This window comes from Bactrocera tryoni, unplaced genomic scaffold (genome assembly GCF_016617805.1).
Source record: "Bactrocera tryoni isolate S06 unplaced genomic scaffold, CSIRO_BtryS06_freeze2 scaffold_120, whole genome shotgun sequence".
Classification (NCBI taxonomy): domain Eukaryota; kingdom Metazoa; phylum Arthropoda; class Insecta; order Diptera; family Tephritidae; genus Bactrocera; species Bactrocera tryoni.
In genome coordinates this window covers 484,272-556,360 of record NW_024395835.1, presented here as the reverse complement: position 1 = coordinate 556,360, position 72,089 = coordinate 484,272, and the positions used below count along the sequence as shown (strand labels likewise).

At 35.9% G+C, this 72,089-nt stretch overlaps 1 protein-coding gene, 1 long non-coding RNA gene and 1 pseudogene across 2 annotated transcripts; 2 read left to right on the top strand and 1 right to left on the bottom strand.

The window, feature by feature from the left end:
• Positions 1–49,422: 49,422 nt before the first annotated feature.
• On the top strand, positions 49,423–49,581 carry LOC120779997. Its single transcript, XR_005705783.1, has 2 exons — positions 49,423–49,486; positions 49,517–49,581. It is a non-coding gene; the product is annotated as an uncharacterized LOC120779997 (long non-coding RNA).
• A 19,198-nt stretch (positions 49,582–68,779) lies between these two features.
• LOC120779975 lies at positions 68,780–69,374 on the top strand. Its single transcript, XM_040112274.1, has 4 exons — positions 68,780–68,819; positions 68,889–68,957; positions 69,018–69,277; positions 69,340–69,374. Exons 1-4 carry the CDS (start codon positions 68,791–68,793, stop codon positions 69,351–69,353), a joined length of 372 nt encoding a protein of 123 aa, XP_039968208.1. The 5' UTR covers positions 68,780–68,790; the 3' UTR covers positions 69,354–69,374.
• A 383-nt stretch (positions 69,375–69,757) lies between these two features.
• Positions 69,758–70,509, bottom strand: LOC120780001 (annotated as a pseudogene).
• Positions 70,510–72,089: the final 1,580 nt, after the last annotated feature.

Below are 72,089 nucleotides of genomic sequence, written 5' to 3'. Positions count from 1 at the left end.
CCATTCAAAATTTGTTCATTCAAGTGCAATATAGATCGTAATGTATATTTTTAATGTATATATATTTATACATATAGTATGATGATCAGTTTATTGCATGTGTATGCAATGTTGCCAATGTTCCGCAAAATTTCCAGTAAGTATTCGGTTTTTTTTTTGTTGTTAGCGCTTAAGTTGCTGTAGTCGTGTTGTTGTTATTGGTGAACATTTGTTTGATGAAAGCATTTAATTACATGCTGTTTTTGCAGTTAAGCTGCTCCACCGCTCAACTGCAGTTGCCCTCCAAAATTTACCGTTAGCTTGCGACCACGTATGCAGAGCCGTCTCTCTGGGCGTTGGTGTGCGGTAGAGTTCCTTGTACGCTCATGTTCGCACATATTTTTAAACAACACTGTGTTGTTGAAATTTCTTCCTTTTCATTTTGTTGCGTTCCATTTTCTGACTTTTGAAGCTGTTGTTTTTGTTTTATCTTGTGTCGGTTACATAACGTGGTGACCGTTGTTCACCCACTTAATTTCTTTATTATATTTTAAACACTTTCTGCTCTCCCATCCTTCTGTATCGTTTACCCTCTGCTTTCGTTTACGTGGTAAGGTAAACAGTGGGTGTTTGTTGGTTTTGTGTGGTGAAAAGTAATTAAAAGGTCATAGTTACTCAAAATGCCAGGCATTGACATAACAGCATATTTCAGGGGCTGCTTGAGTGCATGTGTGCGCAAAGAAAGCTTGCAAATGCTCATGTGACATACATACGAGTACATACATATATTCGTAAAGTGTTCACTAGGGTGGTTTTTCAAAATAAATTTTCAAGTTTTGGAAGTGCTCACTTCTAGAAATGTGCCATTTAGTGTAGAAATACAATTGTGACAGTTTCAGCTCAATCGGATTTTGCCTTCCCGTGCCGTAAAGGCCTTGAAGTTTGATAAAATTGCCATTTTTCGCGAAAAGCGTTATTTTTCGAGTTTAACTTATGACTGATTCCACCTATTACATTAAATTTATTATCAAATGAAAAGTAATTTTGTTGAAATTAAAGTCTATTTTAATACATTTTCTTTAGAAATGCATGGTTTGGAAGATATTTAGCATTTAATGGACCAAGTTCGTGTCAAATGCCTTAGTATAGTTCTTCGCAGTAACACTCGAGATTCTCCACAATTTTTGAAGCTATCCTTACCTTAACCATAAACAATGCATACACTGAAGTCCTTTATTTTATTATAATAGAAAAAGCTAGAAATTAGTAAAATCTTTTAGTTATATATTGTATTTTCAGTTTTCGTACATTAATTGGTACAATATTTAACAAAAAGATAAGACGATGGGAACAAATCTATTTAAAAAATAAATATATAGAAAAGAAAATTCATACTAAAAACAAAAATTATCAATTTATTTATATATTATTATTTCCAATATCATTCATCAGATGAGGGTAGAGAAAGGGTACTTTTGGAAGTATCAGGGTAAAGCCGACGACAATCCGCTACCGCCTGAAGCAGGAATTGTTTTTGCTCCTCATCTTTTGTAAGAATACTATTGAAGTCTTGAATTAACTTAACCCCTCTCTCTGCCGTGTCGTTTACTAGCTTCATACTCCTAACAAAATTTTGAAGTTTCAAAAAGTCTTTATTTTCGGACCATTTCTTGGGGTCCTCTGTCAAAAAATCAGCAAATGGCTTTTATTGAACTGAACTCCTCTTCGGACATAGAAAACTGTTCTCTAAAAATGAACATTTTCAGAGAGTAAATGGCTTTTGATATTCTGCGTTTTCTTAAAGAACTTCTACTAAGTGCAAAATCCTCGACATTACAGCCCAGACTTTCAGCTGTTGCGAAAATTATTCGCACAGCATTTCTATCAGAAAATTTGCACCTATCTAGCAAAATTGATAATTTTTCCGTCATTACTTCTTTATAACCACGACTGTATTTCCTTTTTTACTCGCTGTCTCCGCTTTGCTGGCTTTTTCATCATCGTTAAATACTTCGTCCGAGGTGATTTCTTCCACTTCTGATTCAGAAGACAATGAGATGTCTCGTACATTTTTTGTTGCAATGAAAAAGGAAAGGAACGAATAAAGGCTATGGCTTCTAAGAGCCAGCATTTTATTACCTATTTAAATATGGGTTTGAGTATCTAATTTTTAAGTAAAATTGGGCAACTATACTATAAACTTACCACCGCTTACTGGTGAAATCTGTCGCCATCGCCGCTCTTCTGCTTTTGCTTTTCTTGCTTCTCTACTTTGTTCAGCTTGAGCTGTTTTCACATCGATACCTTCCATATGGCCTGGACGTCCTTTCATTCTCTGATATGTCAAAAATTTAATATGTTCCTGATTAGACATTTTTGAAATGGCATCTTCCACTGCTACATCAAAAAGATCGGACAGTTTGGATGTGAATGCAAGATTTTTTTCCTCTTGACGTTTTGTCTTGATTCTTGAACACTTCTGAAGTGCCCTCCATTCGTTATATAATTTTTCGACTTTGCGAACAGCATTTTTTTGTAATTGATAAGGTATTCTAGCTTTCTCCCAGAACACAAAAACTTCCGTCAGAGTGAGTTTTGCAGCATCACTAAAAGGTAATCCAACTTCACGAATGTTGTAAAACAATGACTTTAACACTTGATGATTAGATGGCAGTTTACTCCCGATTATTTGTTGAGATGAATACCCAATTAAATAAATTAGGGTTTTAGATTGAATACGAACATTAGATGAGGTAGTAGCCATTTGAATTTAATTATATAACTATGTATGTAATATCTTGCACTTTCTAATATCGAACTGTTCACTTAGCACAACAAACTTTAAAATAACATTTCTCTTAAAGCGTCAAAATCAAATAGGGGATTCCTCACTTTTTACTTACTACCAGAATACATAGCGGTAAATATGAGCAACAAGTCAGCCACGAGATGCCAGAAATATACAATACCAAATAATACTAGAGATGCCAGCTTATTGGAGAAAAAATATGTATAGTGAGGTTGAAATGTGAAAAAGTAGTAAAGTAGAGGTTAATAAAAGTTATTCTGATCTTTTGTTGTTGTCGCTTTATTTTAGTAAAAGTATAGGATATACTAAAGTAAAGTTGCATAGAATGAAAAGTTAAGAAATTTGACGGCCCAATTATGTCACTGTCTTCGGCCAAGGCAAAACTCACCAAAATGTCGAAAAATACTCAAAAACAAGTAATGAAGGGCTGTCTTCGGCCATGCCGAAGCCTTCATACCTTTCATGAATATATAAAATTCTAATTTAAAATACCGCATTGTTATCGTAAAATGTATTACATTTTAAAACACTACTTATTTTCTCATAGGAGTGTCAAAATGCACGTTCCTAGCTTCTTTAGTACCTGTAGTATCTGAAAAATCAAGGTTATATCAGGTTATGGTCCGATCTGGCCGGTTCCGTCAAATGTCTAATAGAATATAGAAATACATCTGATTACCAAGTTTCATTCGGATATCTCAAAAACTGAGGGACTAGTTTGCGTTCAAACAGACAGACGGACATGGCTAAATCGAATCTCCTACTGCTCCTGATCATTTTAGTATACTTGGGTATGGGTCTATCTCTTCTTCTTCTTATACTTACAAACATCGGACCAAAGTTAATATACCATTTCATTTTCATGAAAGGTATAAAAATACTTAAGCGAGCCTTAAATCCGAAAAATATTATGTATGAGTGTCACCAAAAAGGCTATAACACGACCTTGGTCCATTAAATGTTAAATATCTTCCAAACCATACATTTCTAAAGAAAATGTATTATAATAGACTTTAATTTCAATAAAATTAGCTTTCATTTGATAATAAATTTATTGTAATAGGTGGAATCAGTCGTAAGTTAAACTCGAAAAATAACGCTTTTCCGCGAAAAATGGCCGTGGCGCCAATTGGAGATTCCAAGCGAAGCCAGGCCGTTCTCTACCTCGTCCTTTCAACAGAGTGGAGCGGAGCTTCCCTCGGCGTGTACTGCATCGAATACTTTCAGAGCTGGAGGGTTTTCGTCCAGTTGGACGACATGATCTAGTCATTACTGCCGTAAATTTGCACTAGTTTACCAGATAATGAAACTAAGGGAGGCAATCCGGTTAAATTTTATTTTCTTAATTTGGGTTACATACTTTACTTTATAAGGCATGTATTTTGCACTGTCTACATTTTTAACTTACAAATGTACCAACTTACAGTTGTCAACACTAATAACATATTTTTTTAAATAGCATATTTCTGTATTTTCATTTGCTTTTCTGAATGTTTTTTTAATGATTTTTGTAATTAACTTGGTATTTCAATAATTGCATTTTTTTAAGTCTTAGTATTTTTCCATCTGACATACATGTTCAATTTGCTTGGAAGTGCTTCATGCGCGAACAGCTTTTTCGGATTCGGCTCATTTAGAAACACACTTACAGATTACTGATCTCTGCTTTCGGGCGCATATGCGTAAATTCTCATTTCATCATATCTCACAATTTCATGGAAGTGTTTCAAGCATAGTTACCGTATTTTTTTAACATTTCTCCGGACCAATCGACACGAGCTATTTTTTGCGCGATCGACAAATTATGTGGGATACAACGGGAAAAGTTTTTTTTTTTACAGTCAAATGTTCATAAAATATTGAATGAATGCTGGTTGCACGAATGCCTTTAGTTACCTCTATCACAAAATAGGTCACATACGATCTGGCAATATTAGTATGTAGACAGCATCAATAGCTTCCGGACGAACAACTGATTTTGGACAACCTTAACGAAATTCGGCTTAGAGTGATCACTGACCGTTTATGGAGCTACATCGACAAATTCTTATTTAAGTTTAAGGTTGCACTGTTGCTGAGTTAATCCACATCGAAAATTGTAAAAAATAAACGCTCGAAAATGTTCGCGGTTTAATAATATTTTTTGGCCAAGATGCACTTTTCAAGTTACTGTAAGCGACACAAATATCACTCATGTGTCAAAAACTTCTGAGTATGTATGTGTAACATCAAAAATGTCAAACTTTACGATAAAGCTGTGAGTTGCCATATTGCAACACCAGGGTTGAAACTCCCGTAATATAAAAGGCAACCAGGGGACGATATGAATCGATTTTGCTACATCCATCTGACTGTAGATATAGCTGCTCTACAAGTAGTCAAAAAAGTTGTTTCGTATTTCTAATCAAATTCTACTTATTTTTTTTAAATACTTGTATTTATAATGAACTTTAATGAACTAAATATGAAACTTGGTATGTGGGTTCCTTAGTACAAAAAAAATCGGGTTCGTAGATGGCCGTAATCGGACCACTTCCACGCCTACTAATCGCCATTAACCGAAAACATAAAAAGTGCCATAACTAAGCACTAAATTAAGATACAGAGGTTCACAGTAGCAAGGGACATCTGTGGAAATGTTTTTTTGGAACAGAGCGTGGCCCCTCCCTCTAACAAGTTTAATATATGTACATATCTCCTAAACTACTTAAGCTACAATAACCAAATTTGTAGATCCCAAATTTTATAACTTCTACCGACAGTGTGAAAATGGATGAAATCAGAGGATAACCCCGCTCATTCCCCATATAACGGTACTGTTAAAAACTAATAAAAGCGTGATAAATCAATAACAAAACACGCCAAAGACATTAAATTTTATCACCGAGATGGTATGACAGAGCTTTATTAGAACCGGTGTGAAAATTGATCACTGTCCAATTTTTAGTGAAACCCCATATATTGGGACCCGTCGAACCGATTTCGACAAAATTTGGTACGAAGCTTTTTTTTGATATTCTTATTTTAAATTGTAAAAGGGGACGAAATCTGATAACAACAACGCCTACTTCTTATATAACACAATTTTAGATTGCACTTGATTCGTTCGAGATAAAACGTTGCACGAAAAATGTCTTTAGTATATGCCACCTTATGACCAAAAATTGTTTAAATCAAAGAAAAACTGTTCAAGCCCCTAGGTACCGAGTATTTCGACCCCGGTACCTATAGCTGACTTATGATCGAAAATGTGGGTTAATGTGTGATATATGTATATAACCAAAATTAAGGGATCATCTTTCTGTTATAACGGTATGTCTGTATGTCAAAAATGGGCTGAATCAGACAAATACTTCCATTAACCCCCATATGTTTAATATAAAGATTTTTGAAATTCGGGGTAACTTGTACTGCATATACGGCCAATATGTGAGTTATCTCAATGAAAATAAGAGAGCGTGCTTTATTTATAATAGTGTATCTCTGTGCTGCAAATAGATTAATTTAATCGAAAACTTGGCCTAGCCCCTATATAACTTATTTCAGGATTTTCGAACATCCGGCTGACTTTACTCTACAAGTATATGATTGGCTTTACACTTTATATTATAGTATTTTCCTGGTTTTGATTCTTGCAAGTTGCATGAGTATAAAATGTTCGGTTGCACCCGAACTTAGCTTACTTATAATATTTTTTGACTCCAAAAAATTATGGCGCCCATTTTCAAGTAATTGAAAGAAAAATCGTAATCTACTTCTTTTCTACTATTTTTATTATTTTCTTTTTATTCAAAATGAGTAATATTTTTTTTTTGTCTAGCATTGCCATTTCATTTTAACTATTTCCACTTAGTACAAAACCAATTTTTCTTGATTAGAAAACCGTAAAATAATAAATACACACATACACATAAAAGTGCAGTTGGCTTGAAAGACAACTTTTCAAAGTTGTTTGCGCAAACGTTCACGATATTACCGTGCGTTTGCCCAATTCGATTATAACGCAAGTGCGCAGTATATTAAAAAAGAAATGTGCTGTCGTGGGACACCAGTTCCTTCCAGAACTTCCTTCGGATAATGTAGAATCGAAACAATTTGCAAATAAAATTGTGCTTAATTTTATTTTATGTAGGTTGTCCTGATTTTTCTCTCAAATTTCGCTGATTAGTTTTTATTTAAGTACAGATAAGTATTAAGAAAATTTGGTATTTTAAGAAATAATGAATTACGTAAAATAAAAAAATAATTCAAATTATATCTAAATAAAAAACTAAAATAGCACAAAAATATATCTCTTTATTTTTGTTTGACACCATAAAATTACATAGGAAAAATTTAAATAATTGCAAATTACAAAAAAAGTTTATTATTAATATTATTATTATAAGTAATACTTATTAATCAGTTTCGTCATTGAATTCTATTGCTGAAATTATTGGCTTGTGGTAACTAAAGTATGACACATATGTTTGTGATTCTATTTTATGCAAATAGCTCGAAAAAACAGCATCAATAGTATTACCGTATCTCGTTGTCGATTCTTTGGGATTGTTATTTATAAGTAATTTAAATTTTTCTAAAAGAAATGTTCTTAGTGGTTCTGATTTTACATAAGCCATCAGTTACATCGATGTTAGTGGTAATAAGGTAACACATAGAATCAACAAAAGTAATTTGATACGGTAACCCACCAACTTCATTGAGATTCTTTTTATGCAGTTTCTGACGACAATTAGTCTCTTGTTCACGACTTTTTGGACCAGTGATCACATCGTCAGCTGTCGAAATTATTTTTTCTTCAAATACAAAAAACGAACTCCATGAGGACACAATCTTTCTTTGGTAAAAAATCTGGATTCAATAATTTGAAATTCATCCTCATCCAATGGATCTCCGTTGCCTATCTTAGTTAGAATATTCGAAAATTGAACATTAGTCTGTCTCACTACTTCAGCCAGTTGATAAAACTTTAATGTTCCCCACAAATAAGGTCCAAAAATATTTGTTTTAACTGGCTTATATATGGCTGTTGCCCTTACTGGTGGTGCTTGTCGTAAATCCCCAATTAAAATCACATCTATGCCACCAAAGTCAGCTTTACCTCTTCCAGTAATCTGTTTTAAACGCATGTCAATTTTGCCTAATAGCTCTGCACTAATCATGCTTATTTCATCGATGATTAATACTTTAACATATCTAAAAAGTGATCTGTACAAATGTAATGTTTCAAATGATAAAATGATAATTTTGTATTGTACCTTTCTCGTTTACTTTCAATTTTCTTAATTTTTTGGCGTTCCCTATATGCCTTTTGAAATTTTGCATTCGTATTTGGTGGTTTTGCCGTTCTGAAAATGATTGAAAAATATAAAAAAATAAATAGAAAAATATAATTATTAATAATAAATTAATAATAACACATATATATACTTACGTATTTAATTGTTTTGTACTAAATAATTTTCCACTATCATCATCACTTATCTGTTCACCTTCCATTGTCACTATATTTATTTATAATTCATAAATGGTACTTTTTTACTATTTAAAATTCTCACGAGTGAAATATCCCTACAAGAATTGAATGATAGAAACTAACACAATAGCAATTTTCTCACTAACACAAATGCAAAGACTTCAGAAATTATTGTATACCTATCCCACAAGTAAGAAAGAGACGATTGAGATTATTTTCTTTCGGGCTATGATTACACGTGCAAAACTGAAATAGCTGATATACACACAGTGTAGAGTCAGAGAAACTAAAAACATATGTTCTCTGGACATATACTGTATGTATATATATCAGCCGTTATTTATTCTTATTAAACGCGAAAATATAGTGGAAGAAGAAGAAAAAAAGCGCAAACAAGTGTAAACAAGTGCAAGCAATTGCTTAAGTGAAATAAAATTTTTAAATTTAAAAATTTCGAAGAGGAATCTATTTTAAAACATTAAAAAAAATAAGTGAAATGAAAAGAAGACATTTTGCTAATTGTCTTTCAAAAGAAAAAAGGACTTTCCAGTCCAATATAAAAGTTATAAAAAAATATTTGAAAGGTGAAAGTGAAAATGAAAGTGGAAGTGTTAGTTCAAGTGCGTTTTTTGAAGGGATTCCTCTTGTAAGTAATTGGGAACCTGATCCTTCAGTGTTAGGTTCAGTAGTAGCAAATTATGAAAGTGATGCTAGTGATACTTTGAGCTTTTCTAGCGATGTAGGTTCTGATTCTGAGCCCGAAGCGTCCACCTCTATAGGGTTTAGTGTCGTTTCAGAAAATAACGACGAAATAAATAAATGTAATGAAATTAAGTCGTGGGCTATCAGAAACAACATATCGCAAATCGCTTTAGAAGATCTTCTAAAAACATTGCGCAAAGTAGGTGTTGATGGTATGCCACTATCTGCAAAAACACTACTAAATACTAGTAAAGAAAAATAAATATCACTGAAATGCAAGATGGGGAATTTTTGTACCTAGGAATTCAAAACTATTTTGTTTCAAGTCCTTTAATTACTTGGAAGGAAAAATGAGGTTTATTTAGATATAGGAGTTGATGGGTTAAAATTGTACAAAAGTTCAAACAGGGTATTATAGCCTATCTTGGGTTCAGTTGTAGGTTTCCCTAATATAAGCCCGTTTATGATAGCATGCTATTCCGGGTTCAAGAAGCCAAGTAACATAGATCAATTCATGTCCGAATTTTGTGCCGAGGTCGTGTCGCTAAGGGCAACCGGCATTAAAGTTGGATTTAAGCCAAACGTTTTGAAATTTAACATTCGTCTTTTTGTTTGTGATTCCCCAGCGAGGGCTTTTGTAACAGGTGTTATATCACACAACGGGAAAAATGGTTGTCCAAAATGCTGCCAGGAAGGTACTTACCAAAAAAATAGAGTAAGTTTTCAAAAAAAAATCGGTTCCTTAAGATCGGATACACCGTTTATGTTACGTTCAAATCCTGCGCATCATTTGGAAGATTTCAAATTCAAAAAGAGCATTTTGGAAGAATCAGATTTTGGGATGGTTTCTCAGTTTCCCCTTGATAGTATGCACTTAGTCGACTTAGGAGTAACAAAGAAATTACTTAAACTTGCAACAAAAAAGGCCAATCATACTATTATTAACGAAAAGCTTGACTATGTCTCTAAATTTATCCCATCAGAGTTTGGCCGCATATCTAGAAGTTTAGATGAGATTCATAATTGGAAATCGACTGAGTTTAGGCAGTTTTTGCTTTATTCCGGTATATTCGTTCTTAAAGATTGTATCAGTACCGATCAATACTATCACTTCCTGCTGCTACATAGTAGTATTCGACTTTTGTCGAATGAAAAATCGCACCGAATCGAAGCCGATATTGCCCAACAAATGCTAACAGATTTCGTCAATATTTTTGGAATTTTATATGGTGATGAATTGGTTAGCTTTAATATTCATGGACTACTTCACTTGGCAGATTGCGTAAAACAGTTTGGACCATTAGATTCTTTTTCAGCGTATCGTTTCGAAAACTATATGCAGAATATAAAAAAATTGTAAATAAACCCAATAAAATTCTACAGCAAATATATCTTAGACTTCATGAAAAACAGGATATTGAATCAAATTCAGAGAATGTGCCAAAATTTGCATCATTTGATTTAAATCCCAACAAGCCGAAAGATAGTTTTTGTTTTAGTGAGTTGACAGAACCAATAAAGGTATTTAATGTCATAAAGTCTCAACAGTCGCATCAAATTGTCTGCAAAGTTTTCAGAAAGACTGAAAACTACTTTAATGAACCTGCAGAATCGTCAAGTGGCCTAGGGATTGTAGTCGCAAGTGAGTTAGATGAAGAAATGGTAACAGTTCCTATCGAAGACATTGATTTCAAATACTTTTGTATTCCTATCGAAGAGAAATATTTGCTAATACCACTTTTACACCATCTTTTTAACACATTTTCCCATTAACCACTGATTTGCACATTCCACTTTCAATTCCACAACTTTCAAATTTAATATACAATTTGGTTTTACTAATATAACCAAAACTGTATATAAATGCAATATAATAAAAAACATAATAACAAATATAAAACATCATAAAAAATATACAGTATTGTTCATATGTTAAGCAACAAACTCCAAATGCAATATGTTGAACGACATTTTAGCAATACTGTATATTTTTATGATGTTAACCTAATATAATTAATAAAATATAATATAATAATAATATAATTATTATATATACAAATGAGTAACATATTCGAGATGCAAGATGAAGGTGGTAAGTTAAAAGGAAAATACTCATCGAAATAAGTATAAATATATTAAAAATTATTAATTTTTTTAGTAGAGATTCCAATCGTTGAGAGGATTGAGCGGCGCCAATATTCAGTGGGAATATCAAGAACGCAACAAAACTCAGGTCATTTTTAACATAAAAGCTTCTAATAAAATATACTATATATTAACTTTTTAAATTTAAGATATACTTGAAGCGTTAAAAACGATCATTGCGGGCCAAAAGAATATTCAGGAAAGGCTGGAAAAATTGGAGGAAAATATATGTATAACTTTGCAGAACCAAAAAACGCTTAGTGAAGGCCAATCGTCACTGGTTCACAACCAAACTGCAATATTTGAAAAACTGAATGAGATGGAGTCGAAAGTAAGTGTTTTACAATATTGTATGTACACTCAGTAATAAAAGTAAATCTAAGACTTAATTTATATCTTTTCGTCTAAATTTATTTCTTAGATTGTCGAAAAGGCTGAGGTTTTGGCGCAAAATAAGTCAATCAGAGAATGCAAAGTTCTCTTAAAACGAGTTGAGCAGTCAGTGTGCTGCATGACCGGCGAATTGACTGATAAAGAGCTGGACGACGTCGCTAGCACTTTTCCGATGGAGTCGCAAGCAACAGTTGCGGAAGTGGAAGATAGACTGCAAAGCCAAGACTATGCCCAAGCAATGGTAACCTAAAAAATAAAATATAATAAGTTTACTACTAGTTACAATACTTTTACTTCTTTTAAGACTGCATTCCTCCACAAACTTAAAGGCGCCAGTGATAATGTGGCTGACGTAATACCTAAGGTTTTCTCAGATGAGCTCATGGAAGGTTAAAATTGGGATGGCAGATGGAGCAAGAAATCCCTATGCAAGTTGGCGCTGGTTGATACCATTTTAAGAAGTACGTACATATACATAATTGCAACTTAATGTTTACTTAAAATGTTTACTAATTTATATTTTTCTTTTAATTTAGATGTGTTTCAACAACAAGGATGTAGGAGTTTTGAGCAAAATATAAAGCGGTCAATACTGCTCAGCCATCACAGGTTAAAGCAGCTTAGTTATTTAAAAAAAAGGAAACAATAATTACATTTAAAAACTAAACAAATTAAAACCAAAAAATGAAGCTTTAATTTTATATTAATTTGTTTTTACTTTTTGTAGAATTTTTTTATAACATGAATTAATGAATATTATATGAATTAAAATGAATTTTTTCTAAATAAAATAAATTACAATAAATTAATAAATACATAATTTTTACATGTGCTTACATCATATGTATATGACTGTCACAACTGCATGATATTTACATCATATGTGATAGTCACACATGCCTGAGTTTTACATCACATATGATTGTCACAACTGCATGATATTTACATCATATGTGATAGTCACACATGCCTGAGTTTTACATCATATGTGATAGACACACATGCATGATGTTGACATCAAGCATAACAGGCATTCATGACAGAGATTTACATATATCATTAATGACACAAATTTTTATTCTAAACACCGTTGGAGTGAGCAGTGTAGCTATATGTTGTTCAAGTTATTAGACCCAGTAAGTAAGAAAGAAATGCAATATCACATGTATACAAAAGTTTTTGTCAACTTTTTCATATTGCCCTTAAAAATGTGATAGAAACTTGCACTGAGCCAGTGACAGAAAATTGTGTCACTAGTGAATGTCATATGATTGATCATTTGATTATCATCGTTCTTGTAGGGATGTTTATAATGCCACGTGCTTGTCCATGAATTCATGACTATGCATTGGCAGGATGGAGTGGTAATAGAGAGAGAAGGAATGAAAGAACGAAATAAAGAGGGAGAGAGAAAGGTATTATGCAGGATTTCAAGCTCCTTGCGCAACCTCTAAATCTTTTTTGATTGACCTAAAACTTTGAATATACTAGTTTTTTGGCTATTCTCATATTTCTAGGGGCTGTGATCGAGAATCGGAATACTTTGGAAAATAAGGGCCACCCTAATATACATACATGTGTGTGTATTTATGTATAACGTCGGGAACATGTTGAGAATATAGCTAGCAGGCGTCAAGTGGCAAGCGCATGCACGTTTTATGGCTGCAACGATATGTTGCAAGCAGCTATACATGCTTGTTGCTTCTCTTGCAGCAATTAGGTTATTTAACAATTTCTTTTATTGTAATACATTATTTTATTTATTTTCCAGCCACTACATGCCCGACATGCATTTATGCTGGTGACAATTAATTTCGGAAAAAGTTCAAAACTTAAATTGGGCGAATACTTAACATTCTTCAACAGCCAGCGCACAGCAAGCAGCAGCAATAAGCGTCGACAGCAACAACAACAACAACTTCCCACAATAACAGTAACACAGCGCTTAAGTGCATGGTGCACCAAAAATGGAAAGAGAAGAAATTAAGGCAAGACGGATCAGAATTGGGTGTGCAACAGTCTGTGCAAAACGTCAGAATACAAATAGACGCCTGCAGAATATTTTGCAACTGAGGCAGACAGAAAAATAAAACAAAAAAATTTTACTCCGATTGCACCGAACAAATACAATTCGAACAAACGATCAGTTTGTATGGCAGCATGATATAGTGATTCGGCCTGAAAATTTTCTTCCGAGATTGCATCATTGCCTCAAACAATAACGTATGCAAAATTTTGAGAGGATGTATCGTCATTCTGATCATTTATTAATATATGTTATATTTTTTAAGACCTCTGAAGTTTCCATTTGGGAAACTTCTTGGCTAACTTAATGTGCCCTATTCAGGGTACAAAAACGTTTTTGTTGCTCAAAGTGTAAACACAATGACTGCGACAGACTGCAAACTACATCTGTCATATTAGAATACACACGTTCTTATGGGCAGTGTTATTTTGACAGCTGCACGACTACACGACTGCAGGCCGACAGTTGTCGTTCTCGCTAACTTCAATATCCTCCTATTTTTGCCAACGACAGTAGGACGACAGTAGAGTTGACAGTAGAATGGAAGATAGAAAGAGGAGGTAGAGTGGTGATGCCACTAATATGTAAAATGTAAAATTATTCACAGCTCTAACAAACTTGATGTTATTTTACAAATAAAAGCATAAAATAGCTATATTATAGCTCTATTATATCATTTGTAATAACAATTGATAATTTAAAGCAAAAATATTGACCTATTTACCTATTTTTTGCATAAAAAATTTCACTTTGAACAAAATATTATAATTTCATTGAAGTGAAAGGAATTAGTATGGCCACAACGAAATTGTGTACATGCAAAATGGACAGCTGTGTTGTCTTGTGTACATGCCGGCCATTGTTATGTTGCTGCCTTCTTAGGAATGTTCATGTAGTAAGATGCACAAAGCCATTTTCAAAGTGTAAACACAATGGCTACGACAGACTGCAGCGGCACGACAGTGAACTGAAAACGTCGTTGTTCATCTTACTACATGTACATTTTGAGAAGCAACAACAACACAATGGCCGGCATGTACACAAAACAACGTAGTTGTCCATTTTGTATGTACACAATTTCGTTGTGGCCATACTAATACCTTTCACTTCAATGAAATTTTAATATATTGTTCAAAGTGAAATTTTTTATGCAAAAAATAAGTAAATAGGTAAATATTTCTGCTTTAAATTATCAATTGGTATTACAAATGATATAATAGAGCTATAATATAGCTATTTTATGCTTTTATTTGTAAAATAACATCAAGTTTGTTAGAGCTGTGAATAATTTTACATTTTACATATTAGTGGCATCACCACTCTACCTCCTCTTTCTATCTTCCATTCTACTGTCAACTCTACTGTCGTCGTACTGTCGTTGGCAAAAATAGGAGGATATTGAAGTTAGCGAGAACGACAACTGTCGGCCTGCAGTCGTGTAGTCGTGCAGCTGTCAAAATAACACTGCCCTTAAGAACTTGTGTATTTTAATATTTGACAGATGTAGTTTGCAGTCTGTCGCCGTCTATGTGTTTACACTTTCAGTTCACTGTCGTGCTGCTGCAGTCTGTCGCAGTCATTGTGCTTGCACTAAGTACGTTTATGGGGAGTTGAATTGTTGCATATTTTTTGGCGCAGGCTGGTTAATGGTTTGAGGAAATAACCCGTAAGAAAAAGACTGTAAGATCGCTAGTTATAGCCTACATTTAGGTTTTGCAAAATAATTAGGCATAAAAACCTGTAACATTATTGTGTATGCAAATTAGTTTTGAGTGAAGTGCGGAACACATAGAGCGAATAAAGAATAGTTTTTAATTATTCTTTAAAAATATATTTTCCTTCGATTCCTCGAAGGTTCCTTTATTTAAATGTTTAATATTAGTCTACACAAAATAGTATAACTTATTATGTCTGAATCTATTCAAACTGACGACAAGAGTTGTATGCGCGTCACTCTTTTATAGCAGTGCAGTCAACTCGTGTCGTCTTCCTATTGGCTAATTCCGGTGGCGTGGCATCTTGGATTATGCCATGCTTTTTGTTGTTGGTCACGTGGTGGCTGTACATTCTTGTAAGATAATGCCTTATGTGTCTGTATGTTGATCACGTTGTATATGCGTGATGTGGCATTGGCTTGTTGTTGTTGGTCACGTGGTGGCTGTACATTCTTGTAAGATAATGCCCCATGTGTCTGTATTTTGATCACGTTGTATATGCGTGATGTGGCATTGGCTTTTTGTTGGTCACGTGGTGGCTGTACTCTTGTAAGATGATGCCTCTCCATGTGTTTGTGTTTTGATCACGTTGCACATGCGTCATGTGGTATTGGCTTGCTACTGTTGTATATATGTGTATTGGTAGGTAATATGAGTCATACGTGTATGGCTGGGTGTTAACTAGCGCGACAGAGTGGAAATATATCTGTCAAATATTAAAATACAGACGTTCTTATGGACACTGTTATTTTGACAGCTGCACGACTACACGACTGCAGGCCGACAGTTGTCGTTCCCGCTAACTTGAATATTTCCTATACATATTTGCCGACGGCAGTAGGACGACAGTAGAGATTTCTTAATACTTATCTGTACTTAAATAAAAACTAATCAGCGAAATTTGAGAGAAAAATCAGGACAACCTACATAAAATTAAGCACAATTTTTTTTGCAAATTGTATCGATTCTACATTATCCGAAGGAACTTCGTTCCTACCTGGTGTCCCACGACACCACATTTCTTTTTTAACAGCTGTGTAGGATGAATACCATTGAAATAGTGTAGTCTTTGGGCATCAAGTTTCGGGCAGCAATCCAAGAGGCTGAGTGAAAAGTTGCAGAACGGGCAGCAACTAGGAGTAGCGCCTTGAAGCAAATGAGAGGTTGTAATAATCGTGTGGCCAAGCCGGAGACGGGTATATGGAGTTATGTAGTTTGTCGGCATGGTCGGAGAGAAGCAGGGTTTTGTACGACTGGGATTGATTGAGGAGTAGTGATGGCTACATCGGCTCCACTCGGATAGCAATTTTTTTTGCCTCTCGTTATTTATAATCCAGTAGATATCCCTTTTAAAAAGAACGTTGGAAGTTATGGTAGGTGTAACAACCATATCTTTAGTGAGCTTATCGGCAATCGTAGTGCCCTTTATATCTGCGTGACCGGGGACCCACATGATTTCGATATTCTGGGGGTGTGAAATAAGGATGTCCCGAATGTTTTCAATAACGGGGTTGGTATGGTTACATCCCTTAATAGCTTGAAAACATGACATACTGTCAGAGCAAATTATAAATTTTCCTTTATTTCGTACGGAATAATGATCGCCTTGAATATTGCCACGGCTGCTGCTGTAAAAATAGAGCAGAAATTAAACAAAATACCGTAAGTAAATACTTCTCCATGTTCTTTCACGACAGCAAATGAAGTCTGTGATGATTTTGAACCGTCGGTAAAAATCAGATCCCATCCAGTCGATTTGTATTTAGCTGCCACTTCGAGGAAATTTGCCTTGTATACATCGATGGCAGTATTCGCCTTCCGCAGATGGACAAGTTCATTGATAAAATAATCATTTTTAAACAGCCACGGCGGATGAACGCTTTTGCGAATATGGGGCCTTTGGAGTGGAAGGCCGTTATCCTTTGCGAATTTGATACATAAGTAAACGGATGATTGCACTTTGGGTGGCCTTTTGCGCGAAATCGCTAATTGTAGGTCCTTTCTAAGAAGAGCGTTCGGTGAAAACATCAGCTTAGCATAGAGTTTGCGAACTGAATCTTCGACGTCATCGAATGTTGTATTTAGCCCAGATTCTGCAAATAAATTATTTAAGAGTTCAACTTATTTTTTGCGTGATGTCCATAAACTTCCAAACCGTATTGTATAGTTGAGACAATAAGTGCCCCGGTTACGTTAATCAACAATGCCGGACCGAAAAATGAGTGCTTTGCGGAGAGATACTTAACTATAACTAATAGTTTGGAAATTAGTCTATCTCTTACATATTGACAATGTTGAGCGAAAGAGTACTTAGAGTCTAGTATTATACCTAAAAACTTAAGGCTATTTGTACAATTTATAGTTAGATCGGAAAAAGTTATGGTATGGGTGCTACAGTTTCTTTTTCTACAAATGTGCAACAATTTAGATTTGCTAGGGGAAATTGAAGCGCCGGAAGTTTGCGACCAGGAGAAGATTTTGGAGAGGATATCGGAGATTTAAGATTCGCGGACCCACTTTCCATTTGGTTAGTTCCCTTAGTATGATATGAATACCTATTCGATCGAAGGCTTTTAGAAAATCGAGAGACATCAGGGAGATGTGATTTTTATTTGACAAAGCATTAGAAATGTTGTGGTCAAGATGAACAAGTGAGTCAATAGTACCCTGCCCTCTTTTGAATGCAACTTGGTTATGACGAATGAAATCATTTTTGCGGGCATACTAGGAGAGTCTGGTAGCAATCATTTTTTCTAGCAGTTTGCCTAAACACGGGAGAAGGCAGACATCAAGGGGAGATTTACCAGGTTTGAGGATGGGAACTATCAAGCTGGTTTTCCAAGCTTGGGGGTAAATATCTGTAGAAACAAGTAAGGAAGCGCTAAGTTCGGGTGTCACCGAACATTTTATACTCTCGCATGATAAAGTGATAATCGAGATTTCATTATACGTCATTTACATATTATTCAAATACCGTATTTGTGTAAAGTTTTATTCCGCTATCATCATTGGTTCCTAATGTATATACTCGTATTATACAGAGAAGGCATCAGATGGAATTCAAAATAGCGTTATATTGGAAGAAGGCGTGGTTGTGAACCGATTTCACCCATATTTCGTACATGTCATCAGGGTGTTAAGAAAATATTATATACCGAATTACATTGAAATCGCTCTAATAGTTCCTGAGATATGGTTTTTGGTCCATAAGTGGGCGAGGCCACGCCCATTTTCAATTTTTAAAAAAAGCCTGGGTGCCGCTTCCTTCTGCAATTTCTTCCGTAAAATTTAGTGTTTCTGACGTTTTTTGTTAGTCGGTTAACGCACTTTAAGTGATTTTCAACATAACCTTTGTATGGGAGGTGGGCGTGGTTATTATCCGATTTCTTCCATTTTTGAACTGTATATGGAAATGCATGAAGAAAACGACTTTGTAGACTTTGATTGACATAGCTATAGTAGTTTCCGAGATATGTACAAAAAACTTAGTAGGGGGCGGGGCCACGCCCACTTTTCCAAAAAAATTACGTCCAAATATGCCCCTCCCTAATGCGATCCTTTGCGCCAAATTTCACTTTAATATCTTTATTTATGGCTTAGTTATGACACTTTATAGGTTTTCGGTTTCCGCCATTTTGTGGGCGTGGCAGTGGGCCGATATTTCCCATCTTCGAACTTAACCTTCTTATGGAGCCCAGAAATACGTGTACCAAGTTTCATCATGATATCTCAATTTTTACTCAAGTTACAGCTTGCTCGGACGGACGGACGGACAGACAGACATCCGGATTTCAACTCTACTCGTCACCCTGATCACTTTGGTATATATAACCCTATATCTGACTCTTTTAGTTTTAGGATTTACAAACAACCGTTATGTGAACAAAACTATAATACTCTCCTTAGCAACTTTGTTGCGAGAGTATAAAAATATTATCGTAGAGGTTAAGAAGGCGGGATAGGATAGGAAGGGGAAGGTTCTTGAAAATGGGGTAAGAAATTCTATCCAGGTGTTTTGCCTTTTACTGAAGAAGGGGCAGAGACCAGCTCCAAATGCGTTGTCTTTTTCTAAGTACTTGGCAGAGATCGAAAGATTGCTGGGTGGAAACCGGGATGAGGTTGTTTGGTACTTATTTGAAATAAATTCAGGGGGGAAGTTGCAATGGGAGGAGGCCGTAGAAAAGTAGTTGGCGATAGTGATGGGCGATGTTGTGACTTTTAAGGAACACTGCTACTTGTGACTGTGACTAGTATAAAAATTGTAACGAACATAGGCCAATAAAGTAGAACAAAATTGTTTCCTTTTTTCATTTAGGTACAATGTACATATTTATTAGAATAAACAGAAATTAACATAGTTAATTCATTTTTAGAAAATCACCAAATATGAAGTATATACATAAAAGATAAAATTAAATAGTGTTAAAAATATTTACATTAAATGGAAAAGAAGACCAAAATTGTTTGTAAACATTTTCCATTTGTATTCAAAAACAACAATATTTCAGTATTCCTTTCGCTTAATCTTGACCGACGATCACATATAATTTGCCCCGCTTTGGAAAAAATTCTCTCGCAAGGAACGGAGAAGGCTAAAACACATCAATACTTTTTGGCAAATTCTGCCATTTTAGGGTATCTGTATTTATTTTCAAGCCACCAATGAAATGGGTCGCAACTACGGGAAACCAGGCCATCTTCCAAATAGCGCTGAATTTCAATAATGGCTTTTGCTTCTACGCTACTATGTGGTTTATGTTCATTAGCGTATTTATCGAAAGAACTCCATATTGATACCGATTTTTCAATATTTTCTTCTGTTCTTTCAGTCTGAAATTCTATTTCTTCCCTTTGCATATCTATTAAATAACGTTTTATAAGTTTTTTTGTGTTAAATATGAGCTGCTGATTCATCAGTCAACGCCACTAATTTGAATCTGGGATGTAGAAAAGTAGCTACCGTAAGTGTATTACTGTGTTGTAAACTGCAAAAACGTTCCCTAATTCCATTTAAAAAAATTTCAATCACTTTTTGTATAGTGTTTGAAAATGTTTCAGTTCGCAAGTGTCTATACACATCTAATAGACCATTTGCGATTGGTATTACCAGCGAACCTGTGCAATATGTTTCACCACTAATGCTTACTGTGGCATCTCGAAACGGTTTACAAATTTTGCACAAAGCAGCAACAGTCACCCACTCGTCGCTGGTTAATATAGGTAAATTTTTATTTATAATTACCATAGTACATTTCACCGCTTCCTCCAACTCCGAAAAACGCTCCAACATTGCCAGTGTGGAGTTCCACCTCGTTTCAACTTGTTGAATTAATTTTAGAGGTTCTTTACCGCTGTTGCGCTGGTAATTTTCAAATGCTTCATTCGCTGAAGTACTTTTCTTGAAGTGAGCAACTATTATTTTAACTTCATCAGTTACTTGTTCTACTTCAGGAATGCGTAATCCTTCTTTTACAATTAAATTAATTGTGTGAGCCATACATCCAAAATGCTTCCAACCTAACTTATTAATTATAGCACTTTTTATGTTACTAGCATTATCCGACACAGCTAGCAATATTTTTTCGTTTATTTTCCAGTCACTTACGATTTGTTGTATCGCCTCACCTAAGTTTTCAGCTGTATGATTTTGCCTCAGTTGGGATGACGATAAAAGCACTGACGTTAGTTCAAAATTTTTGGAGACATAATGTGCCGTTACAGCAATGAAACTAGACGTGTTCCGCGACGTCCAACAATCAGTGGTGATGCAAAACTTTTCCTCGCTCCTAATCATTTCTCGCACCTTATGTTTACATTCCTCATACAATGCAGAAATCATTGATTTTGAAATCACACTTCTGCTAGGAATGTCATAAGATGGATTTAGGGCTGTTACAAATTCCCGAAAACCTTTGTCCTCAACTATAGAGAAAGGTTGCAAATCCACCGTAAAGAGCTGCAATAACTTGCTTGTTATTTCACTTTTTGATTTTAGCCGCGCGACATTTAAAATCTTAGTTTGAGTTAAAGGCCTTGGTAATGCAGTCGAAGTTGATGGAATATCCTCTTCAAAAGTAACAGACGCATTTTGCGGCGCTGGCGTAATTTCCGACTGCAAAAACATTTTCACAATACCTATTTGATAATAACTTCAAAATTATATTACGATTTCCAATCGAACAGTAGGATGCCTCCGTTCCATACGTTTTTTTAAATATGATGTTGACGTTTTATATGATATTTTGGATTTACAAATATCACATTTTGCGAAAACAGCATCCACCTCTTTAAAATATTGCCACACATAACTTGTTTTGGTTCTTTTTGACACAGACATCTTTAATTTTTATTACGTATAAGCAAACTGATTTGTAACATGTCAACAAACAAACTCATGTAAATGATCCGTTATTTTTTAAGACGCACATTGTTAAAGTCACAATAAATATATTCTCTGAAGGATTTTTTTCAATATAAGGATACTCAATAGAAACTATTTAAAGTAAACGAAAACATACTTTTAAAAATATTTTGTTACTTATAAAATACTTTTTATAAGATTTTTTAAATTACAATATAAATTGATGCAATTTTAATATTAAAAGTTTTATAATTGGCTTTACTACAGCATTGAGGTTTCTATAATCAATTTAATTTGTACATAAGTATTACAGTTTAAAGATAAATTAACTTTTTATATATTAACCAATTTCTACATATCTAAAATTGAGGAAAATTCATAGCTTTAATGAATATGAATTCATCACAGCCGCAATTGTTTATGTTCCACGGTGAATGCTATTTTGTCACAGTCGCAATTTTTCATATGATACTGTGACTGCTACTTTGTCATAGTCGCAATTTTTCATGTGATACTGTGACTGCTACTTTGTTCGTTAATTCCTGTCACTGCTACTTTAGGAAACTTGTCACAACTGTGACCAGTGATTTTTAAGTAGCAGTGACAAAGTCACAAGTACTCAAATATTTGCCATCTCTAGTTGGCGAACTCTTGAGCTATATCTAGAGGATATAGAAGAGTGCCGCGAGCGGAACTTAAGGCAGATATTGTAGAAAAAGAAGTCATCCAAGATAGTCTTTTGATGTCGGCCCAGATCCTTCTTGGGTTGGATGACGAGTTAATGGTGCTGGTAAATTTTCCAAAGCAGGCAGCTTTCGCAAGTTTGGCTTTGCGGCGAAAATTAGCATTAGCTTTTTTGTACTGAAGCAGATTGGAGGAAAACCATGTAGACACGCATCTTGGAACTTTAACCAATCAGCAGAGTCAGTCTGGTATTTCAGCCTCGGGCGAAATGTTGAAGGAAGACGGTTTGAAGGGAGTCTGGTAATAATGGGGAAATGATCACTGCCATGGAGGTCATCAATTACTAGCCAAGTACATTTGGTAGAAAGGGAAATCGAACATATAGTGAGGTCAAGGTGGGTGAAGGATTTGTGAGTAGAGAAGTGAGTCGGGGAGCCGTTATTAAGGACAAAGGAGTTGGAAGCAAGGATTGAATCTTCAATTACACGGCCCTTAGCATTAAGCGAATTGGAACCCCACATTGGGCTCCAGGCGTTAAAATCGCCTGCCAAAATAAAAGGACTATCAATTGACGGAAAAATACTATTAAAGTCAGTGGTTGAAAATGATTGATAAGAGAATTGAGCCAGTAGGCTTAGATACACCATCAATTATTCTGTTAAACTTATATATAGTAGTTACGCCGTGTGTCTTAACACCCTCTATAATGTCGCTTTCAGGCAAATGAGTCAGGAATAGAGCAAAAATGGTTGCTTTTACGCTGTTCAAGTTATCGTGAAGTTTAGCGGTGATATCTCACACTCCCGGAAGAGATTTAGCTGACAAAAACTTTTCTGCAATTTTCTTATTTTTGAGAAGCAGAAGTAAACTGCCGTCGCGAAGCTCGGATATAGTGTTGACATCTTTGCTAATGGCTAGTATACCTTTATGTACGGCAAAACACGATAAGCTCGTTAGTGGTTTGTTGCCTTCCAATGCTTTTATTGTGATGAATTTAGGATCGTCTTTTTTTGTAATTGGTAGTTCTGGGAATAAATCCAGTGGAGTCGTTTTTGTTTTTTTTTCGTTTAGGTCTGGAGCTCGGAGAAAGCAGGGCGAACCTGTTATTTCCGAGATCAGAAGCCCCGGGGGCATATTGGCAAATTGGTGATATGTGTCACTGACTTATTAAGCGCGGCTTAGTTAAGTAAACAACAAATGCACGTGTTTTAATACGAATAGCGCTGATAAACAGAATTGAAAACAAACGCACTGTGTTAGAAAGGCAACTGTTCACGCTGAGTGATAGTCGGACTGCCAGGTGATTTAATGTCATTTAAGTCTATCGATACTACTGTAGAAGAAAACGAGGCAGTGAATTTCCCAATTGAATTTTTAAATTCTTTAGACACATCAGGAATGCCACCACACAGTCTACGATTGAAAATTGGATCACCGATTATTCTACTGCGTACTTTAAACCCTCCTAAATTATGCAACGGCACACGTTTGGTGATCAAAATAATTACTGGAAATTAACACTAGGCTATTAAGTGTTCGTAAAAATTGAAAAGAGATTGGTCCAGGAACATTTACCAACAATAAACGCAGAAAAAAGCATTCACGTTGTTTTGGATGTACAGTATAAAGTCGTCCCAGTGTCTTAGCTTTAAATATGCCTGCAATTGAAGGATGTCGTTCTCCCTTTTTACGTGGTTCCCAATTTTTAGCTGACATGTTCCATGTAAAATAGCATGGAATATCAGTGTATAATAGTTGTTTATGCGACTTCATGGCATCTCGCCCCTCCACACAACATAACATTCATCACACAACTCACACTCATCACACAACACAACATTCAGCACACAACCTACATCATCATACACGCAACCCCACGCAACAAACCAACCAGGCAGGTTGCAGGAGCATCAAGGGCATCAATAGTGGATAGTGAACAGTGTAATAAAAAAAACCTAAAGAATTGTAAATATCTTGAAAATCTTGGAATTTGTATTGTAAAAATATTAAAGTTTCGCCCGCAAAGGGAAATACATACCTATATACAAATTGTTACATTTTTTTCCCCCACTAAAACTCGGAAATCTTTTATTTCACTTAATACACAAAGGGATATCTAACTAAAGGCAAAGTAAGTACACCCCGCAAACTACATAGAAACTAACTCCAACAGACAAATGGTCCTTCGAGCTTCATAGAAAGGCACCTAAAATAAAATTCCACAAACGTATATAGAAAGTGAAAAAATAAAGATTAAATACAAAACGATGCAATAAAGGAAAAAAAAAAGTTAAAAGTGAAAAGTGCCGTTAGAGATTAACAAATAGCATTATACGGGCGCGTTATGACACAAAACAAAGGTCAATAACCTCAACTCTGCATAATACATAAACGGGCGCGATATAACACAAATTAACTAACTAAAGAAAATAAAAACTAAAGTGAAGTGAAAATATAACACAGAAACAACACATACTTGTAACTAGTGTGCAGTGCAGTGCTAAAATACCAAGAAAAATAAGTACATACATACAGTGACAAAAACCCCAACACATACGGCAGAGCAAACAAGGAGTACAAGCAACGTGGGAACAGACTACAAACTCAACACGGACAACATCAAGAAGGAAATAAAAACCAAAAAGAGAAACGACATAGAGAGTACGCATCCATACATAAGTATTGCCCAAAAACCCTTGGCGGAGGAAAAAGTGAGTTCTTTCGAATTTAATTTTTAATAAAAGTATTTATGCGCATATGTACATATGTTTAAAATACAGTTTGAGCTGTAATACGACATACAGTTAATTAGAAATAGTCAAATAGTTCTATACAAAAACCGGTTAGACAGTTCGATATATACATATGTATGTATGTATATAGGTACCGAAATAAATGAAAAATTTACGGTAACTGCCTATTGCTTATTTTGTGTAATTTCCCAAAATCAAAAAAAAAAAAAAAATTCAAAGTCAAGTATTATTACTTGCATTTGGTGATACCCCTTGGGCTAAAAAAGCAACAAGCAGGATCGCCTATAATAAATAAGCAAAGGCGAGCAAAAAAAAAAGAATATGCAAATACATACATATGCACACATATTGTAAGTAAAGGTACTCAACTGTATAAAAGATACATACATACATACTTACATATGGGCATATACATATACATACATACAAAAATTTTTTGGGCAATCAAACTTTCCGCGCCAAATTTTATAGTCCGTAATTAATATACATATATTCATAGACATATGGTACATGCATAGGTCAACTGTTTAAAAAAAAAAAAAAAATTTGAAAAACTGTTGTTAAACTACCTGCCTTCAAGCTTACTTCGTGTCTCCAAACACACTACAAAAAAAAAAAAAAACCTAAAATTTTTCAAAGTCAAGTATTCTTACTTGCAAGTTCTGGTGATACCCCTTGTGCTAACAAAGCAACAAGCAGGATCGCTTTAACATATAAGCAAAGGCAGAAGAAAAAAAAAAACAACAACATAACAGTAGATAATTGTGTATGTACACATACATATGTACATACATATGTATGTATATCGCGATCCAACTATTTCTCGTTTATGTCTCTTACGTTTTTAACGTACCAATAAAAAGGGTACAAATATATACATATCTACATACACGTAATAATATATAAAATATATTTATTACTCCGGTCAGCGAACTTTAAACAAACACAAAAAAAAAAAACGGAACAAAACGGAATCGAAATACAAGTACATGGAGGATATCCATGTCAACATTGAAACATTGAAACATTGAAAAATTCAAATTAAACATCACATATTTAATCTATATATATAAAATTAAGTGGCAAAACTTCCTATTCGCATACTCCTCCTTGATGGCTTGCCCGATTTCAATGAAATTTTCAGGGGTGATTGGGGTCAGTTTGGAGGGTGCACATAAGAAATTTAATGTGTGTATCATTGCACGTTGTGCAAAAAAAAAAAAACAAAAAACGAAACAACTGGCGGATGTTTACAATTAATAAAAAACATTGACATCGCATGTTGATCGTTTTTGCCTGTCATTCGTTCTTTGTGTGGATGACTGTCAAGCTAACAAGACATACAGAACGTAAGTGTTCCGAATGCACTCAGTGTATCAAAAAAAATGTTTCAAAATTGTGTGTATTTTTCTCAGATTTCAACGTGATTAACATTCTGCGTACAACACAAAGCAAGTGAGTATTATTGTGGTTTCATATGTGATGCCATGCGGTTCGATTGTCGCTTGAAAATTCGCGGTGTGTGTAAAAAAAAGTGTTTCAACATTGTGTGTTTTTTCCAGATTTAATTCCATCGATTTGCTACATTTATTCGAACCGATTTTGTGTTTTCTGCTGACGGTGCAACACACAAAAAGCAAGTTAGTATTGTTATTGTTTCGTAAGTGCTTCCATGCGGTTAGCAAATACACTGTTGGTGGGTCTTATTGCATACGCGTGTGTTGGTAAAATACATAGTTTAAGATGTAGTTTTAGGTTAATTTTTCAATTTTTGTTTATGTACTTCAAATATGCATACTCTAGCACGAGTATGTTTCAACATTGTGTGTTTTTTCCAGATTTAATTCCATCGATTTGCTACATTTATTCGAACCGATTTTGTGTTTTCTGCTGACCGTGCAACACACAAAAAGCAAGTTAGTATTGTTATTGTTTCGTAAGTGCTTCCATGCGGTTAGCAAATACACTGTTGGAGGTCTTATTGCATACGCTTGTGTTGGAAAAATACATAATTTAAGATGTAGTTTTAGGTTAATTTTTCAATTTTTATTTATGTACTTCAAATATGCATACTCTAGCACGACCACCGGGGACAACACTAACTACCTTTTTCGAGTTGTGTGAAAACGATTAATTTGCAAGAACATTGCTATATTCCGAAATACCACAATATTTCACTAGAAATCCATCATCGAAAACATTTCAACGACGAAAGCAAAGGGAGCGTGTTGACGGTTATCCAAATGTCCGTAAAACCGATGCCTTAAGACGTATTTACACCATCCATCCGAACAACGCCGAATGTTTTTATTTGCGTCTGCTAATAGTCAACGTGCGCGGACCAAAATCATTTGCTGATTTGAAAACTGTTGACGGTCAGTTGTGTGCGACGTATCGTGAAGCAAGTCAGCGATTGCATTTGTTAGAAGATGATATGCATTGGGACACCGCACTTCATGCCGCATCACTCACATCTCATCCAAAGCAAGTACGCGTACTATACGCCATAATAATATCTACATGCCTTCCGTCAAATCCGCAATAACTGTAGAATAAGTACAAAGACTGCATGACCGAGGACTTATTAATTTTGGCGCGTAATCGAGCATCGGACGCAGACTTGCTATATACATTACAAATGTATAATTCTGCTTTGATATTGGTTGAAGATCTGTGCCTTACAATTGCGAATTAGGCATTAGCGCAACTTGGCATTACTGCGCCCAATCATTGACCGTGAGCTTCAACGTGAACAACAATACGATTGCAATGAATTGCGTGCTTTCATACAAGCTAACATTACCAAATTGAATATTCAGCAGAAAAATGCTTATGATAAGATTATACGAGCGGTTGACAATAACGCCGGTGGATTCTACTTTCTTGATAAATTGCGCTAGCAATTGCTTCGTCAGGCATCGCTGCTACTCTACTTGATGGCTGCCGAACAGCACATTCTGCGTTGAAATTACCGTTGAACATCCAAGTCGTTGAAACACCAACGTGCAATATATCGAGGAATTTAACAATGGCAAAAGTTTTGCGAGGAGCTGGAATAGTTCTATGGGATGAGTGCCCAATGGCTAACAAAAAGTCATTAGAAGCATTCGATAGAACAATGCAAGATTTACGCCAAAAACAAAAACTTTTTGGCGGAGCATTAGTCTTATTATCCGGCGATTTTCGGCAAACTTTGTCAGTCATTCCTCGATCAACTCCTGCCGATGAAATAAACGTATGTTTAAAATCGCCAGTTTTGTGGAGACATGTTCAAAGGCTGACTCTTGCCATCAACATGCGAGTCCAATTGCAAAATGATCGATCCGCAGCGGCGTTTTCGAAGCAGTTGTTGGACATTGGCGAAGGCAAAACACCAATCGATGATACCGGTTTGATTACATTGCCGAACATCTTTTACAATCGAAAGAAGAATTGATTGAAAGTGTATTTCCGAATATTGTTCAACACTACCAACGCCACGATTTTTTAGTGAATGCGCAATATTGGCACCGAAAAATGTACACGTCAACGAAATCAATTTTGCCATTCAAGAAAAACTGCCAGGAGAAGCTACAACATATATGTACATCGATTGATAGCGTTTTAAATCAAGATGAAGTAGTCAATTATCCAACTGAATTCTTGAATTCTTTGGATCCCCCCGGTCTGCCACCGCATCGTTTGGTCCTGAAAGTCGGTTCACCCATTATACTTCTACGAAATCTGAAGCCACCCACTTTGTGTAATGGCACAAGACTTTCAGTCAAAAAATTGTGGCCAAATTTGATTGAAGCAACAATACTAAATGGCAAGGCAGCAGGTGAAGTTGTACTCTTACCATGCATTCCCATGATTCCAACGGACATGCCGTTTGAATTTAAGCGCTTGCAGTTCCCAGTACGTCTTGCCTTTGCGATGACCATCAACAAATCGCAAGGGCAAACGATTCAAGTGTACGGCGTCAATTTGGAGGAACCGTGCTTCTCCCACGGCCAATTGTTCGTCGCATGCTCGAGAGTGGGAACACCAAGGTGCATATTCATTTACGCGGCAGGTGGAAAAACCAAAAATGTTGTATACCAATATGCTTTATAAATTAGTAACAGTTTTACAACAATAAATAAAACACAAAGTAAAAACTCTTAAGAGTTTTAATCGATTTAGGTGTAGCAAAATGCACAGGGTAACAGCTAGTATTGACATATTTACGAATATATAAAAAATTGTTTACTTATTTTCCGCGCATTTCGTTATATTGCATATGCATACGTATTACATACATATGTACATATGTGACAATTGTGCGAACCTATAAGGGAAACAAAAGACCACACAAACATTAAGCATAACTATATGCATATAAATATATACATACATACGTATACTTTTGCGTTATTGTTATTTTCCTGCTCTTTACGTTCTTATCTCAAAAGATACACGTACTAAGGAATAATATACAAATTAATCGCGAGTATTTCGCAGATACGTTTTAATAATACACGGTAAAAAAAAAAAAAATAAATAAATAAATAATAATAATAATTATATACAAACATTTTTTGATTTTGACAATTTATGCGGTGAATCCGTGTTTGCAAATTTATATTATATCATTCAGTTAATTAATAAGAAAAGTTTCAAATCTATTTTTCTTTTCATTTATATTTACACATTTGCTCATTTTACCAATTTTTTAATTGTATTTCAAAGCAAAATATTTTCACGCTCAAAGCTTACAATTTAATTCTATAAATGCAATCGGAAAAATCAAAAGAGGTTAAACCAAGAACACCTCAATTATTAGAAATTCCGAAAATGGCTGATGATGATAAATCACAAAGCACACCTGCAGAAGCTACACGCTCAAAGCAGGGTGTCAAACAAAAAAGAACCAAAGATAATTCAGTGTCAAGGTTCATAACTGAAAGTGACAGTTTTGTTAGATACTGCACAAGATTTACTGCTTCCCCGATTAATGATAACACAGAATCGGTTCTAAATTTAAAAATTCAAAGCATAGATAGCATATGGGCACGCCTTCTGGCAGCATACGATACAGTACTAGATACTGACGATGCTGAACTCCCAGAAAACGTAAAAGCTTCGGCGTCAGCTAAATATGAAAACTGCCTCGAACAATATGAAATTACGAAGGAAATGATATTGGACCAAATAAATTTATTAAGGCCATGTAGAGCCACTACTCCTCCCCCGACAGTAGTTACGACTCATAAAGATGAAATAGATACAGGTATATTCTTGAAAGTGACAGCTTGTGATACTGAAGTTTTTCACGGAGGTTATGAGCAGTGGCCGTCCTTCCGGGACATGTTCACTGCCGTATACATTAACCATTCCAAACTTTCACGAGCTCAAAAGCTGTACCATCTCAGATACAAAACAAAAGGGGAAGCTGGCAGTATCGTCAAGCGTTTCGCTTTAAATGACGAAAATTTTAATCTGGCTTGGGAAGCACTGGTCGAAAGATACGAAAATGAAAGAGTATTGGGAGACAACAAATAACAATTTTAATGAATTTACCAAAAATTCAACAAGAAACCAGCCAAGAGTTTCAAAAACTATACTCGACAGTGACTAATTGTTTATCTGTGTTAGAAACACAAAAGATTTCCACAGAATCGTAGGACCCTATCCTAGTAGGGTTGATGCTGCTCTGCTACGATGGAAGCAATCACTAGTGGCACGAAAGAAATCGCCAAAATGGCATCAAATGAAAGACTTCTTAACAACTCGGATAGCTCTAGGTCACTCTAGAATATCAGCAGTCCAGCAATTTCTAAGTTTGGAAAAAAGTCGGATAAAGAAAAGTGAGCTCAAATCAGTATATGATAATGTGATGGACGAATATCTAGACCTCAATCATAGGGAAGAAGCTGTACCATATGAAAAAGTATCTAAAGGTAGATATTTATCTTTTTACCTGCCACTTCACGCGGTAATACGACCTGATAAACTCACAACAAAAGTACGAGTGATTTTCAATGCCTCAAAGTGTACGAGCTCAGGCAAATCACTCAACGACGTACTATATACTGGCCCAACCTTACAAACTGATCTCATGCTGTTAATATTAAATTGGCGTACGTTTAAATACGTTTTTAATGGGGATGTAGAGAAAATGTACAGACAAATTCTAGTACATAAAGATGACCAAGATTTCCTGCGTATAGTCTTCCGCAAATCAAGTAATAGTCCAATCAGCGACTACAAACTTAAAACCGTCACCTTTGGCATCAATTGCGCACCCTATTTGGCGATCAGGACACTGCATGAAGTGGCAAAAACGTGTGAAACAAATTTGCCCTTAGCAACTTCTGTGTTACAAACACAAACATACGTGAATGATATTCTATCAGGTAGCCACAGTCTGTCCTTAGCGTGCGAATTACTATCTCAAGTGATCAAAGCACTAAATTCAGCGGGATTCCCCTTGAAGAAAATTATATCAAATCATCCCGAAATAATGAAAACATAAAAAAGGAATACTTATGGGATACGGATTTCCTTAAATTTGAAACGGTCGGTACAACAAAAACCCTAGGGATTCAATGGAATGCGATTACAAATCAATTCTCATATACATACAATTGAGTCAATACCTGCAATGTCCGCCATAACCAAACGCCAAATACTTTCCTCGGTGGCAAAACTTTGCAAAAATTTGCGAACAATTTGCATACTATTCCTGAAATTCGAATCCCTCGTTGGTTAAATTTCACCCCTAACATTAACACAGAATTACACGGTTTCTGTGATGCCTCTGAAAAGGCTTATTGCGCAACAGTTTACGTACGCACACAGTACGATAACAAAGTATCTGCACACCTCTTGGTAGCCAAAGCCAAAGTTGCACCTTTGAAGACACTCAGTCTGCCACGGCTTGAACTGAATGGTGCTATTCTGTTAGCAAAATTAATTTCAATAGTTCAAACCCATCTGAAATTAACCGATCACATAACGTATCTTTGGTCAGACTCAGAAATAGTTTTAGCGTAGTTAGAAAAACCACTCTATTGCTGGAAGACCTATGTATCTAACCGAATATCTCAAATCTTGGACTTAGTTGGCCCAGCATAATGGCAACATGTTGCAAGTGCAGATAACCCAGCGGATCTTGGGACAAGAGGTTGCAAACCATTGCACCTCACCAGCACTACACTCTGGTAGAATGGTCCAACATAGCTAACGGAATCACAAGAATTCTGGCCAAAGTCTCCCGCTCGTAATATAATACCGCCGGAAAGTCGGAAAATTGAAAATTTTCATATCACTCCAGAAGAGGATGATATTCTCCACAGATTTTCTCCATTTCCTAGAGCACTAAGAGTTGTCGCTTACTTGCGCTAATTCACCCAAAGACTTAAACAAAAAATGAAAGGGATACCAAATGATCCTTGCGTACAACTAACGCATTCCGATTTGCAACATGCCAAAGTAAGTCTCATCACATTCACCCAAAACCGCTATTTCAGTCGAGAGATATCAAAGTTGCTTGAAAAGCGACCTCTCGAAAAGGGAAGCTCACTTCTCGTCCTAAACCCATTCTATGACACTAAGGGATTAATAAGGGCAAATGGAAGATTAGCGAACTCCAGCCTTAGTTATAACGAACGACATCCCATTATTATACCTGATAAATCCCCTTTTGCTCATTTATTCTTAATATATCGTCACCAGCTTACACTACATGGTGAGCATCGCTTGATTAATACTTAAAAAGACGACTTTTATGCGGAAACAATGTACCTTGTACAAACATAAAATACGTACGCAGATCATGGCAGCTTTACCACCTGAACGCTGCAATTATGCTCTACCTTTTACTATTACTGGGGTTGATTTTGCTGGACCTTTCCAGATAAAGGCCTCGATGTTAAGGTCTTCTTCATTTAAAAAAGGGTATGTGGCTGTTTTTGTATGTCTTACGACAAAGGCAGTACACCTCGAGCTTTGTTCAGATCTGACAACTGCGGCTTTCCTCGCAACATTTGCACGCTTTGTCGGACGACGCGGATTTCCATTAAAGATTATGAGCGACAATGGAAAAAACTTTATCGGAGCTAAACGAGCCACCGAGAAAGAGTTCATAAACTTTATGAAAGAAGTATCCCCTGAAATTGTTAAAAAATACGCACCCCAAGGGATCGATTGGCAGTTTATACCTCCATGTTCTCTACACATGGGTGGACTTTGGGAATCAGCAGTAAAAAGCTTTAAGTCCCATTTAAAGAAAACGGCTGGTAATCATAAATTCAATTATGAGGAGTTTACTACACTACTCACTCGTATCGAAGCCGTTCAAGACCTATATCATCACTCTCGCAAGATCCCTCCGATTTCACAGCTCTTACACCTGGACACTTCCTCAGAGGAGCTCCTCTTCTCGCCATACCTGAGACAGAAGGAGACTCACTCACTAAATCGATGGGAAAGAACAAAGATTCTCCATCATGAATTCGGCCACAGATGGAAGGAGGACTATCTTAAAGATCTCCATGAGAGATATCGATGGAAAACGATCCAGAAGGAACCCAGTACGGGCGAAGGCGTCATCATACAGGACGAATGCCTTCCCCCAACCGAATGGCGACTAGGTCGCATTGAAAAGGTACATCGGGGACGAGATAGTCATATAAGAGTAGTAGATGTACGAACACAAACTGGCCTACTAACTCGACCACTAGTGAAATTGTGTTTTCTTCCAAATACCGAAGAACCGATCACCGAAAACAAGCGAACGCAAACGCATTCATAAAATCAAACAATAATTAATTAAAAATATAACGTTTTACAATCCATACGTACAAACCAAAAACATAATGAACGCGATTAATAATAAACAATAAAATCCATATATAAATAATATATAATACATATAAATAAAAGTGTCATATAATGACATAAATAAATACATCAATACATAAATAGCACACATATACACATAAGGAGTAGCATACTTCATACTACTAGCAAAACCATGTTTAATATACATATTCCTATTCCACTAGAAATGGACGTAGAAGAAACCCGCAATAACCCCCAATCGGTGAGGTCCGCAACTAATGCAAATGCAGCAACCGCTGCACCCATCGCCGCACCAAGGAGGCAACAAGGCACAAGCCCGCCCAGCCAATCATCCGGTCAACCAGTGAGGGAAGCGGGCGAGGAGCAGTTCGAGGAGTATGTACCGCCGCGATGCAGCCTATGTCCTCGACCCCATGTCCTTAAGAAGTGTACAAGTTTCAAGACGATGACACCCGCTCAGCGCCAACAGATCGCTAGAGCCCACGGCCACTGCATGACATGCTTGGCAGACACGCACGCTACGTTGGAGTGCATGTCCGACGGGTCGTGTCAGTACTGCCACCGACCGCATCATACACTTTTTCACCGCTTTCCTCGACGCTCGGTTCAGTCAACGCACGCAGTGGCATGGTCAACAGCGGCACCATCAGCATGGGAATCACGTTCAACGCCGACGAGCCCATCGCTCTACGCAGTCCCGAGGTGCACGTTCGCAGACACCACCACATCATCGTCAACGTAACCAGCGCTGTAGTGAGCACCCTACAGAAACTGCAGCGACTTCTAGGCAATTAATTCGCCTAGGGGGGCCGGGATGTTTATGCGACTTCATGGCATCTCGCCCCTCCACACAACATAACATTCATCACACAACTTACACTCATCACACAACACAACATTCAGCACACAACCTACATCATCATACACGCAACCCCACGCAACAAACCAACCACACTACCCACACACCACACGTTATCGTTTTCACCACCTAACCGATCAAAAAGGATTGGTTAGATCGGGGTGGAACACAATTCGTTTTACGCCGGTAATCTAAACACTTCGCCCTTCTTTTTTGATCACCAACTCGTCCCCGTTGATCCGCCAATTTACAAGCGTTTAAAAGAACTGGTCCAAATTTGGGTTCCCCAACCGGTCGCGCGAGTTAAGTGTGTAGAGCCAAGATTAAATAAAAACATAAAGTTGTTATAATTAACTGCACTCTACTTTATTGGTTCTTCTGAACTAAACTTGAAATGTCAATGTCACTGCTATTTATAATAATCAAATTGTTCAGCTGCTAAGCTGTTATACGATAACTTATTGTTTATTTGTTTGTGTACAAATTCTGCATATGCAGAATTTACTGGTCAATGCTCGAAAAGTAATATAAACAATAATAAAGTGAACGACCCTTATGCAAACATATTGCTTAAGTGTCGTTCTGTACGTAAATAGTGTAAGTGTCGCTACAAAGTAATAAGCGACAATAATTAAAACTGCTGTTTATGCTTAATCGGCATATTTCGTTTTTGATTGTTTATATGTATTTTCGTGCATTGGCTTTTTAATTGTGGAGGCTAAGCCTTAGCTGTGGTTTTGGAGTTGGAGCTGCCGTCGTTGTTACTGACGTAACTCCTCCTTCCCTTGATTGAAAATTCTCCCCGAATTTTTATTCTAAGTATTGAGAATTTTTTGTATATGTGGACAATAGCACGCACAGTGATAATTATTATCAATAACCACACGTGATTGCAAAAGTTATAATGATTGATGTTGAGTGAATATTTTTATCGAATTTTAATTCTTTGATATTTTTGATGTTGTCTATTTCATTCAAGACTATTTCGTCTAATGATAAGGTTAATTTTGTATTATTGTACATAAATGTGGGTAATTTAACGAAGCTATTTTTAAATGTTATATCATAGTTGGAAAAAATTACATTATTTATTTCTATTTTACAATTACTAAAAATTATTAAATTATTATTATTTAATGTTACATTTCGTTCATCACAAGTATTTATTAATTTTGTGTTATTTATGTTTTTTGCAAGAATGACACCAAGTTCGAGTTCTTTTATTTCTGCTTTTACATTTTTGATTTTTGGACATACATTATTGTTGAATATACAAAGATTTGTTTTTCTTAGCTTATTTACATTAGGATTATTGAAGTAATCATATGTATTATTATTGTAATATACAATTGTTTCTTGAAAGTTAATTTCAAACTTATTATTGTCTGCAAGTGGTGATAGAAAATATCTCTTTACATTTACAATTGTTTTGGGTATTTTTATTAAAAACAAAATTTTATTACTTTTAAATTTTGCTACGCCTAATTTAATATTTTGCAATTTATAGAAATCGATTTCTAAAGTTTGTATTTCTTCTGATGTTAGTATATTATTGACCATAATATTGCTATTTGCAGCAATGATATTGTTTTGAATATGTTCAATATTATCATTTAAAATTTTTATTTTTAACATAATATCCATATAAAATAAATGTGAAAGAATATCATTGTTAGACTGATCTATGCTATTAAATTTTTCTGTAATTTTTTGCCTATCCAATTCAATTGTTTTAGCTAGTTTTCTCATAGTTTCGTTGAAATTATTATTTATCAGTATATTGTTATTAAAAGCTTCTATCATCTTGTGGTTATTCTCATCTATTGTACTTATATGATTTTCTATTTCGGATCTGTCCTCATCATCCATGTGGTACCAGCTATCCATTTGAGACCTGAACCTACGATGTTGAGTAGACCTCTTTTATTTTTGTTTATCTGGAGGGTATGTAGTCTAGTCCTAGCTTTCTTTATTTCTGATAAGAGAAGTTCCTTATTATCTATTATTTTAAGTTGTTCTACGTTTTCTTGGAGGTTTTCTATTGTCTTTTCGATTTCAGTAAGATCTATAATATGTAGTATAGTTGTATAGTCCGCAATTAGTTGTACATCAGTTAATTTTATTTCGACATATCCATTATGGTTTTCGTTGATGGGTTGGATTATTAATGTTGACATTACTAGTGGTATTATCATCAGGATTAATATACCTGTTGATGTCCATTGCCCCTGAAAATTTATTTTTTCTTTTAATGTTGCTTGGGTATATGTTTTCTAGTTTTAATTTTTTGTAACGAGGCTCATATTTATGCCTAAGTGCTATGTAATTTTTTACATAACCTTCGTGATTATTTTGTACGAATTCCTTCCTATTTTCATTTCTTTTTTCTATAATTTTGTTTTTTGCTTCTAATATTCTGTTTTTAATTAGAGTTTTTTCTATCTTTCCCTCTACTTTGTCTAAGGGTGTTGTTTTTATTGTGGAATGTATGGATTTATTGTACCACTCGATACACTTGTATACCCTTTCTTGTGTTGACCATTGAGAATTTTGTGTTTCAAGTGTTCTAAATTTTTCGGATAATGTGCTGTGCAACATTTCTACGTCTGCATTCCCGGTATGGTTGTTTGGTTTCGTAAAATGTACTTCAATATCTTCTGACTTTAGGAAATCTTTGACATTTATTGAGTTGAACTCTCGTTATCAGTAATTATTTTTTTGGTTTACTTCTCATTGAAAAGTACATTCTAAGTTTTTCTATAATTGTGTTACTATTTCTGTCTTCTAAATGTATGGCTGTTGCATGTTTCGAAAACTTATCAATGAATGTGATAAAGCTATGTTTCTTTATAGTGTAAACATCCATATGTAAAATTTCATTTACATCAAATGGTGTTTCTGTGATATTAAATTTTGCTTTAATAGGGTTCCTACTGTATTTTGATCTGTTGCAAATATCACAATTATTTATATATTTTTGCACGAAAACTTTGAGGTTTTTGTAGTAAAGTTTTTGTTTGATACCTTCATAATTTTCTGTTATTCCTGCATGTCCTGTTTCATTAATATGATATTTAGCAATTTGTTTAAATAATTCATCTTCACTGCAAACTTCTTTCGCGTTAAAGCTACATTTATAAAATTTTATTTCAGTGTTAAATAACTCTACTAACTTGGATTGAACCTGCTTGTATAAATTATCGGGAAGTTCGGTATATATTCCTACCCTTTTCGACTTTATATGTTGCCCAAACAAATCGGCCATATAATTAGTCTCAATATCATTTGAATTTATATATATTTTGATTTTACCGTTTGCTACTTTCGTGTCTTGCGTTTTATTATTTGTAATTATAATTTGAGTTGCAAATCTGTTAACTACTGTATTGAGTGGTGTAAAATTTTGATAGGTGGTGTTATCTTCTTCAACGTTTTCGTTATTTAATATGTTGCCTGATTGACTATTTATTCGGCTCATAAAATCGGCTACTTTATTTTCCTTACCCTTTATGTAGTTAATATGTACATATGTTATATTCGCCAAGTTTCAAGAGCCACCTTTGGAGTCTTGGGTTAATATCTTTTCCTTTCGTCTTTGTGTGCAACCAAACAAGTGGTTGATGGTCTGTTAAGAGTTCAAATGGTTTGCCATATAAATATGGTCGGAAATAGTTGACTGACCAGACGATAGCAAGCAATTCTTTTTCGATTGCAGCATAATGTTTTTCGTGGTCGTTTAAGGTTCTACTAGCGTTAGCGATGGGGTGATTTTCTTGAGAAAGGACTGCTCCTATTGCATTATCACTAGCATCTGTTGTTAGTTTAAAATTTTTAGACCAGTCTGGGTATTTCAAAATCGGAGGGTTAATGAGCATTTTTTTAAATTTTTGAATGCATCTATATATTGAGTATCTTTTATATTAATTGTGGTATTTTTCTTTAAGTGCTTTGTAAGTCCGTGGGCTACTTTAGCATAATCCTTTATGAATTTTCTATAGTAGCCTGTTATACTAAGAATGATTTTATTTGTTTTGAGTGTGGGAAGCTTTAGCTTTTGAATGGCTTCAACTTTTGTTGAATTAGGTTTAATTCCTTCTGTGGTCAAAGTATGACCAAGATATTCAGTTTCTTTGCAAAAAAAATTGCATTTGTCTATTTGGATTTTAAGATTGAACTCCATTAATTTTGCAAAAAATTTGTTTTATGCTGTTCATATGCTCTTCTATGGAAGTGCTAAAAATGAGTATATCATCGAGATATACAACGCATATTTTGTTAATATATTCCTAAGTACCGAGTTAATCAAACGTTGGAAGGTGGAAGAGGAATTCTTCAATCCAAATGGCATACGGATGAATTCGTAATGCCCGAAGAGGAAGTAGAAAAGGCAGTTTTCTTTTGATCGTTTTCATCCATTAATACTTGGTGAAATCCCCTTCGCCAAGTCAATTGTTGAAAAAGTAATTTGCTTTTCCTAATTTGTCTAATATATTCTCTATATTAGGAATAGGAAATTTATCATCGACTGTGATTTCGTTGAGTTTTCTATAATCTACAACAATACGCCATTTTTGTTTCCTGAATTATCCGATTTTTGGGGACTATCCAAATTGGGGAATTGTAAGGGGAAAAGCTTTCTTTAATAATGTTTTGCTCCAACATTTCATTCACCTGCCTTTTAATTTCTTCTTCGTGTATCTTTGGGTACCTGTATATTTTAGAATATACAGGTTTATTCGTATTTGTTATTATCTGGTGTTTTATATTATGTGTGTGGGTTAACTTTTTCTCCTTCTCTGTAAAACATATTAGAATATTTTCGCAAAAATCAAATCTATATATTTTTTCTCTTCCTCATTCATATCATCTCTATAGAGTTTTGATACGTTTTCCAAATTTAAGGTTGAAGGTTCCAGTGTAGGGATTTTCGTATTTATGAATTTTATTTTATTGTTATTAATTTCAAGAAAATCTTCTTCAAGATTAATTTTTGCATTTAATGCTTTAAGTATATTTTGACCAATTAGTCCGTTGAAGTTTTTATTTCTGAATGACGTTACCTTCCAAGCCATTTTATTCGGGTCATTGAATTCTTGAGGTACTTCTGTTATAATTTCAAAGTCTACTTTTGTCTGTCCTGATAGTGTACTATATATGTTTGGTTTTACTAATTTAGTCCTTTTATATTCTTTTAACGAATGTTCGTCGATCAGGTTTGTCGTAGAACCGGTATCGATTAAACATTTATTTATATTTTTACCTATTGTTAAATTTACTATCGGTAACTGTTGTTCTCGCTGGTTAATTGAAAATTTACTTCACCAGTTTCTTCTGTATCGGTATTATTTTCTTGAAGATGAGCGACATTATTTTGGTTTCTACTTGTGTATATTGGATTTCTATATGCTCCTAAATTTCTTGAAAATTGTTGTTGTGTTTGGGGATTATCTTGCCTCGAATTATTGTTTTGGTTTTGAAACCGGTTAATTGTTTGCCTGCCTTGATAATTATTTTGATCTACTGGGTTGCGATTTGGCCCTAAAATTATTGCTATTATTTGATTGTGTGTTGTTGCTATTTGTACTAATTTTTATTCTGTACCAGACCACATTCCTCCAGACAATAATATGCTTCTCTAAGATTCCTATGCTTCTACTATGTATTATGCTGGCTAGATGCACTGGCATGCTGCTCAAAAATGTTTTTAATATCATTGCCTCGTTTATTGCCGGAGAAAACTCTTTTTGGTTTTCCCGGGTCTTGATAATATTTATTGTTTAATTTATCTAATATATTTTTAAGATAATAAAAAGATTGACTTACATTATAATTTCTTACGTTCAGCGCCTTGTGGTACAGTTGATGATACGATTCGCGAACTCCAAAATTCCTCAGGAGTTCTTGTTTTGTTTCTGTCCAGCTTGGATTGTCGAGGGCTCTAATTGCGTTAGCTGCTTCTCCTTGAATTTTTTGGACGTGCCGCTTATAAAAATACTCCTCCACGTTGGTACCGGCAAACAAGTCGATGATGAAAGTTCGACTTCATTAATAAATGATGTGACGTCGTATGTATTATCTCCTCGGAACTCCTGGATTCTCGCTGCTTCTTTTAGTGCTTCCGATAGTGTGTAATTGAAAAGTTGGATTGTTATGTGGCAAGTGACGTGTTGCAGCAGATGGAGTTTGATTTGCTGCAGCTTCTATTGACACTGCCGATGTGGTTGCTTGTTCTGTTTTATGTGTTTCCATTTTTTTTTTTTTTTTTTTTTTTTGACTGCGTTCGACTGCCAGTTATATTTTAACTTTTAATTTAATTTAATTTTATTTTATTGGCGTTCGACTGCCAGTTATATTTTAACTTTTAATTTAATTTTATTTTATTTTATTTAAATTTCACTTGAACAGTTTAGCTTTTGTTCGTTTTAGTTACTTTTCTTGAGAGAAGTAACCCCGTGACTGCGCCAGTTAAGTGTGTAGAGCCAAGATTAAATAAAAACATAAAGTTGTTATAATTAACTGCACTCTACTTTATGGGTTCTTCTGAACTAAACTTGAAATGTCAATGTCACTGCTATTTATAATAATCAAATTGTTCAGCTGCTAAGCTGTTATACGATAACTTATTGTTTATTTGTTTGTGTACAAATTCTGCATATGCAGAATTTACTGGTCAATGCTCGAAAAGTAATATAAACAATAATAAAGTGAACGACCCTTATGCAAACATATTGCTTAAGTGTCGTTCTGTACGTAAATAGTGTAAGTGTCGCTACAAAGTAATAAGCGACAATAATTAAAACTGCTGTTTATGCTTAATCGGCATATTTCGTTTTTGATTGTTTATATGTATTTTCGTGCATTGGCTTTTTAATTGTGGAGGCTAAGCCTTAGCTGTGGTTTTGGAGTTGGAGCTGCCGTCGTTGTTACTGACGTAACTCGCGTGTGTGTGCAGGACGCAGGAGCATCAATAGTGGATAGTGAACAGTGTAATAAAAAAAACCTAAAGAATTGTAAATATCTTGAAAATCTTGGAATTTGTATTGTAAAAATATTGAAGTTTCGCCCGCAAAGGGAAATACATACCTATATACAAATTGTTACATTTTTTTTCCCACTAAAATTCGGAAATCTTTTATTTCACTTAATACACAAAGGGATATCTAACTAAAGGCAAAGTAAGTAGTTAGTTTCTATGTAGATACCCCGCAAACTACATAGAAACTAACTACAACAGACAATAGTGTTTTTGCGAATTGACTGGAAACGTTCTTGAAGCAACTATTTTGACAAGAAAGTTTAAAGAAGAAATTGTTTTGTTACCACGTATTCCGATGATGCCATCCCATTCTCCCATACCATTTAAAAGACTACAGTTTCCCATTCGTTTAGCTTTCGCGATGACTATAAATAAATCTCAAGGTCAAACAATGTCTATTTGCGGATTAGACTTGGAAAATCCATGTTTTTCTCATGGGCAATTATACGCGGCGTAAAAATAAAATCATAAAATTGATGAACATAGGACCGATTGACAAAAAATATTGTTCATGGATTGGCGCTTCATTGAACATTAACTGTGAATTTATTACGATTAAGGACATTTAGAGTATATATATCAAATACAAATATTCAAAGTATTTATTAAATATGTTATAAAAATGTTATGTTAATTTGTGTTAAATTTTGTCTTTCAAATCTTTCTTGAATCACTCAGCCACAGCAACGCGTGGCCGGGTCTGCTAGTACATATATAAAAATGAAACCCGTTTTCCGTTGTCACGGCATCACGCGCGAATGGCTGGACCGATTTCACTAATTCTTTTTTTTTGTTGTATTTGTTATTATTAGGAGAAGGTTCTTATGTAAAAAAATACGAAAGTTGCCGGAAAACGCCTAAACACAGTCCTTTTCTTTTTCCCCATACAAACGTTTTCTTTTGTATATACATACATATGTACATAAGTAAAAATGAATGTTTGTTTGTTAGTAACGCTAAGGCTCGAGAACGGCGAAACCAATCTTCATGAAATTTTCAGAAGTTGTTCGCTGTGTATCTGGAAAGGTTCAGAAATAAAAAAAAAACTTTTCATAAGAAAAAGTCGAAAGATTGGAAATTTCCAAAAAATTACTTTTTTCATAAAATTCTTTTTTCTTTTGTTTTTCAATATTTTGATTTGTAAAAAAAAAATTTTGAAAATTATTCAGTGAAAACTTTATGTGTGTTTCAAACGAAGTGATCAATTACAGATTGAAACAAAGCCACGAAGAGGTCCCGCTAATATAGGTCGGTGTTCTTTTTGCCATCAACGCCAAGGCACATGAACGAGTACTCCCAGGATGCGATGACAAATGTGTGGAATTGTGGATCCGGGGTCAATCAGTAAGCGATCGTCACGTTGTCACAGCACGACTTTTCAAACAACAGTTATGATGCTCTTCTTTGGATGGTGGATAGTGGTTCCACCAGATCAAATTGATGAAATCATTTCTGCGGAAATTCCTGATGCAGAGAAAGATCCAGTATTAAACGAAGTGATGAAAACCAATATGGTTCATGGACCTTGCGGACACCACAATCCCACTTCGGTTTGTATGTCTAACAATAAATGCACGAAACACTATCCACTTTCTTTTCTTTCGGAATCGCAAACTGGGAATGATGGATATCCACTCTATCGTCGTAGCTCATCAGGCGACCATACAACTTAGAGTAGTGAATATCGAAGTTGACAACATATGGATCGTACTATATTCGCCACTGTTGTCTAATTCACATTCAAATCTCATGTCAATGTTTGATATTGTAGTTTGGTAAAATCGATCAAATATGTTTGCAAGTAAGTCACCAAAGGATGCAACATGGCGGTTATTGGTCTTGAACGATACGGTCGAACTGCAATAAAGCGCTTTGTAGGATATTTACTTTTGCAATTCATGAACGTTTTCCGACTGTTGTGCGTCTCGCACTGAATTTGGAGAATGGCCGAAGAGTGTACTTCAACCCAGAAAATATAGTGCAGCCAGTGGAAACACCGCCAGCAACAAAATTACGCAGAAAGGAAGGCCAGCCAGTAGATTGACATCCAAGTGTGTTCTCAAATAATGCATTTCGATGAATTTACACAATCCACCGGAAAAACGACCTTCAGTTCCTATTGGATAATGAACGCATTTCAACTTCATTTGAGTCATTGCGTACTGTAAATGGTACGGTGTGTACATTTTTTTTAGAAGCAAGCCGGCAAAATATGTTCGATGTGGTGCAAATGAAGTTCGCACACTTTTCGGGAAGATCATTTTGACATATCAACCTTCAACTCCGCTTCAATTATGGTATACGAACAAAAATTACATTGTCGAAAACATTTTACATCGTATTCGCTAAGAATTGGAAATGTGTCAATTCTGGTTGATACTTCCGGTGGTTTAATATCAATTGCATCTGCCGTTTATCAATTCATGAAAGATGAACTCATAAAGAATATTCGGACATTGGCCAAATTATCGTAACTACGATTTCTTGAGTGCACTCACAATTTTAGCTGCCAAAAATACCGATGTTTTTGACTTAAACTGTAAGATTTAAAGTCAAATTCCGGGAGACTTGCGCTCATACAAATCGATCGAACGTCTTGACAATGAGACGAAGCCGCGAATTATCAAGTGGAATTTCTAAGTGCTTTGGAGAGGCTTGGTATTGCACCGCATTATTTGCGTCTCAAAATTGGATCTGTCGTTATTATGTTTCGCAATCTTCAAGCACCGAAACTGTGTAATGCAACCCGACTGATTGTTTTTATGTTATGTTAAAAGTATACATTTGGACGTAGCTATAACGTAGCTATCTTATTGAATGGGGCAGAATGCTTGACTCTACGAATTCCTCTGAGCTCCAACGATTTGCCATTTCAGTTCAAACCTTTTCAGTTTTCAAAGAGTTCTACAATTTTCCATATCAGTTTCAACGCATTCCGTTTCCAGTGAAAATTGGATTTGAAATGAGAATCAATAGGACACAAGGATAGTCGCTAGAAGTGTGTGGCATAAATTTGGAAATGCTATGTTTTTCACACGGCCGGATATACGTGGCGTCCTCACGAGTTGGAAAACCATCTTTTCTGTACATTTACGCATCGAAACAGAAACAAAAAAATTTTGATTATCAAGCTTCGTTACATTGAAAAAATTTGGAAAAATCGAAAACAAATGATTTTCAACGCAATATAAATTCAGCTTTCTTTTCATTTCAAAGCACATAATTTCAGGCAGGACAACGGCTGCCGGGTCAGCTAGTATATATTATAATTGTGAAAAAAGGTAGAGCCAAAAACTGAAAGTGTGCACTTGCTTTTGTTTGATTTTAAATTTTCTTATTTATCTTTTTCTTTTGTTCGCACCGCTTTCACTACTTCGTTACCTGTTTTGAGTGCGTAGGCGGTTTGCCTGAGAAAAGTTGAAATCCGTTTGATTGTCTGTCTATCTGTACGTCTATCTCGATAAAACACTCGCTGCTAATGATAGCGACGTTAGACACTCTTCAACCAACCCTGATTGCACTGTAAATAAGTTCAAGGCTGGTATCGCCGCTCTGCTATCTGAGTGAATGGTTACTTCTCTAAAGGAAGACGCACTCCGGAGCAGCTAATCTGCTGCTACCTTGATGGCTGCAACCTCAGCCTGGAAGACACTGCAATGATCAGGAAGTCTGAAACTGGAGTTGATGGAGAGCCCCCGACAGTAAACCCCTCCACCAACCTTCCCCCTAAGCTTTGACCCATCCGTAAAAAAGGTTACTGCCCCTCTCTTCCAACGGCTTCTTCCCACCCATAGCTCCCTCGTCGGTATATGAGCAGAGAAGGAGCCGCCAGAGTTCGTCTTGGCGACTCCATGGTCCAGATGATCCGGTATGCAGTCAAAGTGTGTACGCGTTACTTTAAGAACCCAGATTCTCTGATTCTATTAGCCACCTTCGTGGCTATACACCTTCCGACGATGTCCACGGGCATTATGTTCAAAATTGCGTTAAGTGCATTGATTGGAGTGGATCTTAGTGCACCACAAATGCTGATGAGCACAGCCCGTTGAACGCTCTCGAGTTTCTTTGCAAGTGTGGTCTTGACTATCGTGTCATAGAGCCAGGGGACCACTTTCGGTGAGAGGCCCCACCTCTTGCCAATGTCTTCTCTACAGCAGAATAGGGCAATCGATGACTTTTTTCTTTCTCTTCCATATTCGGCTTGCACGAAAGCTTTCTAACAAGGATTACCCCTAGATATTTCACTGTATCCGCCGGTTGCAGGCGACTACCTCCCATTTGCGGCAGAGGTGAATCCGGGATCTTATATCTTCTAGTGATTAAAACCATTCTTCGAAAATGATCCATAAAAGAGGAGAAAGAACTTCCCCTACTCATATTTTGCCGCGCGCGCCCTTTGCCCCATTCCGGGTCGATCACTCTGTCACACAGAAGACTGAGAATGAGATGTTTGAAATTCGATTCAACCCCAAGATCGTCAAGAGCAGTTACGATTGCCTCCGGCAGGACGTTGTTGAAAGCTCCCTCGATATCAAGGAAGGTCCCAACAGCGAAATCCTTAACCCTAATGGCTTCCTCAAGCCATGACACGATAGTATGCAGGGCAATTTCCACTGACCTGCTTTTACGATAAGTATGCTTGCCGAAGCCTCCTGCAGTACCCTTCTCAGTCTGTATTCCTAGGATTTCTAAACGATTTTCCGACTAGACTAAACCCGATTACCTGTGATCAGAAAACGAGTGATCATCGAGGACCCTCCAGTTTGAGATCCATTTAGGTATCTCGTGCGAGGCTAGAGTGAGGTCAAGAACCTCCCCCTCTCTGAGGTCACAAAAGTAGGAGAGTTTCCCCTATTACAGATGCAAAGATTTTCGCTAACAATAAAATCAAAAAATGACTCACCTCTATTATTGGTATCCGAGCTACCCCAGATTGAGTGTCGCGTTTTGGCATCGGAACAGATGATGACGGCCAAAATTTTCCTCAACGGTAAGGGAGGTGGCTTCACCTCATCGTTGTGAGACATGTACGCGGAAATTAGCCAGACATCTCCGGCATCACACTCCAGAAGCGTTAGTTCAGCGCCAATGTCGTGAGCAACCCGCACCTCTTCAAACAATTGGTCGATGCTGAAGACGGAGTCGCCGATTGACTAACCGTCCTCAGAACGCGCTACGTCCGAGAGATTCGGGTCGTTTGACTATCACCAACGCCGTCTGGATTGCAGTACCTGAGGACTTCCTCAATCTCATTCGCAGTAGAAGGTTCGGCTGGCAGCAAGACTCGAGCCCTAGGGCGAAGAGGAAGATCAACTTTGTCCCCACCTGAGAGACTGACTCCTTATATTAGAGAGCCGATCTTTCATCGGCACATCTAGTTAGTTTGTGCAGCCCATGGTGCCAACCGGCACTCACACATTTTGGGGATGCCCCAGGGTCAGTCAATAGTTGTGCTTGTTCATTGACTTTATTTGACGAAGCGAGCAAATACTACGGAAAAAGCCTAAATTGTCATTCGTACACAGCTGTAGGTTCACTGCTTTCGTCGTAAAACAGACAAAGATAGCCTTTCATTAGAGTGCGGACCTTAGCATGGACGTCTTTATCTAAAAAGACCTAGGAAAATCGACACCTGTAGTTGTGAAAGCCTGAGCCAAGTTGCAGCGTTCCGCTGGAAGTGATGTCATGATCTGTGTTTGCAACTTCTACTTATGCATAGTGCAGATTTTGCACACGAAAATACATTTATTTATTTGGGGCTTAAGACGGGGAATATAAAAATCTTGGCGGACTTTATGCTACAATAGGTCATGCTCAGCATGAAACATAAGTACATGGATATAACTGAGGAGTAAAGTGGCAAGATGGAACTTCTATGGTAGAATTAGAGGGTGGCGTTCGTAATACGTTAGGCTTGAGTTGGCAAGCCTATCATTTGCTCGAAGCAGACCTTTCGTGTCTAAAAATGAGTTAAGAACAAAGAGTGAACTCCTTTAATAAATGGGTTTTAATTCTCGTAATAATGAGATATCGCGGCTGAAGTAGCGTGAGTGAGGTATTTGAGTTGATGCGATTAAAGCGACCTTCTGTTAACCATCGGCGGCCATTCCACCAAAGGGAGGTGGTAGCAAGGCGCAGCGGCGAGCAACAACTGCCTAAATTGGCAGGATTGTCAGCACTGGCTACGTGTCGCCAAGTGGCTTATCCCACTAGGTCAAGTATTTGTGACGTTCGATTAGATATGTACGTCTTCCATGCGTGTGGTGGTTTTTCCAACCAGGCTAGAACAATTTTAGAATCTGCACCATGGAAACTAATTTTGTGAGCGTTTTTAAAGGAACCACCTTGGTCTTTGCTAATCTTAATTAATAATCGCCTTGTGTACGCACAAAAATAGTGGCCCAATATGCCTTCTCAAAGGCGTCACAGAAACAGTGTACTTAGACTTTCTAATTCTATCTTTTTCAGTGGAAATCCTACAGTTTTGAGGGTTCTTATAACCTGGGATAAGGATTCGTACAGTGGCGTAGCTAGGGGAGGGCGGCAGGGGCGGTCCGCCCCCGGTTAGGGGTGACACCCGAGCCCGACTATGACAATCAGTTCTTCCTATAAAAAATCGTAAATGTGTGGCAGAGAGCATAACCGCCACTAATCAAATAATCTAGGTAACTATAATATCGTACCACGAGCATAATAAATTGATACGAGTATTTAAAAACAAGACAATGTGCACACTGTCAATCTCAGTATATACAGCAGTGTTGTCCAACGTGACTGTGTGAACGTTATGCTTGTGTTGGTTATTCTAGCGTCAACTGATCGCAAAATTCTGCTTTGCTTGCCTACGAAGTTGAATACAGAAGCACAATCGTGGTTTCACAGACACTTGTCGCGACATGTTGGTGTGAGGTGTCTGGCACTGTCCGTGCGCTATTGTGCGCATAGGCCGTGGACAACGCTGCTCTAGAAAATAGGGTGTTGTGTAACAGTTTTTTTGTTACTTTCATGTAATTAGGGTATTGTGTTAGCATTTAAGCTACATATAAATTTTAAAGCTTAATGAGCAGCACTTTAATAGATATTATGTAATTTAAGTGATTGAGTTATTTAAGTGATTATTTTGAATTACTTTGCATGTTTCTTAAATTTTATTGAGATGTTACTTGTTATGTAAGTTCTTTTTTTTTAACACGCTTCAAGAATTTCTTAAATTTTGCATGCAAACCAGTCTGAACTCCTGGGCGGTAAACTTTCGTTTGACATGTACAAATTGATGCTAGCCGTTACAAAAGAGAATTAGGTGGAATTCGCCACAACCAACAGTAGTCAGGGATTCCCTTGATATAAGGCTCGTCACTTGTGTTGTGGATTGGGCAATTTCTTTTGTTTCCGACCGCATTTATTTCAATATTCTTTTACGTGAACGTGTGAAAGTTTAGTGCAAAGTGTTTGTTAATTATTAGATATTAAAAACAACAATTTTTGTATAAAACCGACTATTAAGATTCTCGAAGAAAATAAACAAGGTAAGTAAAGTATTTTTGCTATTATTTTGTAGTCATACCTACTTAAATACATATTTACACCCAGTTGTAGGATTGTTAATTTATATAAAAATATATTTCACAAAGCTAGTTACGTAACGTGTACACGGAGAAAAAAATAATGATGTGCTAAGGGAAGTGAACTATGCTCAGATTGCATTGCAAAGTAAAGGTTTATGTGTTGATGAAATAATCATAAAACTAGAAGCACTTCGTCTATTCATTGGAGAGAAACGGTTGCATCTAGCAGGAGAGGCAATAGATTTTGCTGTACAAAAATCGGAAGAATACAACATTTCGATGGAACGACGAATTCGTCGCAAGAAACGCATGCCCGGTGAGTTAGCCACCGATACTGGACTTACACTTAGAGCGGAACTTCAAAAGGACATGTTAGAATGTATTGACAGATTCAATATTGAACTCAAAACACGAGTAAAGTCCATTAAAGACGTAGCTTCATTGTTTGAAGTTGTGCAGTCAAAGACCTTGCTTTTGGCAAACACTGAACAGTTAAAATTTGCTATATCAAAATTTACTAACCTTTACGATGAAGTATCAGAAACAGAACTACTTTTAGAAATACCAAGATTGAGAAGACATTTAAAAGCGGCTAATATCACTGTCTCTAATTGGGTGACGCTGGACTATTTGAAATTCATTGTGGAATGGGACTTTACAGCTTCTCTTCCGAATCTAACGGTCGCATTAAAGTTATTTATGACAATATGTGCATCAGTCGCTTCTTGTGAGAGAAGTTTCAGCAAATTAAATTTAATTAAAAATTACTTGCGGTCTACAATGGCTGAAACCAGATTAAACAATCTTGGTATTTTAACGATAGAACATGAAGCAGCACAAAATATAAATTTTGAAGACGTGATTTCGGAGTTTGCAAGTGTCAAAGCTAGAAGGAAGAAATTTTAATTTTTTCACATAATATACTAATATATGTAATATTTGTAATACTCGTGTTTTAATAAAATGTAAATGATTATTTTTTTACTTTAAAAGTTTTGATTGAGTTTTGGGGTGACACCTTCAAATCCGCCCCGGGTGTCACCTATGCTAGCTACGCCACTGGATTCGTATGCTTATTGAAAACTTCTAGACAAGATATCGTCTACATACTGTGGTTGCCAATGGAACCTATGACTTTGTGTTTTCTGCCAATTCGTGCAGTGTTCAATTGACTAAGTATGGACGCCAAAGGTTACTGTTTTACTGTTTAACTTAAAGTCGCGTAGTGGACTAGTCGGAAATTTTCTGAAAATAATTTGTTAAAAATCTTGATCGTCTTTATGTACAACTATTTGTCTATACATTTTTTCGACGTCTCCGTTGAATGAGTATTTAAAGATACGCCATTATCAAAATAAGCAGCATTACAAGGTGCGTTCCAAAGGAAACAGGACCTTAAAAAAACACATAACAAATGCTTTTTTCGGCAAAATCAATTTATTTTTTTCAAAATAGTCTCCTTCTGCTTCAATACAACTTTTTGCACGGTCCAAAAGCATGTCGAACGAGTTTTTTAGCACATTGGCCGGTATGGCCGCCAGTATGCCGGTGCAAGCTTTTCTACGTCTACATAACGCTTTCCTTTCATGGGCAGATGCATTTTTCCGAAAAAAAAGAAGTCGCACTGGGCCATATCAGGTGAATACGAGGAGTGGTTAATGGTTAAAATGTGATATGAAATAATCGATCGAATGTTGGATTCTGAGCAATTTTGATCGTCCGTCAATTTGTGCGGAACAAACCAAGCACACACCTTTCGTTTGGCCATGTTCAGTTCCATTTCTATGAATTTCAATGATGATTTCTGCTGATTTTTGATTAATTCACGCACAGTTTCGCTGGAATTTCCGGTGATCACGGATTCTGATTGGCCCACATGTTGATCGTCATTTATGTCCTCACCACCACTTTGAAAATGTTGAAACCACTCGTGCACTCTTCTACTGTATAGGAAATCATCGCGATAAACTTTTTTCATCAATTGAAACGTTTCGGTAAAAGTTTTACCAATTTTAGAACAAAATTTAATGTTGACTCTCTGTTCGAAGCTCATTTTCGCACCGATAGCACAGACATACTGACAATCAATGAAATGTCAATTCTCACTGGACAATCGATAAAGATAGCAGATTCTTCTAACAAAGTTTCAATTCAAAATTTTCTTAATTGCGAATTGAGGTATTCGATGCAGATTTCCTCAACTTGAGTTGTCATGGTGGTAACTGCTTCTGTAACTAGTCGACTTAGGATCCAACCAAAATTAGTATTTTGTGCCAGAAGTGTGTTTGTAATTTTCTCAATACCTTCGAGTATTATCTGTCGTATGGGATTGCTGCCTAATAGAAAATTTATTTGAGCGGGGGTGTTGCAGTTGGGAGCTGCTTGTTTAAAGGAATACCTTTTCCAATGTCTGCTATCTAAGTATTATGTGATAGTTTGGAAGCATATTTGTTTATTACGGTACGAAAATAGCTTCTGCTTGAATGCGCTTATCCGCTTGGGTAGAAATGAAGATAATAATAATAATACCCAACGATTACCGTACTCCCGCCCAACCGACGCGAGAGGCGCAATCCGCGAACGAGCGGAATTAGCCGAGTCATAAAAGGCAAGAAAGTTTTAAGCGTTGCGATCTTAAGCTGCTCAGCTACAGAAACAAAAATTTCATCAGCCGAAATTAAGAATTTGATTAAAGTTTATAATTTTAAATATTACTTGTTAAGAGTAGATAAAATAATTTTTTTAATGGTAAAGAGTGAGTCTGTTAGATCAAATGTGCTGGAATGAAAATTGAAATCATGACATACATATACGGCGGAATGGTTCGTTTAACTCAAAATTTGTTCCAGAAAATTTTAAAAGTAAGGGTCTAAACTGCCTGGTAGAGCGAGCGGGAACGTTAAAATTAATATCAGATAAGAGAGATGGGCTACAGACTGACCCATTCATGAGTTTTACTAGAAATGTTATACCAAACATCTCCCTACGACTAGCGAGTGTCGGGAGATTTATAAGTTTTAAACGGTTAATGTAAGGGGGAAGATGTAAACTGGAATCCCAATGCAAATGATTTAAGGCAAAAAGTAAAAATTGTTTTTGAACGGACTCTAACTTGTCCGAATGGACTTGGTAACTATGGTTCCAAACCACAGAAGCATACTCCAATATAGGCCTCACCAGAGATGTAAAAAGAATTTTTGTGGTAAGCGGATCTCTAAATTCTTTAGACCAACGTTTAACAAAACTAAGAGCGCCTTTAGCTTTAAAAACCGTGGAAGATGCGTGAAGATTAAAATTGAGTTTGGGGTCCATAGTTACTCCCAGATCAACAAAACTGCATACTTGCTCCAACCTAAAGTTTTGTATTGCGTATGAGGTAGCGTCTACAGCTCTACGTGAAAAACACATCGTTTTACATTTTTTAAGGTTCAATGGCATGTCATTTCTATCACACCAAGAAACTAGGTTGTTTAAGTCTGTTTGCAACTGACATCTTTCACTGTTCGAAGTATACGTTTTAAAAAGTTTTACATCGTCAGCATACAATAAAACTAAACAAATAAACTTAACAACAGATGATATGTCGTTAATAAATATCAAGAACAGAATTGGACCAAGATGGCTACTTTGAGGAACGCCTGAAGGAACATTGATTATGTCAGAAAAAGTATCTTTAAATATGACTTGTTGAATTCTATTACTAAGATACGAAGCAACCCATTTTAAAAATATAGGTTGAAAACCAAGAACATCAAGTTTATTCAAAAGAATTGAATGGTTTACTTTATCAAAAGCTTTACTAAAATCTGTGTATATAACATCAGTATTCTTATTCTCCCTAAGGCCCGTTGAGACATGTGATACAAATTCATGCAAATTAGTTGTGGTAGATTTCCCTTTACGAAAACCGCGCTGAGAACAAGAAATTAGTGGAGAGATCCGGAAGGTTATGTCGTCTGTTATAATTGCTTCAAAAATTTTAGGTATTGCAGACAACTTTGCTATTCCCTTATAGTTTTCAGTAGATGACCTAAATACACTCTTATGTAAAGGAATTATAATTGACTTTTTCCATATGGATGGAAATAAGCCTTGCATAAGAAATGAATTAAATAGTTTTGTTAGGGGTTGGTATATATATTTGGCACATTTCTTAAGAAAGCATGAGAGAATCATATCTGGGCCATAATTGTATGATTGTTCTAACATATTTAACTGATTTAAGACGTCTGCTTCGGAAATGGTAGGTGCATTAATGACAGAAATCGGACATAACTTGTGCTGATGCGGAACATTTTTTGGAGATTTTGGAGAGTAATTGAACCTAAATAATTCAGCGAACATATTAGAAATGGTGTGATTGTCACTATACATACTAGACTTATATTTCATAGGGAAATTAGAAATCCTGCGTTTGGAGTTGACGAAACCATAGAACAATTTTGGATTACGTATAATATTATTTTTTACTTTATTTATATAATTATTATAACATATTTTGTTAAGTTCAGCAAATTTTCGACGCAATTTAGAATATTTTGAATAGTTAGCAACTAAACCAGTTCTTTTAAAAGGTTTAATAGCACGAGATTTTCTATTTTTTAATTTACATAATTCTTTCGATAACCATAAATTAGAACTAATTTTTTGAGTAACAACACACATCGGAACATATTTTTAAAATAAGTTTACAATAGTTTCATTAAAGTGGGAAGCACTAAATCCAATATTGCCACTGTAATCTGGCCAAATTATTTTAGAAAGTTTGTAATTGATCTTCTTAAAATTAGCTTTCGCAAAGTTGAACCGAAAACAAAGGTCTTGTGTATTATTATGAGCAAAGTTGACTATGATTTCGATGTTAATTTCCCAAGCAGGATGATACGAGTCCTCTGGCCAAAGGATCACATCGGACAACAGAGAACATTGAAGCGTTAAGACCCAGCTCCGACATTTCATCTAAGAACTCGTTAAAACATAAGCAAGTACCAATAGGGATGGTGTAATCATCACTAGATTTCCATGATACGCACGATAAGTTGAAATCTCCCAAAACAATCATGGAATCAGTATCATTAACCATTGAGAAAACATCACTTATTAATGAAGCAAGCTGTATATATAATATACAGATATGTCCGACAATGACAATGTTAAGTAGATATGGCCACTATTAACGCAAATACGAATGCATTTAAATTCTATGACGTCTGCATGCGGAACATTGACTCCTTCAGATGGAATTGAAGAATGAACAGCAAACAAGATACCACCTCCTTTTCTGTTCAGCCGGTCATATCTAAAGATTTCGAAATCGCTGTTGAATATTTCATTATCAAAAATGTGGGGCTTTAGCCAAGTTTTTGTGAAAGCAATGATTTTAAAGTTACAATTAATGCTATTTAGATACAAATCAGTAAGTTTTGTATTAAGCCCTCTAACATTTTGATAATAAATAATAAGCAAATTATTGTTAATTAGTTTTTTGTATCAACGGAATTTCTTGGCATTTTAGTGATAACTATAGGGGCTTATCATGTTTGTGCTCGAATTCGCGCACAAAGACCCCAGATGGCCAGAAAGAGTTGTCAAGTATCAATTGAAAATTGTCAGCGGATACGTCGATCTTAAACGAGAAAATATCCCTGATGTATTTGAAATTAAATTTACGGATGTCTGTATCTACCGTTTTTAATTTCGACAAGATGTAACTTTTTATATCCTCGACTGTGGTATCCGCAGCAAGTCTCAAGATAAAAATTGCTTTTTTTCGTGGTATTACAATTAAGTTTTTATTAGCTGACTTGGAGGTATTTGGAGGCGGATCTTGAGAAGTTTTCCGTTTGCCGTATTCAGTAGCAGTTTTCTCAGTGTCCTGAGCAGACGGAACCTTCTCTCCTTGAGGACAAGGGGATGCAAGATTTATGAGGTCAATAGTGGGTGGGGGATTCTTTTTAAGGAAGATACAGTGGTATCTTCATCAGACGGACGTTTTCGTTTAGGTTTTGGATTCTCTTCCTGAATATTTAGGCACTGAAATGATTGAAACAACGTCTCATAACGCCTAAATTTTTCAGTAAGAGTCTCAAACTCACGACCGAACTCCTTGAAACCATTGCGCGCCTGTTTAAAAACTTTAAACAATTCAATTTCAGTTGGTCTGCGTTTCAAGCAAGACCAGCGCAAGCCCTTACTGTCAATAATGGAATCCAAAATCCTACCTATCAGTCCAGCACATTTGAGATGGGCAAGCCCATGACAAAGCCAACAAGAAACAAAGCGTTCCGACTCGCCTTTCACAGAGCAGTTCGGAAAGTTACAAGTCATAATGAACAAAAACAGTATTAAACAAAAATATAAAAAATGTTAAATAATAAAAGTAAAAAGCGCGATGACAAAAATATTTATAACAAATGAATGCAATAAAATAGTGGGTTATCAAAGATATTAACCAATGTAGCGAGCAGTTTGAGATGCACTGTATCACACGAAAAGTAAGAAACTCGCGAACAGCTGTGGACAAAGATGGAAATGAATAAAAAACAAGAAAGAAATTTAAGTAAGCAATATAAATTAACACTAACAATTGCACTATTTAAAATGTAGCAACGAAAACAAATTGAAAATGACTCGGCGCAATAAATTAATATTAGCCAGAACAGAATTAAAGTAAAATCAACTGCTTCAATAGCACAATATAACACTGATACTTATCTTAAAAGATCACTTAATCCAGAAATTTTCACAATAAACTTTTAAATATAAATTAAATAAATTCGCCAGAGCACCAAACTCACAGCTGAGCACGAGAAGGGTTGCCTTCATGTTAATGGGGCAGATTTTATTGGAGTTTTGAATTACTCTTCTGCCCATTTCCGCAATTTCAAAATAGGCTAATCTTGTAGGCAGTTGTAGCCTATTTTGTACCCGAAATGCTATAAATGATCGTTGTGATCCTTAGTCTGTTAAGGCTCTGAGTTTAAACAGTTCGCCTCAGTGTTCGAAGGAGGCGACTGCTGTGGATATCAGTACCCTATTTTGTTTTTGCTGTTTAGCGTTTGAGTTTTAAACGTCTGTTTTTATTGTTTCTTACTTTTGCGCTGTTTGTGGGTGAACTGGAAACATGTGTAATATGTAACATAGAGTGATGTCGTTTATGGCAATAAATGCAATTAAATTTGCTTTCACAGTATTTGAGCATGTGCGCATGTGATAAGCAGTGTATGGAAAGTCTTTTTGACTTTACTAATTTGTTTCGGTCAAAGATATTTAATTTTTTTAATTTCTCGCAAGATAGCATTACGTTTGTTTTTACTGTTCAGATGTGAACGTTTTAATTTTGATGAACCTGCTATTTAAATTGTTGGTGCTACTGGCTTGGGGTCTTTGGAAGTTTCTATTAAGGTCATGGGGAATACCTTTTGGTTTAGTTATCTTTTTATCTACCCTTTCTGCGATTTCATACAGGGTAGATTGGAAATCTTTCATTTGTTGCCATGTGGCTCATTTTTTCTTTGATGAGAGATTGTTCCCATAGCAATAACGATTTTTCTGGTCATGCCCGCTGCATACATATATTTACCAGAATTGGGTCCCAGTTGTCTGTGGGAATGTTTCGTGTGAGAAAACCGAGAAACAGTTGCAAACAGTAGATTGAACTGTTATATATTCTTCACTTGTTTCCTATTTGCTTATCTACAAATATTCGTTTGTTTTCGAATCTTGATTTCAGAGCGTCCCAAGCCATACGGAGATTGTCGACATTTAATGCGTACTGTTTTACTATGACGCCGGCTTGACCTCTTGTTTTGAATCGGAGATAATAGAATTTTTGTGCATTTGTTAATTTTGGATGATTTATGTGAACAGCTGTGAACATGTCCCGGAAGGACGGCCATTGTTCATAACCACCATGAAAAATGTCAATCACATGCAGGCACCTTGCGGTGGACTTCCTCTCTTGCCTTTTGACTTTGAATTTGTGGCAGCTCTACTCTCGATTGTGGAGTAGGTGAAATTGCTTTAATTAATTTGAACTGGTCAAAAATCATTGTTTTAGTATCTTCAAACTAGTCTAAGCCGTTTTTATATTTGGCGTTAGCCGATTGCATCCTAAGAAGCTTGGAGACGTATGCAAATATTGTCGAGATTTTCCCTTTTGATTTCTAATGCCGATTCAGCGTTGTCCTTAATAGGCGAAGAATAAAACCGAGTGCAGTATCTTATTAAACTGTCACCCTCAGCAATGAGGTTACAACATTTTATGTCTTTATACCTTTTTTTGTTTCGTAACACCTTTCTTCGAGTGTGTCAAAGTTATCTTTAAAACATTTAGCAACTGAGTTGTTTTAGATTCTTTTGAATCTGAGCTCATTTAAAAGGTTTGAATAAATAAAAAATGTCTCAGTGAAAACTAGATTGGAAGAATTCCACAAAAAGTTTCATATATATGTATGTATCATATGTTTAAGAGAAGACTCTTTCGGAAGTAAGAGTTTCAAAGAAAATCGATAAACAGTAAATATTTTTAAAGTATCGAAATTAGTCGTGGAATTTCAATAAAACTTTCGTATATGTATGCGTTTGGAGTTTTGAATAACATTTTTAGAACAACAACGCTCTCAATTTCCATATATAATGACCACCATCCAAAGAAGAATGTGTGCGTACGGCAAACCTCTTTTTTGCCACTCAACAAAGTACATCTAGCGTCTAACAGCACCGTATACATATACGTTGCTTCAAGATAAAGTCCATCAAACATCGTAGCTGTGGTTTGAAAAGTCGCTTGCTAATTAACCTCGATCCATAATTCCGCACGAATGTCGTCGCATTCTGGTAGTACTAGTGCATGCGCTTTGGGCTGCAAATGTATGTTGATGGCAAAAGGAAGGCCGACCGATACTAGGGCGACCTCTTCGTGGCATTGTAACAAATTTCAATTTGTAATTGATGACTTTGTACATATGAAACACATATAAAGTTTTCACTGAATAATTTTCAATAATTTACCCTTTGAATAGCCGAAATAAAGAAAGCAAATGACCAAAATTGAACGATTCAAATAATTTACAAATAATTCAATAGGAAAACAAAACAAAAAAATAGAATAAAAATTGTATGGGAAAGTCACGATTTGGAAATTTACTCGTACGCTACTGTTTCAGCTGCTGCTCTGAGCACATTGCCGAAATAGTAGGACGTCAAGGTAAGTCCATTTTATGGGATGCATGCAAATATTTTACGAGAAGTAATAATATAATATATACTGTAAGTTATCGGATATGTTCAAATGGTAACGTTTTCTAATTTAATTGATATCATCGATTAAAGTCTTGGACCATACTTATTTTCCCTAATATTAAACCATTCAACTAACATAGTACTTGCTTAGACTAACACGCGACAACTTTTGTTGCTCAAATGTACACTTTATGTAAGCGGAGCACAAAATTATATTTCATCACCTGATATTTAGTTTACCACGATGTAGGAAGGTAATACCCAGAACGAAACGTCAGATACCCTTTGAAATCTACATATACATATGTACATAAATAATCAACGTGATATCGGAACACTAAAGCATATAACTGCCATTTAAACTAAACAATCAAAAACAGATTCAATCCTTTTTTTATTTGTGAATGGTCTTTAAATGAATTATTTTTTATGAGAATGGGCTAAACACGTTTCAGTTATAGTCGCGTTTTGGTTGTTTATTTGAAAAACTGTGCAACGTGCCAAATAATTAACTTCTTCTTCTTTATTGGCGTAGACATCGCTAACGCGTTATAGATGAGTTTAAAACAGTGCGCCAGTCGTTCTTTCTTTTCGCTGCTTGGCGCCAATTGGGGAATACAAACGAAAGCAGAGCCTTCTCCTTCGGCTGGTACTGCGTCGAATACTTTCAGAGCTGGAGTGTTTTCATTCGGACAACATGACCTAGCCAGACAAGCCGCTGTCCTTTAAAGGCAAAGTTTAATCCCATTATATTAATTGCTTCTTGTTTTGTGTACTAGGAAGTAAAAGAATCAAGTGGAATTAAAAATTTTGCTATATGGGAAGTAGTCGTGTTTATTGTCCGATTTCACTAATTTTCACAGAGTGACATAGAAATGCGAAAAAAAGCCATGTTCCGAAGTCGGTCAGTCGGGTCCCGAGATATGGGATTTCACCAAAAAGTTGGCGATGCCAAGCCCATCGTCCAATTTTTACCTCGGTTCCTAAAAATTTTTGTGATACTAACCCGTCGGCCAACTTTTACGTTTCTGGCGCGTTTATTTATTGATTTATCGCGCTTTTAGTAGCTTTGACAGCACCGTTATATGAGGAGTGAGCGGGGTTTCCACTTTTTAAAAAAAATTGTATCCACAGATGCCCCTTGCAACTGTGATCACCTGTGCCAAATTACGGTGTATATGTATATCTTAATTAAGTTCTTAGTTATGGCACTTTATAGGTTTTCGGTTAATTGTGATTTGTGGGCGTGGCAGTAGTCCGATAACTCCCATCTACGAACTCGAACTTTTCTTTGTACTAAGGAACCCGTATACCAAGTTTCAGCAAGATATCTCTATTCTTACTTAAGTTACAGCTTGCATGGACGGACAGACAGACAGTCAAACGAATTTCAACTTTTCTCGTCATGCTGATCATGTATATATCTACATATCCCTATATCTACCTCGATTAGTTTAAGGTGATACGTACAATCGTTAGGTGAACAAAACTATAATACTCTGTAGCAACTGGTTGCAAGAGTATACATACATAAAACACACAAGTTAATACAAAAGCGATAAAATAAAACGATAAACTCGTCATCGAATTGTTTTTCGGAAAGAGTTTTTGGTTACCACATGTCTTAGTTACAATAAAAGAAAATATATACATATATTTTATTAATTTAAATTTTCTGAATGAACACAGATTCGGTACAAGAGTAAATCTATTGACAATTTTCGGACACGCCTCCAAGCTGCATAGGACGCAATAGTAGAAACTGAAGACTCAGATCTACCCGAAAATTTCAAATTCTCGGCTTAATCCAAACACGAAAACTGCGTAGTCCAGACCAAACCAGACCAAAAGTTAACGGCCGTATACATAAGCCATTTAAATTATCACAAGCGCAAAAATTGTTGGCGTAACAGGCAAACAGTTCGCATTAAATGACGACAATTTCTATTTGGCTTGGGAAGCTCTAAGATCAAGATATGAAATCGAAAGAATGTTGGTCGACAAGCAGGTAACGATACTTATGAACTTGCCTAAACTTCAAAAAGAAGCAAGTGCAGAATTCTTCAAAATCGAGTCTGCTTTTTCAAATCATTTGTCGTTTCTATCCCACAGACAATTGGGAACCTATTTTGGTAAACATATGTACTCCAGCGTTACCAGAAAAGTCGTTACTTTTGTTGGAGCAAACACAATTGTTCACATCTGAACAGTACAAACAAACGTCATGCGAATTATGCACGGGGGGGCGTAAACTTAAATCTTGCCAAAAAATTAAAAAATTAAATATAATTGACCGAAACAATTTTGTAAAGTCAAAAAGACTTTGTACAAACTGCTTATCACATGCACATTCTCAAAGACTCTGAAAGATAATTTAATTGGGTTTATTGCCATAAACGACAATATTCGCAAACGTAAAAAGAGCAACAGGTTTAGTTGCAACAACAAACTCAGAAAACTGCCAAGAAGTACCATTCTGCTCAGAGGCGTTAAAAACTCAAATGCTAAATAGCGAAAATCACAGTAGGATACTACTGCCCACAGCAGTCGTCTCCATCGAACACCGAGGAGAACTGTTTAAACTCAGGGACTTAATAGACCAAAGATCACAACGATCATTTATAGCATCTAGAGCACAAATTAGGCTTCAACTGCCTACAAGATTAGCCAATTCTGATATTACGGGAATGGGCGGAAGAGTAGTTCAAAACTATAATAAAATCTGCCCCATTATCCTAATTTCCCCCCAAGCGGATAAGCGCATTCAAGCAGAAGCTATTGTTCTACCGCAATTAACAAATATGTTTCCAAGCTATCACATAGATAGCAGACATTGGGAAAAGGTATCACACTTAAACTAGCAGACCCCAACTGCAACACTCCCGCTCAAACAGATCTTCTATTATAGCCCTGACAGACGACAGCGCTAATATGCATTAGCGGGCTTAAGTTACATTTATTTGCGCATTTGACCCATGTGAATGCAAGTTTGTAATGCACAAGAATTTCGTGCATTTGGCTGAATTTAGTAGGCAACATTGGTTAAAAATGACAGATTTTTGCTATTGTTTGGCAGTTGTCGCTTGAAATCTGCCGCCTTGTTTGTGTTTACAGCTTCAGAGGTAAACAGTTTTTATATTGCTAATTATGTGCAAGTATATTAACAAAACAAAATTTTAATATTTTTAGATGACACAAAATAAACAACGCACAGTTTGCTATCCATTTTTCCAATATTCTTCATTTTTTCACACACTTCCATTTCACTTTTTGTTTTAATAAATAAACAAATTTCACTATAAGCTGTGCAAATGCTCAAGTCTGCCGTCTGTCACCATAAAATTTCAATGCGCATTAGCGTTGCTTAAACCGCATTAATTTTGCTCGTCTGTCAGGGCTATTAGGCACCGATCTCATACCACAGATAATACTCGAAGGTGTTGAGAAAATTACAAAAACACTTCTGGCTCAAAATACCATTTACGGCTGAGTCCTAAGTGGACTAGTTGCGGAAGCAGTTGCCACGATAACAACTCAAGTTGAGGAAATCTCTAACGAATACCTCAAATTGCAATTAAGAATACCTCCACTTAGATTACATGAAGGAAGTAAGCCTATTCTATTTGCCACATCATGCAGTAGTAAAGCCAGACAAAAAAACAACAGAAGTTAGAGTTTCCCGACCAGCTCGGGAAAGTCCCTAAATGACATTCTATCCACGGGACCCACTCGCTAGCCAGATTTAATTCTACTCATATTAAATTGGCGTATATACAAATACGCCTTCAGTGGGAATAGTCGTGCATAAAGATGATCAAGATTTTCAACGAGCTAGTTTCCAATAGTCCGCGACGTTAAATTAAAAACAGTTACTTTTGGCGTAAACTCTGCCACTTAGCAATTCGTACACTCCACGAACTAGCAGAAAACTCAAAGTCAGAATTGTCTCTGGCAACACAAACTTATGTAGACTATATCCTGTCTGGAATCCACAGTCTTCCACAAGCATACGAGCCCTTATCACAGGTAATAAATGCCCGCAACACCGCAGGGACTTCCTTAGAAAAGATCAGAGCTAATCACTTAAATATCTTAAAAAATATACCAAACGACAATTTGTTGGATACTAATTTCTTATATTCGAAAAGGAAACTTCAAAAAAACACTAGGCCTCCACTGGAATGCGATATGGGACGAATTTTCATACACGAATGAATCCATATCCGTATTATCTTCCATAACAAAGCAACAGATTTTATTCTTGGTGGCAAAACTTTTTGACCCCGCAGGATGGCAATATCGAACATCTCAAATACTTGACCTAGTAGGATAAGCCACTTAGCCTAAGTGTCGCTAGTGCTGACAAGCCTGCACATCGTCCATGCTAAGATCTCCTACGCAAAAGCAGTACACCTTGAGCTGTGTTCTAATCTGACGACAGAACTTTTTTTTTTATTATAAAAAATGAGTTTCCATTTAAATTCATGGAGTGTACAATACAATAACTAGAACTGAAACAGGACGAGTGTTCATTTTGACGCACCAATTTCTTTGATACGGAACTAAAAATCCAGTTATCTATGTATGCCGTTTGCTGCCCGTTAGCAATTTAGCTTAATAAGAACAATAGCTTATATACAAATTTCAGTTATTTAAGTAATGGTTCTTTAGGTTTAAACAGAAAAAAGAAGAACGTAGTCTTATGAAGGCTACTAATTATCAATGGCCTCCTAAGTTGATACACGAACTTGCCCTTCTGTTTTTGACATATCGATTTAATATTCTGCACATATTTTTTCTCTGAAAAGGCCATCTTGTCAGATAAAAACATTTCCATATAAGAACTTTATTCCTATCATTGAGCATCCGATATCGGCAGTTCCGACAAACGAGAACCACTCGTGCCGCTATAGCACATAGGTGCCATACACACTGAACGATCGGAATCAAGTTCTCGTATCGATAATTTTTTTTATCTAACAAGATGTCCCCACAAAATTTTGCACAGATTATTATCCAATACATTCCTACAGTATCTGAATTTTTAGATAGAACGGCAATGATATACATACAAACTGAACAATAAGAATCAAGTTTTTGTAAAGAAAGATTTTTATTTGACGAGATGTCTTCACGAAATTTTGCATGAGTTATTATATAAAACAATTATACAATATCTGAATATCGTAATTTCAATATAAAAGCTCAGGATTATCGTACTTGAACAACAGTATGCAAGCAAAATTCATTTCATATGAACAAAGCTGAACCAGAGATAAAGAGATGTCCAACTCCTCTCTCACTGGAAGTGAGAGAACAATTGCTAAATGTCAAAACCACCTAAACTTTGACAGTTGACTGGATTGGGGAGGTTTTGACGTTTAGCAATTGGAAACGAGCGATGGCCAGATTGAAATCTTACCAAAAAAATATGTAAACGGAGGAATTTGTTGCCGCTATTCGAGATAGCTAATAAAAATTTTAAACAATGAAAATCAAAGAAAATGCGAAATCTAAATATATTTCATAAAACGTTTTGTAATTTGATGCGTAATAGAATTAATTTTCAATTACAAATGATTAACAACATTTGATAATTGAGAACCAACAGGCATAATTCACCTTATTAAATATTGAAAGATCAAAAGTCAGTTGTTTTAATATACCATAAAATCATAAAAAAGGATTTAAGTAGTTTTGTCATATATTAAAAGTCCAATATATAATAATTTGCAATCGTAATAAATGTTGGGTGTTTTAATTTGAAATGCCCAAAAATTCTTATTTTTTTCGATCCGGCCATAATGGAAAATGTTATAAAAAACGCTTATTTTGAGGCGCTCTCACACTGGAATAAGTTGGGCATCCCATTATCCCTGGCTGAACTATTAATGAAACACACTTAGGGTTCAATGGGCATAAATGAAATGAAACTGAGTTTTATAATTACTTCAAAGCACGATTTGATTTAACGGCGAGGGCAAATTTTATAACACATCAAATTATTACAACAGCTAGGATTTACGATGCTTAGAAATGGTAAAAACAAATTATTACTCGATTAATATATAATATCAAGTTAATGCAAGAAAAGAACATAATTTCAATTGATCAATTTGCAAGATAGCACAAAAGAGTAGAGTCAAGCATATATGTAATCTCTAGTGACTCCTTATGGTCGCTCAAAGCTATCCTTAACGTAAATTTTTCTGACCAAACGATTTGCCTAATCAGAGATATCCTTACCGCCATTGTTTTAAAAATAAAACTCTCATGGATACCCACTCATATCGGCATACAGGGCAATTCTCGAGCAGACTGCGAGGCAAAACTAGCAACTACATCTCCCTTAAAACTTATAAATATCATTAACAAAAATGACATCAGAAATGTGGCCAAAACCCGAAAAAGAATGTTGGGTCAGATATTAGCACTGCTACAAAAACATAAATACCTACCGTTGTCCTCCAATCTTTCCTACAACTATAACCAGGAGACAGTACATTATATATACAGGCTTTCAACTTAATCACAGCAGACTAACACAAGCATATATTGGAAAAGACTCAACAGCCAGTCGGCCCATATTGCAACTTGAAGAATCTCACAATTCAACATCTAATAGAAAACTGATATTGAATCGACCAATTGAAGAAAACTTTGAAGACTGCCATTTAGTTTAATTGTGAATATTGTATTGTTTATTTAATAAGAATCTTTTTAAAACAAAAAAAAATCGAACGGCACAAAACAACAATAAATAACAATATTTCTGGCGCTACAAAAACTATATCAAAAGTTTATAGGGAAAAAGCAGATGGTTACTATGGTTATGTTAAAATTTGTATCCTCTTTTAACCTGTTGCTACAGAATATAATAGTTTTGTTCACCCAACGGTTGTATATATTACCTTAAACTAATCGAAATTATAGGGTTATACATACATACTATATAAATGATCAGGATGACGATAAAAGTTGAAACCAGAGTGACTGTTTGACTGTCAGTCCGCTCGTCCGTCCGAACTCCTACCGACGGTATGAATATGTATGAAATCGGAAGATAACCCCGCTCACTCTCCATATAACGATACTATAAAAAACTACTAAGAGCGCAATAAATCAATAGCCAAATATACCTAAGACAATAAATTTTACCTCCGAAGTGACATGAGTGGGAGCAGAAGTGAAACTTGGACTATGGGTGTGGCACCGCTCACTTTTTGGTGAAATCCCATATCTCGGGTTCCGACTGACCGATTTCAACAACATTTAGTAGGTGACATTCCTCCCTTATTCCTATGTCACGGCATGAAAATTAACGAAATCGGCCAACAACCACACCTACTTTACATACAGCACAATTTTAAATTCCTTTTGATTCTTTCACTTTCCAGTACACAAATCAAGCAGCAATTAGTATAACTGATACAAATTTGCAAAAGTATTGCCTCTAGTGTATGCCATCTTATAACCAAAAATTGTTCAAAACCAACAAAAACTGTTCAATCCCCTAGGTTCCGAATATTTGGAAAATAGATCAATGTGTGAGATATAAAATTAAAATTCAGGTGTAATCCTTCCTTGACAATGGTAAGTTTGTATGTTAAAAAAGGATTGAATGGGCCAAAACTTCCCTTAGTCCCCTTATACCTAATATACAGATTTTCGAACTTCCGAGTGAGTTTGTACCGCATATATCGGCCACTATGTGAGTTAACTCAATGAAAATGAGAGAGCATGTTTTACTCATAACAGTGTATCTTTCCGAAGTAATCTTCTCCGAAAATAGAGCGAATACTTGAGCTAGCGCCTTATAACTAATATCAGGATTTTCGAACATCTGGCTGAGTTCACTCCATATGATTGGTTTTTTAGTGGTATTGGCAAAAATAAATAAAATTGGGTCGGATTGGTATACATATATCTTCTTCTTTACTGTCGTAGACCGAGTTAACAACAGCGGTCCAGTCGTTTCTTCTTTTCGGAACGTGGCGCCAATTGGAGATTGCAGGTCCCTCTTCACGTGGTCTTTCCAACAGAGTATAGGTCTTCCGCTTCCTCTTGTCCTTTAATTCGCTGAACTATGTCAATGTTACCGTATATCTCGTACAGCTCATCGTTCTATTGACTGCGGTATTCGCCGTTGCCAATGTGCAAAGAAACATAAATCTTCCACATCGTCAATGCTTCTGTACCATATAGCATGACGGGGATGATGATTCACTTGCAGAGTTTGATATTTTTCCTCGAGAGAGGACATTACTTCTCAATTGCCTACTTAGTCCGTAGTAGTACTTGTTGGAAAGAGTTATTTTGCGTTGGATTTTGAGTCTGACAATGTTATAGTTGTTAATGCAGGTTCCAAAACAGGCGAAAGTATCTACCATTTCGAAGTCAACACTGTCAGCAGTGACGTGAAAGCCCAGTCGCGAGTGAATTAAACTTTGCATTTAAATAAGCTACACAAAAAATATATTTTTAGCTCCAGTAGAGAGCGTTCTTTATTATTAGGTATCCGCGACTTAACATTCTAACGACTAAGTAAAAAAGACAACGTGTGCACTTTGTGACTTTTATTTATAGTGGAGTTTGGCTGCAGTGATCTGTACTTGCAATACCATGGAAAAAGTTGTACAAATCGGTTGTATGACTTAACTGCAATGGAAAAGTACTGCGCTGTACAACTCGGTTATTTGTCTTAACTCTCCCCTCTCTTGAAAATAAAGCTCCTGCTTTATGCTGCAGTGTTTTTTATTAAATGTTCCATTCCTAGTTCTCGCAATATTTGTTCATATTTCCTTTGCAGTTCGTGCTGTTGCCTTTGGTTTCTATGTTTTATTATCGCTGAATGGAATTTATATATTAAATGTCCGAATATATGTATATAGACACAAGGATTGTTATTATAGATAAAGTACTTAATATGGTATAATTAGTTTATGTAATTTCTGTATATTCCTAATTTGTAACTTCAGTTTGCTTCTAATATTTCTAGAAGTTTTATTCTTTCTTCAATATAGTTTTTTACATAGTTTGTTATTTTGCTTTCTTGATTGTGATAAATTTCTTGATCAACAGTGATTACATTTTTGAACTGTATCAGGTTTGTTCCTGTGATTGATTGGTTATTTACAACGTGTTTACCTTCTATCTTTAATGATAGTTAATGGTTTATTATTTTTTTCTATTGTATTACATTATGCTAAATGTCCTTTTAATATGATTATTGTACAATTGCCTTTGTTTTGTTACATATATATGTATATGTAGGTCTTCATATAATTTTTCCATTTTGTTATTCTTGTGAATATTTTTCACAATATGCTATTGTATTATCTAATTGGATTTTGCTATGATTATATTTTAATGGTGTAGTAACAGATGTTTTACATTGTTGTTTAATAATAGGATATTTATATATGGTTACAAATGTATCGTTTAATCGTACAATAAATATATCTGTAGTGCGTTTCTGTAACCCATTTCGATCGATGTTCTCGACTCAAATTCTCGATTTGACGTCACTCTCACGCAATGTGTTGCTGTAAAATAATTACTCGATTCAATCGATAGTCAGCTGATATGTTCCATTCCATTTCAGTAGGAATGCTCGATTGAATGTGTTTCTGTAACCAAATTGAATGAAATACTGTCGATTGGTTTTCTCACTTCCATTTGAGGTGATGACAAAAAATATTTCGTTAAATTCAAAATGGAATTAGTTGAATTTAAAGCAAATGTAAGTATATTTTTGTTAATATATTATATAGGAATAGTTAAAAAAGATTTGATGCATCAATTCTTTACAGAGAAGTACGTCGGGGTGTTACGAATGGCCAAAAGAGGCGGTTACTGCACTTAATGCAGCAGCACCGCATCGTTGGAAGGGACCAATTTATGAAACCAAACACGAGGAAGGAGCACGAAGAGGTTTGGGCTGCCGTTGCTGCTGAATTAAATGCATTGGGAAGGTCCCACAAGTCCCCTAATCAGTGGAAAAAGGTGAAACTAAAATATTCTTGTGTATAGCAATACAATTTACATATGTGTGTTGGTTTTTTTTTAGTGTTGGATAGACCGGAAATCGGCAGTCAAGAAGCTGCACAATGCCCACAGAGCGTTCGCCAGACGAACTGGAAACCTGCCGTTGCAGGACGGTCCAAAACTGTTGGATGCCATGGACCGGGAAATTCTGGAGCGACATGGTGGACGGTGATGGACTCACTCCCGAAATTGGTTTGTCGGTGAGTAACGTCTGTCAAAATTTAAAGTTGTGATTATAAATGTGATAATAAAATTGGTGTATATTGCAGACAACTGCTGAAATGGTCGATGTTACCATTGAGAATGAGGGTGATGCTACTGCCAACATTGGGTTGGACGTAAGTAACATATTACAAAACTAAAAACTAAGCTATTTAGTGATCCCTTCGGAATTCTAGGCAAACGCGGACAGTTTGGACATCTTCGAAGTGGAGGCACTTGAAGAGGTTGCAATGGGTCAGGTCAGGTGAGGTTGTGCCAAACAAACAGCAACCCAAACAGCGCACAAACCAAAGCTGTGTGGAAGAGGCGAGCAGTCTCATTGAAAATCACCATGCGCAGCTGAAAGAGATTTTGGAGAGACAACACAAGGAGCACATGGGTGTTTTAAATGGAATTCACGATACACTGAGAGCTCTGCTGGAAACCATGACGGGAGGTAACAGTTTGCGATAAAATTTGTACGTTCTTTAAATCTCATAAATATTCCTTTTCTTCTAGCGACTGTTGCATAAGGAGTAGGCACAGCAAAATATCCATATTTTCTAAATATTATATTCATTGGTTTGGGCCAAGGCTTTGCGTATGTACACCAAGAGCAGTACCGGCTTCAAACGGGGTTACATAGTCGCGCTCCAATTATTGTTGCATTGAAATCTATTCCCGGAAGGACAGTAATGTTCACTACAATCGACTGTTATTATAATATATATTACAAAAAATAAAGAGTTAAGTTATGTTCCTCATATTTTTCTGAACACCACTGTATGTGAATTAACGACAAAAGTGGTTTCTTAAAATAGTATTTCGTATAGCTCTTCCTTCATTTAAAATGTTAAGTAATGAACCATTGTCTCCATGCGGAGAATTTTCAAGTGGATCAACTTCAGGAAGTGGAAAATTATATCTCTTTCGAATATTATGTAGCGTACAGCATGCATGAATTGTTGATCCTGCAAATGAGGGGTTCACCATTAGGCCACGGTCTTCGGAAAGGCACCCAAATAATTTTTTTAAAACTCCATTAAGGCGTTCCACACAATTTCGAGCTCGTGCGTGAGAAGCGTTGTAGCTTTGCTGACTAATACTCTCTACATTTCTGAATGGAGTCATTAGCCACGGCTGCAACGGATATCCAGAGTCTCCAAGCAACCATCCTGTGAACCCATTGGCAGTGTACTCATTCAGCATATGGGTCTTTAGTGTACTGCTTTCCCATATGTAGGCGTCGTGCGTACTTCCCCCATATCTTACAAAGCACGCTAGGATATTTAAATCAAAGTCGCACACTAATTGCACATTTTTGGAAAAATATCCTTTTCGATTAATGTAGCAGTGCTCTACTGCAAGTGATGGCTTCTTAGTTTTGACGTGAGTGCAGTCAATCGCTCCTAAGATGCCTGGAAATCCAGTAGCAGTGAAGAACCTGGAAGTGAACATAAACATAAGCCAGCTATAAATAACCATTAATCTTCAAGATTATAACACTTCACTTGCCGTTGCTTCACAATACTCTGCTGCTCTAAGGTAGTTGGAAAAATGATGTAACGTTGCGTCATATGACTTTGCAAAATCTCTTATAGGGCAAACAAAATCTTGAGCTACGTCCCTAAGAAATGATCCTGTAGCATAGTAATGCAGCGCTAACCACAACCTAGTGGAGTTTGGAATAAACGTACTTCTTACTGCTGTGTCCATAAAAGGCTCGATTTCCACAAGGAGTACCCGTACTGCAGTTCTGCTGAAGCGGAATAACTCAAGAAAACGCGGCTCGGGAATGCTGAATGGATCTGTCGAGTCCCTTAAAGTGCGTCTTTGTATTCGCAACATATTCCTTCTGTCATGCCGTATGGCGAGCGTTATTACCAATAAACTCATAGCTGAAACACAATCAATTTTTATTTATTAATAAGAATTAAGTATTTGTGCACACATTTCTATAATGCTTACTTTTCTCAATAATAGTTTCTCAAACATGAAGTTGTCAGTCCGATTCGATAGATTTCTTGTCGATTGGCGTTCCATTTCTCTCACTGTTTCATATTTTGTCGACTTATGCTTACAGAAACACTCATTCTCGATCAATCGACTAATTTGGATCGAATCGAAATGACGTCACTGTAATCGAGTATATTGTCGATTCCTTACAGAAACGCACTACTGAATACTCTAAATAAAAGGTATGTCAGTTTGTTCTTTGTTTATTATTTTGTTAAGTTCTCCTAAGTTTATTGCCGCTGAGTAAAAGTTTTTATTTTTTGCAAAATTTATTGTTGTCGTCAAGTCTTGTAGTTCCCTATGGACTTCTTGCAGGATTGTTTGTTGCTTTAGCGTTTCATGGTTTACTTGTCCTAGCATAGTTCCGAAGTGTGTACTCGTATTAATAGTATTTTGTTTATTATTGTTTGTTATGATTTCGTTTAGTTTTTGTTTTATGTTAGAACATGTCGTAATGGTCCGGTAATCCTGTTACCCACTTGAGTAGTGAGCCGAGTGAATTTAATGCTCGTTTTTGTCTGTTAATGAGTAAAGTGTTGATTCTATTAATTAATGCGATGTTCTGAACGGTGTCATGATTTAGTGTTTTTGGTGTGTTTTCTATAATTGCGTTGTAGTGTTGTAATATAGTTGTTAGGTTCGTAATGTAGAATAGGTAATCTTCCTTTTGGTATATATAGGTTGGATCCGTGTCTGTTAAGATATACTTTCGTCCTTCAAGATTCGTTATTGATTTCGTCATCAGTGTTGTTAGGTTCAAGAGTAGGATTAATGTTTGTTTGAATATTTCTAATGTTAACCTTGTGGATAATTCTCCCCTTTGTAGTTAAAATCGTGTCTTCGCGATTCTCTTTAACCGTATTTTGGTTGGTAGCTTTTGTGTTCCCTAATTTGTTGTGGTACTTTAGCATGTATGTACTGCTGTTTGTTTTGTATTTTCCCTATGATGTGTGGGTATTTTTCTCTGTTGAAGAATATCTGGGTTGGTTTTTCTTCAATTACTGAATAAATTGTTTGATTATGCTGTCTTATCGCCTCGAAGATTTATTCTTCTGCCGTGCTTTGTCTGTCTGCTGCTATGGCGCGCGATATTTCTAGGATTGTTGAGCGCAACCTCTCTACTTGACTGTTGGAGTTGGAATGGTTTATAGCAGGAACGGCGAAAAATGCTACTCTCTTCCTCAGTTGCCGTCCTTATAGCCGAAACAGCCAAAAACGCTACTCCCTTCCTTTCATTGCCTTCCTTAGCCAGC

Coding starts and splice junctions, on each gene's coding strand:
- LOC120779975 (XM_040112274.1), top strand. CDS start 68,791: ATGGACTCACTCCCGAAATTGGTTTGTCG. Junction 68,820..68,888: donor CTCCCGAAATTGGTTTGTCG/GTGAGTAACGTC, acceptor TGTATATTGCAG/ACAACTGCTGAAATGGTCGA. Junction 68,958..69,017: donor CTGCCAACATTGGGTTGGAC/GTAAGTAACATA, acceptor TCGGAATTCTAG/GCAAACGCGGACAGTTTGGA.